At 39.3% G+C, this 72089-nt stretch overlaps 1 pseudogene; it reads right to left on the reverse strand.

Moving 5' to 3' along the window:
• Window positions 1-2752: 2752 nt before the first annotated feature.
• On the reverse strand, window positions 2753-25748 carry LOC118832107 (annotated as a pseudogene).
• Window positions 25749-72089: the final 46341 nt, after the last annotated feature.

Consider the following 72089-nt stretch of genomic DNA (forward strand, 5'->3'; position numbering starts at 1 on the left):
TCCACCTCCTTAGTTTGCATGTGATTAAACTAATGTCCAGTGAAACTGTGACTTGCCCAAGGGGTCACATGCTAGAGAACATCAGTTACAGGATTTGAACCCAGGTTCTCTGACTCCTGTCAGCACTCTTTCCCTTTGCTGCTTGCTATGCCTTCCCCCAAGAGGGGATTTTGCATTTATTTTGTGTACTTTAATGAAGAGATAGAAAAATGTGGTGGATAGAGACCTAGTGCAGGAGTTGGGAGGACAAGTACTGCCTCTAATACATAGTGGCTATGTAATTCTAGGCAAGACACAACTTCTTAATGCCCCAGGGAACTTGGAGACTACAAAAGTGTGGAACAAGTATGGATCTGCATTGGTAGAGGGAGTTGCCTTATCAGGAATTCACTATACCAATGAAAGGGCAGCTAGGTGGCACAGTGGATAGAGTGCCAGACCTGGAGTTAGGTAGACCTAAGTTCTCAGGCACTTACTAGCTGTGTCATGTCACTTAACCCTGTTTGCCTCAGTTTTTTTTATCTGTAAGAAAACAAACAAACAAACAAACAAAAAAAAAAACATTGAGCTGGAGAAGGAAATGGCAAACATTCTGTTATCTTGGGCAAGGAAGCACCAAATGAGGTCATGAACAGTCAGATGTGACTGAAAACAATAGAATGAAATACCAATGAAATCACAGTCTTAACATATGTACATATATATATATGTATATGATATATATCTAATATTTACTTACATATGTGTAAATTGTATTAACCAATAGAATTTTTCTCTCGAAGGTTGGAACTGTTTCATTTTTGTCTTCATTTTTGTATTTCCTTGGATCCCCAGTACATAGCATAGTACTTGACACATAGTAGGCCTCAACAAATGCTTCTTGGATTAGATTGAATTTAGCCAAACTGACTCCTAGTCTAGTACTTTTCATTATCTCAGAGATGTTTTGGATCGATAGATTGGGGGTCTATACAACTCAATATGTCACCACAACCACCAGCCCTTTGATAATTCACATATCCCCTCCCTAAGTGGACTATTTGGACAAATATAGCTTCTCTCTCGATCCCCACCCTCTCTTTTCTCTCTCCCTTCTCTCTCTGTCTTTTCCCATTACTGTCTCCCACCTGTCTTTCTTTCTGTCTCTAACTCTTCATATCTCTCTTTTTCTGTCTTTATTTTTGCCTGTATTTCTCTGTGTCTCTCTCTTGTCTCTCCTGCCCCCTTTCTCTTCACAGACATGCATACAAACCCATACAGCACAATCACTGTACAAAGAAACCTGAATCTCCATCTTCTCCTCTTGAGATGAATAACATCACTAGGAATGAAGAATAGGCCTCCTATCCTGCTAGAACCTGGTCTGAGTGCTTAATTTAAAGGAGTCCCACTATCTTAACGAATGATTTAGCTCTCTAAAAAGACTGCCTTATAGAAGGTTTTCCCCTTATCTCTGGAACTGCCAGGACTACATGTGCACCAATAAATTCTTCCCTCTGTTTGTAAATCGTGCATATTGTTCAGTAAAGCAGCCCCCTCAGGCCCACTGAAGCTAGCCTGTTTAAAGCCTCCTGTTCTCCCCTCTCTGATGAGTATGTCTTACCTAGGTAGTGAGCCATTCACACTGTATTTTGTTGCAGCTTGTCGGCAGTGGAGGTGGTGGGTGGCCAAGGTAGGATCCTGCGTATTCCCTTTTTATTTTCACAGAGGAAATATGTACCTGCTGCCTGCTCTGTTTGCTAAAAACAGGGAACAGAAAAGAAAGACAACCTGTTTAGCAAGGACTGTAACAGTGCGACTGAGAGATGAATTCATGGGGGCTGATGTGGCTTGCTCAAAGTCAGCAGCCTATCTGGCCAAAGCCAAGCCGACCTAGGATTGGGGCTTGACTCAGAGTTATCTCCCAGCCCGACCAAAGGCGGCTGCGGTGATAGAGACTGTTCAGTAATTGGCATCAGGGAAGAAGGCGCTTATTAAGGTAGAAGGAAAAGACAGAACGGCCCGAATGATAGAGGTCAAAAAGAGTCAGCTTTACACCATCACTGACCTTGAAACCCTTCTCTCTCTGCCTGATTAAGGCAAAAAATATTTAGTTAGATAGTCTCTTTGTCCTCCACATGGATAAGCATGTGAAACATGAAAAAATCGATACAAGCTGTCTCCGGTTTAACCAGAATGTTACAGTGGATAGGTTTATGAAATCTCTAGGAGGGGAGCACAGCGGCTGGCTCGCTCCGGCAGATGTTGCGAAGTTTGACTGAAATGGATCGTATGATTATCGGAATGTTACTTTCTCCTGTATCGTGCAACCCACAGAAAATGGGAGAGAGGGATGTTTTGTTCTTCCCTCCATCATCACTTCCTCCGGGCCTTCTTTTTTCTTCCCTTTCTCATTTTGATCCTTCCCCTTCACCCCCTCCCTAAATCCTCCCTTCATCCCCACCCCCTTTCTAACCTGCGGAAAGGGCTGCACGGTTTTCTTAAGCAAACAGACCCTTAGGATAGAATAGAATAGAATAAAATAGAAGAGAATAAAAATCGTCCACTGCGAATTGGGGGAGGGATGCGGGGGAGGGGGAGGGAGCTGGTGAAGGAGGCAGATGGTCTCGCTTTACTATGCAGGTGCTGTTCAGCAATTTTTTCCCACCAGTGAAGCTGCTGCACTCCGCACAATGTTTTCCCAATTCACTAGACAATCAGGCAGAGCACAACACGGGCGCGGCGCGCAGCTACAGTGTGCTGAGACAGCAGGTTATCGCCGGTGACTCTGAAGCCGGCTGACATCTGACATGAGCTCCTGGCATGCTGACTTTTTAAAAAATCGATGGGGACAGACCTCAGAGTAACCGAAAACGCTGTGAAGTTTAACACTGGCGAGGCGGGTGCGGGCCTTGATTGGCTGACTGGACCTAGAAGGTCAGGGGCGAGAGGCGGTAGCACCTCATCAGTACGAACAGAGGCAGATTATTATTAAAAAAAAAAAAAAAAAAAAAAAAAGATTGCTCTGAAGTTTCGTAGCCCACTGTTGCGGGGAGGGAGCTGAGCTGCTGCGCTGCCTAATGGGCACTAGACCCTCTCTTTATTAATACAACCTTAAACAAAGAATGAAGGATGTATACGAGGCGCTGAGGAGGGCCCAGCGGAGAACCATAAAGCAGCCACTTGACCTCGATTCTGATAATTTTGTTGAACTTCCTTGAAACTTCCACCCCCCACCTCCCCTTACAGCCGGCATGCTGCAGTGATGCTCTTTTGTCCCAGCATTCTGGGAAGGTCAAAGAAGAAGGGAGAGGCTCCCCAGATGTGGAATTTTGTCAATGAAGTCACTACTCACAACTTACATACTGAATTGTCCGCGATATTGGATCCAAATTATACTTCCCCTTTTATTCCTGCAAGTCATAACCATACTGATCTTTTTTCGGAAGTAAAGCTTGGTCAACAGAGACATATTTGGCATGCACTGCACCCGGCCATAGGTTTGCCTTGGCCTTAGGCACTGGCAATGAACAAGAGGCAAGTGACTTCATTTTTCTGAGCCTCCGTTTCCTCATCTGTAAAAATAAAGGATTAGACTAGGCAACTAGGTGGTCTTGGAGAAGGAGAGACCCAAATTCAAAATGTACCTCAGATACTTCGAAGCTTGTGTGACCCTGGGCAAATCATTTAACGTCTCCTAGGCTTGGTCCCTTCATGGGTAAAATGGGAATGTTAATACTGATAAAAGCACCGACGTCCCAGGGTTGTTGGGAGGATCAATTGAGATAGCATATGCAAAGCACTTTGCAAACCTTAAAGTTGCCTAGCTGTTATGATTCAAGAGAAGCCTTATACCTCTGAACTGCTATAATCCCATGATGTGGACCCTAAAGTTAGTTCCCGCAGGTTACGCAAACACAAGAGAGAATATTTAATTCAAGGATACCTTATTAGGGGCAGAATGAGAAAACCTGGCTCCATTTGACTACATCTCTTTTAGAACAAAATGACAGAACCATAGAATGTTAGAGCTATGAAGAACCTAAGGGATGTCACCTTTTCATGAGTTTTTAACCTGGGGTTCTCATCCTCCAAGAGTTCCATGCATAGATTTCAAGAGGCTTATGAACTTGAATGGGAAAAAAATATATTTTCACTAACCTCCAACTGAAATTCAGCATTTCCTTCAATTATGAAAAACACTATTCTGGGAAGGGGTTCACAGGTTTCATTAGACTACCAGAAGGGGGTCTGTGACATTAAAAGGTTAAGAACCCGTAATCTAGTCCCAAACTCTCTTATTTTACAGATGAAGAATTGGAGATCTGAAAAGTCTCTGTTGGTGTAGATAATTGTGCTACTTTAGCAAGACAAGCAAAAAAGAAAAATTATAGAAACACATCATATACATTTTTACATTCTACATTTCTAAAAATTGTTTTTTAAAATAAAAGGGGGCTTGCTTTGGGTAGATAATTGTACTACTTTAGCAAAACAAACAAAAAATGTAGAAACAAAATCATGTGTTTTTTCATGTTCTATATTTTGAGAATATTTTTTAAAGAAGAGGTTACTTTGTGTTTTTTAGTCCAAATGATACTTTCTCTTTACTTTGGCATCTTAATGCACAGGTCATAACCATACTGAGCCAGTTGGGGGCACTGAGCCATTTATGGATGCTAAGTCTCCAGCTGTGAGTTCCCTGCCCCTGCCAACCCCAACTCCTCTCCTGTTCAGTTACTCACAAGGACACCAAGCAGCAGTCTAAGGATACGATTGTGTCCAGGCATCTTTTGAATCCTTATATTGCTACTAAAAACTTTCTTTTACATTGGGTCCATGGAAACAAGTCAGGAAAGGGGGACAGATGCAGCCTTTTCCAGTATTGCTACATCCCCTGACACTGGCTGGCTGAGCTGTCAATCAGCCCAAGCTGGTGATTATGTATCAGCCATCTTGCAAATTACAAGACATTTCAAATCAGCATTCTCATGTGCCTGGTGACTATTCCAGGGACCCCAATAGTGCAAAAATCCCTTCATTCAGCCCTGCCTGCATATATTTAAATTTGCCCAGTGCACAGCTTGGTACTCTTTGCTCTCTGAAGGTCAAGAAAGAGCTCAGGAGGTTTAATCTACAAACCCGGCAGATGGATCTCACAGCCTATAGCTTCTCTGCCATGTCTGGACCACAAGAAAATGAATCTGCTGAAAATAGTTGATGGGACTGGTAGTTCAGTTAGATGTATACATCCTTCTGGAGGAGACTAGCTTCTTTCTTCTATGTGTTTAAGTTGGGCAGGAATAAATTACACTTAATGAACTGAACAACCAACAAGTCTTTATTGAATGCCTCTTATGTGTCTAACGTGGTAAGATATACTGAAAACAATACTAATTGACAAGCATTTGAAGGGCTCTCTCGTAGAAGAGGGATGAAAATCTTTCTATTTGGTCCCAGAGGGAAGAACTGAGAAGGAGTAATAGATGAAAGTTGCAAAGATGCAAATTTAAGCTTAATGTCATGGGGGGTGGGGAGAAAGACAAGAAACTTTGAACAGTCAGAACTGTCCAGAAGTGGAATTGGCTGCCTTTAGATGTATTAGTGTCTCCTTCATTGGAGGTCCACAAGTGCAGTCTGGATGACCATTTGTCAAGAATGATATAATTAGAACTCCTTTTGGGGTATGGATGGGAAAAATTGGCTATGGGGACGTTATTCCCCAATTTTTGCACTCAGGTAGTAAATATCAAAGATGGGATTTGAACTCAGGTCTTCTTGGCTCCAAGTCTAGCATACTCTCAATTATGCTGTGTTGCCTTCCTGGAAGAAAAAAAAGAAGTGATATCTCCTTTATCTGAACTTTTATAATACTTATTAGCATAGAACAGTAGAATGAGCACTGAATTTGGAGTCAGAAGACCTGGGTTCAAATCCTGCCTTTGGCATTTACTGTCCACATGACCAATCCAATACAATCTAATAAACATTTATTAAGCACCTACTATTAACCAGGCATTTAAGCTCCAGAGATACAATTGACAAAAAGAAAGTCCCTGCCTTTTAAGAGTTTACAATCTAATGGGGGTGGGAAGTGAGAACATCATGTAAAAGCGCTATGGTCAAGTCAATTTATTTTTCTGAGGTTTAGTGTTTTCACCTGTAAAATGAGGCAGGTTGGACAGAATGGTCTCTAAAGTCTTATTCAGACCTAAATCTATCATTCTCTTTGATTTTCTGATTCGTCCTTTTCACCCAATACTGGTAGCCTAAATTGCTTCAAATGGTGAATGATTATATTACTATGTTTTTGTGCTACACGTCCCATGAAGTCCATAAGCTTCTTATGATCAGGACCTATACTGTACTTACATAGCTTTGTCTTCCCCAGAGTGCCTAACTTGGTGCTATGCACATAGCAAGCGTGTAATAGATATTTGATGATGATAAAAATGCTTCCTAGAAGTAATGCGTTTAAAATAGTCAGACTCACATAGAAGGGTCTCACCCTACCTTTTTTTTCCCTATGGCTTCCAGAGCCAAAGCAAAGTCTTGCCTTCTCTGCTGTTATCTGTGATAGGAATGGGAACCACAAAGGAGTTTCAGACTCTAAGTCTTAAAAATATATTTCAAATTTGGCACAGTATAAGAACAATGGTGGAGGGTGACACAAATGATTTGTGGAGAATACAGTAGAGGCAAAAAATGACTTGAAGGTGATGGTGATTCTTCCAAATTGGGTTCTGAATAAATCAGAGAGAGAAAAAAAACTAAAATGTAAGAAGAGTGGCCAGCTGGTGGAGAGGGAGGCACTTGGTAAGAATCTGAGCAAGCCAGAATGGTGTTGGGGAAAATACTGGAGAGCAAATGCCCTAGCTTTGTGGAAGATGGTGGAAACTGGATTCCTTTGATTTATTCCTTTTAAAACCAATATTAAAGGAAATAATAATAATATTGACTTTTTGAGGGCAATTGGGGTCCAGAGCTGTGATTTCAGTAGTGTATTGGACTTTCCAGTGCAGCAACCCTTTCCACTGATGGGGATGGACTGGTGATTCATCCACAAACTGACCATAAATCTAGAGCTGGAAGAGGCCTCAGATTCCATTTAGTCCAACTTCCCTTTTTTTACAGATAAGGAAACTGAGATCCAGGGATGTTGAGTAATTTGCCCAAAGTCACTAATATATATATATGATACATATGTAAATATATATATAAGATATATAGATATATAAGATATAATATAATTATAGATTTTACATATACATATCTGTCTATCAAAATAGGATTTGAACCCAAGTCTTTTGACCCCAGGACCTGTGTTTTTTTCCAGTGCTTCCACATGATGTTTCCTGTCATTCAAAGTAATGGTTTTAGAGATTTACCTGGAGGTACTATGATGATAAATGACTAGTGTGTGTGTCAGAGGAAGATCTTCTTAACTTCATGGCCAGTAATCCTTTACTCTGTGATTCCTCTTAATAAGTGTTAATATTTCATGTCATACTGGTCTCATTCAGGAAGGCCTGAGTTTGACTCTCACTTCTGACATAATAGCTATGTAACTAGGAAAGTCCCTTAACCTCTCAGTGCTCTTTTGTTGTTGGTCAGTTGTTTCAGTTGTGTCAGACTCTTTGTAACTCCATTTGAGGTTTTCTTGGCATGGTTTGCTATTTCCTTTTCCAGCCCATTTTACAGATGAGGAAACTGAGGTAAACAGGGTTAAGTGACTTGCCCAGGGTCACACAGCTAGGAAGTATCTAAGGCCAGATTTAAACTCAGGAAAATGGCCCAGCATTCTATCCACTGCACCACCTAGTTGCCCTCAGGGTGTTGGGCAGCCCTTTAAGACTCTTAGTTGCTGGAAGCCACTGAGCTGTATTTGTAAGGGGGTCAGGATGTCTTTTCATATAGAATTCCCCATATCAATGACATCACAGATCTAGTTCCTATACCTATAGCACATTATATGTATTCAACACATTGTAAAAAAAAATCTATTATCTCGCTATCTTCCCAAGCATCTTATGAGGTTGGCAGGGTAAAGTCTATTAATCCCTACTTTAACAGATGTGGAAATTGAGTATCTCACCCAAACTCACATAGCTAATCCAATGTTTTCGGTATTAGAGAATCCCAGAGAGAACACGCTTGAGCCAATCAGTGTCTTGGGCAAGGGGATACAATGCCATACTTAAGGCTTCTCCATGTCTATCAGCTCGGCTCCTGTCACTACCCTCCAATAACTGAAACATAAAAAAACAAAAAAACAAAAAACAAAAAACCACAGACTCCCAACCAGTGACCTTAGAAAGTCAGCAGCCCTCCTCACTGCTGGCTCCCAGCCTTTGCCTTAAGCAAAAAAAACCTTCTAAAGGAAAAGAAGCCTCCCTTCCCCTGCCCCAGTTGGCTTTAACACCTGTCAAAACTCCAAGCAGCCTTTTGAAATTGTGAATTTGATATGGCTGAACTGAATCGTATTTGCTCCTTTGTGTTTGGAGAGAGAAAAATAACTCGATGTTCTGCTCAAGGTATAAAACATCTAAAGTTGAGACACAATCGTTTGTGCCAAACTGCTGCTATCATCATTGGATTCAAGTGGAATTAATTTTCCTCCTCATCATTTCCTAGGCCTGGAGAAAGGGATTTTCTTTTTAGACACCTCTGGGGCAGATACTATGAGGAGGATTCAGGGAAATTTCACTCTTTCCAGTTTGGGAAGTCTAGCCCAGAATCCCAAAGATGGGTCCAGTTCATCAGGAAGGCAGGAGATAAAATTTCTGAGCTGAGTCTCTGCCGTTGGCTCCCTCTTTGATCCTAAAAAGATTTGAATATTCTCTTGCTTCCTTGGAAGAGAAATAACATGATGTTTATTCTCACGCCAGGCCTCTGATAATAATACCACACTGTATCTCATACCTGTATAATGCCTCCTACTGTTCTGTACTGAACACATATTTTCTGGGTGGCTGTCTAGCAAAATACTACACAGTTATACAACTAATTAACAATATTAGACAGTATATAATAAAGGTCTGGCAGCTAGGTGGCAAAGTGGATAGAGCACTGGACTTGGAATCAGGAAGATGTCTTCCTGAGTTCAAATCTGACCTCAGACACTTACTAGCTGTGTGACCCTGAGCAAGTCATATAACTCAGTTTGCCTCAGTTTCCTCATCTGTAAAATGAGCTGGAGAAGGAAATGGCAAATCACTCCAGTATCTTTGCCAAGAAAACCCCAAATGGAGCACGAAGAGTTGGACATGATTGAGAAGACTGAACAACGACAAAGTAGAATGAATGATTCAAGGATCGTTGCTAGCTAGGTAGAGTTGCATTAGACTCGAAGGCAGGGAGACCTAAGTTCAAATCTAGTAGCCCTACTTATCTTTGTATAAATATACATATTTGGAATTGTTTGGAGTACATCCTTTAGAATATGTGCTGAGCTCCCCTAGCTACTCTGGGGACACTTATGGCTCAATGCCGTAGGGTTGGGCCCTGCTTGACTAGATGTGATTTCATTCTATAGGAAGCTTGCAGTAGGGAACTGCTCCTCTCAATGCAGGTCTGTTCCCTCTTTGTACCTTATTGTCTAGAGTACCTTAAGTGACTTGCCTGGGGTTATACAGTATGTATTACAACAAGGAGCTGAATCACTTCTTGACTCCAAGGTAATTATGACTACTACTACCATCACCAGTGCCACCACCATTCCTCCCCCTCCTCCTCCTCTCTGATGTCACTACTGCCACCACTACCACCACCACCACCACTACCACTACTACTACCGCTATTACTACTACTCACCACTACTACAACTATTACCACCACTACTGCTACCACCACTACTAATACTACTACTCCTCTTCCTCTTCCTCCTCCTCCAGCAATGACTGATAAAATAATAATAAACATTAATGCTCTTTGACATTTATAGAGCAATTTAAACCAACTAATCTTCACATATATTATCTAATTTAATCATCATAAAATCCAAAAGAGGCTGTATGCTTTTAGGAAAGAGGGTTGGCCTTGGAGTTAAGCTCAAGTTCAAGGTCTCTCTCTCTCTCTCTCTCTCTCTCTCTCTCTCTCTCTCATACACACACACACACACACACACACACACACTCCAGTCTCTAAGGCACTGGTTCTTAACTTGGAGTCCATGAACATTTTTTTAAATTGATAACTGAATTTTCATAAAATTGGTTTCTGTTATAATCCTATATATTCTATTTTATGCATTGAACAACACTATACTGAGAAAGAGGATCCTTAAGTTTTATCACATTGCCAAAAGGGGCCATGAAGCAAAAATGCTTAAGAGTCCTTTCCCTTCATCAATGTAAGGAGTTTCTTACTGAGATTTCCCTGCACTTTGATTCAAAGAGAAGTTTAGATCAAAAAGCAATTCAGAGAGTTATGTGGCACAAATATTCCATTCTACAACTATTTTTGTTCCCATTTCACAAATGTGGATACTAAGGTCTAAACAGATTAAATGGCTTGTTCAAGACCACGTAGCCAGTGAGTATTCTAATTAGAATTTAAACACAGGTCTTTAGACTCAGAATGCAGTGTTCTTTCTGCCTTCTTGTGTGCCCACTCAACCCCTGGGACAAGGCTTAGCACATATATTTCATGATTTGTTAGCAGCCTTCTGATTAGTTCCATAAAGTTTTCCAACTCTTCAGCAGAAAACAAAATGAGTACCATTGAGAACCCACTTGAATGCATGCTCCACCCTAGAAGAAACTGACAACATAGCCATTGACCATGGGGAGCATACTGTTTAGTTGGGGCTATAGAATCCATGTCCAGGTATAGCAGGTTGTCAAGTTCAGATCAATTCTCAGCTACATAAGAGCTCTGGTTTGGGAGGCACAGGAGCTAAATTTGAATCCTGGCCCTGCTTATCACCAGAGCCCTGAGCAAGGCACTTAGCTCTCTGAGCCTCCATTGGCCCATTTAATAAAAAATGCCAGTAACAATGCCAAGTAGCATTTCTATAGTACCTTAAGGTTTGTTAAGTGCTTTACATATATCATGTCCTTCCATGGGATTGAAGGTAGATTAAATGATCTCCAACATCTGTCCTAGCTTTAAATTCTATGATCTTAGGAAGAGATCAAAGTACAGAGTGGGGAATAAACCCGATAAGGATTTCTAGAGAAGGTAATTTGAGCAGTTTTGTAGAATAGAGTCATGTCTCGGTGGCAAATTTGGAAGGAGTTCCTAGGATTTTTTGCCATTCCCCATTTAAAGGAGTAAATGAGTTAGAGAAGAGATTGCTCCATTCAGTCCTTTGTGAGTCTGCTGGGGTTTCTGTCCAGCTATTTAGATTTAGTTACAGAGAGGACCTTAGAGATCATCAGATCTAATCTTTTACTGATGATGAAACTGAGGTTCAGAGATGTAAATGACTTGCCCACATTAACATCAGTAGTGGCACCTGAAGTAGGATTTCACCACAGATCTTCCTGACACTTGAGTCACCACACCATGCTATCTCTTCAATAATGCAAGGTGTCTCAGACGTCTTAATGCAGTTTGAAGCATTTAAAAAACAAAAACTCTACACTAAGATATTTGTAATACCCTGTATAATAAAGAAGTGTTTTGTAGTCTCTATTTCACATTCATCAGAAAGGAAGGATTGCACCCTTTGAGTCTAAGATATATGTTGTTCAGTTATGTCCGACTCTTCATGAACCTGTTTGGGGTTTTCCTGGAAAAGATAGTGGACTAGTTTGCCATTTCCTTCTCCAGCTCATTTTTTACAGATGAGGAACTGAGGCAAACAGGGTTAAGTGACTTGCTCAGGATCACACTGCTATTAAGTGTCTGAAGCTAGATTTGAACAGGGAAGATGGTCTTCCTGACTCCAGGTTCAGCACCTTATGCACTGCACCACCTAGCGGGTACATAAAACCTACAAACCTAGCTATTTGGTACTCTGTTAGAATGGGAGATGTTAATTGGCTACCATCCTTCTTGTCAATTCATCAGAAAAGGTACTCTGTGAAGTTCTCTGTGAAGAAGAAAACGGATTGTAAATCTAACAGTCCTATGACGAGGTGAGCTATTATGGTTGTCTTTACTGTTTCGCAGTCAACAAATCAGCAAGCACTTAACGAGTACCTACTATGCACCCAGCACTGTACTAAGAGCTGGAAATAACCATTAAAAACAACAACAAACAGTCCCTGCTCTCAAGAAGGTAACACTCTAATGGCAGAGACAAAATGCAAACTACATATAAACATGATTTAGATAAGTACATATTGGAGACCTGAAAAGATCTAGACATATTTCCCACCTCTTATGAGAAAGGTAGTAGGCTATAGGTATAGACTAAGGCATACATTTTCAGATGTGGCCAATGTATAGATTTATTTTGCTTGACTGTACTTTTTTGTTACAGTGGAGGGTTTGGTTGGGAGTGGAGTCAGAATAGAAATCGTTGGGACATGGACAGAGACATTAAAAAATGGAAATGACTCTCAATGCTATGTGACCTTGAAATGCTACTAAATGGAATTGTCATAGTGGGAAGTACATGACTTCAAGATGGGAGAGAAGAAAGGGCCCCTAAGAATTATTAATCTCATCCCACTTACTTTGCAGATGCAGAGACAGACTTTGAGAGAAAAAAATAACTTGCCAAAGTGAATTAGTGGCAGAGATCACAGATGACCACCACCTTCTTCTTCTGTATCCTCTCTCCTCTCTGGGTATTCCTGATTGCTTTCTCTTGCTTACCCTTGTACCTATTTAACCAGTCCTCAGTCTCCTTTCCCAGACCTTCATTTATGATATGCCTATGTCTCTGTCCAAGGTTTTGTCATGGGCAGCCTTTTCTCCAGACTCTCTCACTTGATGATTTCATCAACTCTTAAAATTCAATTATCTTTTACAGATTATTTTCAGATGTATTTATCCACCTCCAGACTATCTCCTGAGCTTCCGTCTTGCATTGCCACCTGCCTTGTTGGACACTCCAAACTCTATATCCTTTAGGCATCTCAAACTCAATATGTCCAAATAGAGTTCATTATCTTTTCCCCAAAACCCTTTCCTTCTCTCAACTCCCCTATCTCTGCCAAGGTCACCACTATCCTTCTAATTGCCCATCTTTGAAACCTCAGAGTCATCCTCAAGAATCCTGTCTTTCACTAATCCCTCATTTATATCACCACAACCCATATACTTCTTGTAATTCACATAGCTACAACCTTGTTCATGCCCTCGTCACTTTTTGCCTCCATTAGTGGATTAGCCTTCAAATTGTTTTTTTCTGCCTCATATCTTTCCCCACTATACTCAACTGCCAAAGTAGAATAAGTCTATGTTCCCCTCTTACTCAATAAATGCCAGTTGCTTGCTATTACTTCTAGAATCAGATATAAAGTCCTCCACCTTGAACATAAACCTCTTCACAACTTTGCCCCATCTTACTTTTCCAAACTTCATTCTCCTTCACTCTCTCTACAGTTTAGTCATTCTAGCCTGCTTGCTCTTCCTGGCATACATTCCTCCATCTCTCATCTCAGTATGTGTGCATTGGCTGTTCCTCACACCAGGAATGCTATCCCCTCCAACCTCAACTCTTAGAATAGATAGCTTTTTTTAAGACTCAATTCAAGTTCATTTCCAAGAGGCCTTTCCTGTGCCTTCTGACTCCCAGCTCCTAGTATTATCCTCTCCAGGGTTACCTTATATGTATTCTGTACAAATGTAGAATATACCTAGTTATTTACATGTCTTCTTACACATCAGAATGTGTAAGCTCTGTGGGGGCAAGGACTATTCTTATTTGTTTCTTTGTTTTCTTTGTATCTCCAGTCCTTATTCAGCGTAGTTCCAGGTACAAAGTAAATTCTTAATAAGCTCCTGCTGATTGATTCATTGATGAGAGCTCAGGTCTTGGCACTGTCAATTCTGCACTCTTTCCATCAACAAGGCCTAGGTCTGGACTCCATTGTGTTGGGCTCTAAAAACACAATATCATGGCAATAGAAGCATACTAGGGCTTTGGGAACCCACATCAGTCTTTTAATGTGCTCAGCCAGTTCAATTGTATTAGCACCCATTTCCTTTAATGGCATGGTGCTTAACAAGTTTCCATTAGCTCTTCTGGAGTTAATCAGGCATATATGGCTGTCTATTAGGTAGAGGGTATGAGAGACAGTGAGGAATCAGGTCAGCAAGTGTGTGTAGACTTTCTATTACAAGGAAGCTTGGAGGTGGGGGATTTCTTAAAGAAAATCAGACATAAGAAAGAACTAGTGAGATAAAAACTCCAGGGCTTACATTACAAAAGGATGATTCAATGTGAGGGTATCTGGTCCCTTGGATTAAACTGTGAACTCCTCAGTTTCATTTAAATGTTTGTTTACAACACATCAACTCTTTCTTCTGAGTCAGGGTGGGAGTGGTCCTGGTTGGTTTAGTTTGGGAACCACTGATGGTGGGGCTTCCAAAATAATAACATCTCAGAAATCATACTATGTAAGTCGGTTAGAAGAAATAATTTCATTTATGCTCAGATCCTCAGTAATTGGTTTCTTCTATAGAGTGAAGTACACTCATTCTAAAGCAATTCCCATTTCTATTCCCAACATACAGGATGAAGGGAAGGTATCTAGATGAATATAAAAAGTATCTTTTTTCCTTCTGTTCTGCGATTGGCTGCTGACATCTTATGTTCAAACGACATGTTCAGTGTTTCAGGGCTGCTATTTCGGGGTGGGGGGGTGGGGTGGAACTAAACCCCATTAAACTCAGAAAGGGCAGGATTCTGACTACCCAAGAATAGAACAAGAAAATGTTACTTCTCTGTACAAAAAGCTCCTATTGCCTTTAAGATAAAGTAAAATCTTCCCTGTTTGGCATTTAAAACCCTTCCTAATTTGGTCTGAATCTATCATTCCAGATTGATTTCCCATTGCTGCCCCCTCACACATTCTACTTTTCGGCCCAAGTTTGCTTAACCATTTTTTCTTTCTTTCTTTTTTGCTTCATAGACTTTTTATTGGCAGTCTGGTGAAACCTATGGCCCTCTTCTCAGAAAAATGTTTCTAAATGAATTAAATAAAATACATAGGATTACAAAGGAAACCAATTATAATGAAAAACAGTTGTCAAAATACATATTTTCATTATGATTACAATATAATACAATATGAATACTAAAGTTATAAAATTATAGTAAATAATATTTATGTAGTTATAATAAATCTATAATACAATCATATTGTATAATAATGTATATAATTTTCATACACACACACACACACGCACACAAATCCCTAGACATTCCTCCTTGTTTTGCACGAACTGTCCTAGATCCTTGGAAAGTTCTCTCTCCCCACTTGTGCCTCTTAAAATTCCTAGCTTCCTTCAAAGTTCCACTCACATGCCACTTTCTACATGAAACCTTCCTGATACTTCCTTCTCTCCCCCATCTCCCCTAGTATTAATGCTCTCCTCTATCCCATAATTATTTTGTTTTTACTTTGTCTACATTTTCTTTTTACTAATCCTTATGTATCCCTTCAATAGAATGCAAGTTCTGGAATAGCAGGGCCTGTTTCATTCCCAGTCCCTTGTCTGTAGCTTGCTGAATGAAACATCAGACAATCAAAGTTGCCTTTCTGCTTCGCTACAGTCTCTCATTTTCCCCTAAGAATGAATCCCTGACAGGAAGGTCAAGGAGGACGAATGCTAGGGCAGGTCTCCCTTCTAATTCTCTTGGTGAATCACAGCCCAAGAGGGAGATGTTTGTGACTTGGGCTCCCTATTTGATGATTCTTAAAAAATGAAACCCTGTCAGAAGGTAATCTTGGCATTAGACTTATTACTCATTAAATCACTGATATGCAACCAAGCTGAGTCCTCTGTGCAAGATGTAGAGAAAGAGGAGGAAGGATCTTTGTTGAGACAAATGCCTATCAACCGCCCACTCTGCATAGCCCTGGTGGGGATGATATTAAGCAAATGGGTTGGATGTATGGTGAGGTGTAACTAATTTCTCACTAGCTAATTCCTTTACAGCTGGGATGACTCATTGGCCCAGAAGCGGTAATTTCAGAAAGGGTACAGTGATAATCTTCTCGCCCAGTATTTTAGAGTTCTCTTTTCTCTACCCTTGCATTCACTTTAGAATAAGCACCATGTCCCATCATAGCAGCCATTGTTTAGGAACCCTCCATAGGGGAAAAATGAATGTTTTGCTTCTAAGTCTGCTTGGTAACTGATGGGCCTGCCTTGAGATTGGATAGGAGGAGGGGAGAAAAGAAAGGTACTATTATATTGAATGAACTCACAGATAGATGGGAATGGTCATCAAAGGTGGTGAAGGCTAGAATGTGAGAACTCTGGTTCCCCTCCCTCCCTCCTCTAATTCCTATAATGAGACACCCTGTACCTGCTTGGGGCCTCTCTCTCTGGAATTACAGGTAATAAGGTAAAGCTGATGTTAATGGTTTATGACATGAATTCATTTTGAGAACTGTATGCTTCACCTATCGCTTTTATTTTTCAATTTGGGTCTGTTAGGTATTAATAGCTTTTGGGCTGTGTTTTCCATTTTAATCTTGCGTTTTCTCATTTCCAAGTAGATTTCTTCTTTCAATTTATACAAACATTAAACCTCCATTTCCTGCAGGACCCACCTCTTAACTCATTTCTCTTTTTTTCCCATTCTTTTTCTTTCTTTCCCTTCTTTCCTTTTCCCCTTCCCTGTTTTTTTCATGCTCATTGGCTTTTTCTTTTTTTCCCTTTTCTTTCTTTTATCTCTATTTTTCTTTCACTCTCTCCCTCTCATTGTCTCCTTCCTTCCTTCTTCCTTCCTCCCTTTTTTTCATTTCTTCCTCTCCTCTTTTTCTTGTCCTTTCACTCTCTTCCTTTCTCTTCTTTCTCTTTCTTTCTTCCATTCTCCTCACCTCATGATAAAACTTCTAGGATCATATGCTAAGTCATACATCTTTTTCCCATTATTTAGGTTACAGAAGAGGAGAAGAGTGAAGGCTCACTCCACTGCCTACTTTGAAGGATATAAAAGACAAATATTTGGAAGATGTTGACTTTCCATCTCAGTAGGAGAGAACAAAAGGATGTTACATAATTGGTGGCAAAAGCAAAAAAAAAGAAGTTTATAACAATAGCCAATAAATAAACAAATATATATATAATTAGTCTTGATAGGGATATTTACAGCTCTGTATAATGAGTCCAAGCTATCTTTCTAGTTTTATTTCACATTGGACCCCATCACATTTTTTGTATTCCAACTCAATTGGGCTCCTAGTTCTTCCCCAATCTGGCCTGCAATTCTCTTGCCCCACTGTAATTACACAGGCAATGATGCATCCATTATTACTAGAATGAACCTTTTCTCATGTCTGCCTACTGAGATATTTCTCTTGCATCAAGGTTAAATAACTTCTACTTCATGAAGCTTTCCCTGATCTACTATGCTAAAAGTGATTTCTCCTTCCCCAAATTTTCCAAGATACTTTGCCTGGATCTAACATTTTCCAGTATCACAGGCTGCCTGGCATTATTCTTAACTAAATACATGCCATACCAACATTTCATCCTAGTAAGACAAGCAGAGTGATACAGAGAAAAGATGACTGTATTTGGGGTCAGAGAATCTATATTTGAATCTCACTTCACACTGAACAAGTCACTTAACTTATCTGGGTCTCAGTTTTCTCCTCTGCAAAATGAGAGGTTAAATTAGTTGACCTTTAGCGTCCATTACAACTCTAAAGCTAGGACCTGACCCCTCTGAGTTTCTGCACCTATACATGGGCAAGGCCACACATCACAGGGTTGTTGTATGTAAATTCTTTGCAAATCTAGTGACTACCTATAAAGATGTTAATGGTGGGAGACTAACACCTCCTTAAGGAGATTATTTATATGTATTTATACATATATATATATATATTATATATAACAGTTGTCTTTAGTCTTTCCATCCCTAGCTTAGCACAGGACCTTGTACGTAAGGCTAGACTAGACCTATGATTTTATTCATATTGGAAATTTGGGATGGAGAAGGAAATTCCCTCTAACAATGCAGGTTGACTCCTGCTCTATAACTTATAGTTTTAGTGAATTACATTGGTCACTGAGAGGTTAAGTGACAACTTTGGGCCTGTATATATCAGAGATATAACTTGAACCCAGATCTACCTGTCTCTGGGCCAGCTTACTATCCATTACAACATGCTGCCCCTCTTCCTTTGGTGTGATGAATAAGACACTGTTCTTGCCCTTAGGGGGACATACCCTAGCTGGTGTGATGAGATTTATACCCATGAAAAAATAATGTACAGTCCAAAACAAATGAGTGATGCATATAACAGTTAAAAGGCAGTTGTCACTGCTGGTTGACCTGATCAGGAGAGGCTTTACATGGATGAGATGGGAGGTAAGCTGAGCCTAAAAGAATGGGTGGACTTCAGTCCACAGTGGACATTGTGGTAGTCAGGGGTAGCAGAATATGAAAGGCACTGGACAAGATAGTTTAAGATATGTTTAGGGTATAGCAAGCAGACAAGTTTGTTTGTTTTTGTCTTTTGGGAGCCCAGGGTTTTTCATAAGGGAATTGTGGGGGATTAGTAACAAAGGGTTGAGGACCCAGTTGTAGAGAGCCTTGAATGCTAAATTAAAGAGTCTGGATGATCTGGCTAAAAGATAGGGTCAAATGACAAAAGGAAAGTTCTAGGATTTATTTCAAAGGAATCCTTTAAGAATCATTATGATTCTTATATACTCAGAGTGGTTGAGCCAGATACCTTGCTGGAGGCAAGGAGAATGGGCTCCATATGGCCTCTGCAGGCCCCTTTCCATCTCTATAATTATCCAGAACTCCCCACTCCCCCCAATGTCAGGCTGGCAGTTGAGTCACAGCTCTCATGATCCTAGATGGCAAATTTGAGACACCCTTAATTGGATGCTGAAAAAACTAAGCCTGCCTCCCAATGGCTCCAATACAAGAGTTATGGTTGTTTACTGTAACACTAAGACAGTCCCATTAACAAGAATGATGGGAAACTGCATCACAGCATTATTCTTAGCAAAAGACTTGACAAATATGTTTTGTAAATGAAGGAGCTACAATAGAGAAAACATATAACACTCTTTCTCCCCACCCCCACCCCCTCCTTTTTTTTTCCCAGTGAAATGGTTGGATGTTTAATGCTTTATACATTATTCAAGGCTCTGTTTTCTACTGTTCATCAATACCCTAGTCCACAGCAGCTAGAAGCTTGTAACAACTGACAAATGTAGACAAAGCATGCTGCTTAACCCAGGAACAGTGGGTCAGAGAACAAACAGGAAAATTTATTGTCTTCACTATATTACTGTTGGAATGGAGAAGTAAATGAATACCATACGTTATGGCTTATCACTTACAGTATGAGTGTATCGCGAATGGCACAGCGTGTCCTACTTAAATAATACTGATGGATAACACACAGCCAGCTTTTGTTCATTGCTGGGTTTTGTCTTGTCTGTGGGTTGTTTGGAGTTACTTGGGGTGAGAGAAATAGAGGAAAACACACATACAACCTTGGCATCTGGAGGGGCCAGGGAAGGCGGCATTGCTTCATGCCTAGGATGCCTTCTGGAGGGTGTGAGTTCGGAAGATGTGAGTTGTTAGACAAGAGAGAAAAAGGAGGGAGGGAGGGAAGGGGGGCAGAGAGAGAGAGAGAGAGAGAGAGAGAGAGAGAGAGAGAGAAAAGAATCCTTTTGACATTTATTTCTTACAGGTCCAAGAACAAATCTAGCCATGAAGGCCTGAACAGAGAGAGAGGTCTAGGATGACTGATAGAATGAATGCAAGATCTTTGAAGGCAAAGATTGATTCATTTTTGTCTTTGTATTTTTTGTGCTAGCACAGTTCATGGAAAACAGTAGGCACTTAATAAATGCTTGTTGATTGATCAACAACTCTCCTCACAAGTGACAGGATCAAAAGAGAAGGTTTATCACTGTAGCCATGCGCAATATAGCTGAAAGAGTTGGACAAATGACCAAGGGAAGTTTTGGAATTTCTTTCCATGAAATCCCTCGAGAAACAGCATGATTTTTCATATTCTCAGAATGGGTCAATGAGAATTCTGGCTAGATGGGGGGGGGGTATAATTATACTATTCTATTTCCTTATTTTTGGATATTTAAATAACAGAGGATCATCTCCAGACCTAGCTATTACTAAGAAGTGAAGGAAACAGTCTGAGGATTTAGTGATATGTACTATTGTTCTGATGTTTGCAAAGAAACAACATACTTTGTTGTTGTTGCTATTCAAGAGAACAGAGGATTTAGAGCTAGAAGTGACCTGTGTCACTTCTAAATCATATGGTCCAATCTCCTTACTTTACAGGTGGGTGGAAGGATAAATTGCTCAGGATCACAAAGCTATCCTCGGAATGCTAGCTGGAACCTTCTTGTATTAATCAGTGAAGAGGAAAAGGAGGATGTGTCTAGCTCCCATCACTGTTTTAGTATATCCTACAATTGGCCGTTTGACCTCTTAATCAGTATCTGTCCTGTCAACACAATTGTCTTGATGCTGATTGGCACCTTATCCAGCCATTTACATTAGTGGTAATAGGAAAGAGGAAACTTTTTTTGGGTGCTCCATAATTATTTCTCAGGCTCAATTAGTAGAAAATTATTGAATGTAGCCCTTTAGTGAAACAGACTCTTTAGTAAGGAGACCCAAGGAATATTCTTGTTTAGGCATTCATCTTCCATATGCCTGATGGAATTATATCAGAGTTCTAAAAAAAATGAGACTTTTGCCTACTGAGACCCATAGATTAATCTTTTTCAGTACCTATTGTGAAGAACAGCATGAAGTCACCCTAGGTTTCAAGGATTCTAATGACTGTCTAAAATCTATAGATTTTCCCTCACACTCATTTTTACCATCAAACTACTCCACCAATCCTTCAAACAGATGCAATGCAGAAAGACCAAAAATGGATGTTTTTCATTTATATCGTCTTCCTGACCCATACTCTCAGATGCAGATTCTTAACCTTTTTCTAGGTCTCTATTGCTAACACAAAGAAGATCTCACCAAAATCAGTGGGCAGCAGGACAGAGTGTAACTTTTGATGAGATACCCAATAAAGTGAAGCATTTGCAAAAGTGATTAGACATGCTGTTAGTTGATGCAGGAGCAAGTATAACACTGTTCAATGACAGATACTCAAACTACAAGAAACTCAGCCACTGGACTACCTAGGGATAAGTAATGAGCCTAAAAGAAACTCTGGACTGGAAGGAATGATTATGACTAGGGAATTGTGTGAAAGGCAGTGTGAAAAAGAATGGAATATAAGAGCTTTAGAGTCAGACAGGGATTTTTCACTTTCATTTTTATATTCCCAGCAGTGTAACACAATGCCTGGAACAGAGCAGGTGCTTAATAAATGCTTATTGCCTGATTGAGCAATAGGAAGGATATTAAAGACAGGAGTGTACTTGTAAATACTTAACAATTGGTTCTCTGGAAAATAAAATTTTCCTGAGACATGTTTAAGTTTAATCTGCATTATTATTGTTTTCCCCATCACTTCATAAAGTGATTCTTAGACAATTAACAAAACAATAAATCAAGCCCTGATTTGTGGCATTTGTTGATTTCTGAGGTGTAAATGTTCACACTAAAAATTTAACAATGGACTCTCCAGAGCCAGTTAGAGCCAGCTCCAGCCTGATTATAAATCACATAGATAGGAATGGAGGGGATCATCTAGTCCAACTCTGTTAATTTACAGAAGAAGAACTGAGGTCTTGAAGGATTAAATGATCCACAGTCACAAGTCAAGAATTCTACTCAGACTCCCATTTGAACATGTGTTGAATGTAAATGAAATTAATCAATGAATACATTCATGCATGAATGTATTAATGAAAAGGCATTTTTGAAGAGTGTATTCTGTGCCAGGCACTGTGCTAAGCTCTGGGGCTACAAATACAAAAAGGAAAGATAGTCTCTGCCCTTAAGGAGCTTACATTCCCCCACCATACCATACATAGCCCTCCTTGTCTTTCTGTTACTCCGTCATCTATCCTCTGCCCTATTCCTTCAGAAAATACTGAGACTGGTATCAAACTCCTTAACACAAAGGTGTTCAAATTAATTATTTTACTCTTCCCAGATATATATCTCTACATAGATTATAGATAGATACATATGTGTGTATGTGTATTTAAAAGAGCCCTGCAACCCACAGGAAGAATTGTGGGCACTGGGGAGTAGGAACATGGGGGTATGTTTATGGGGGTATTTTTCAGCACACAAAAGTGGCATTTTTCTACATGAAGTAAGTCATAGGGATTATCTTAAATATATTAAAAATTCAGGATCCCTCTCCTGCACTCCCAAGGCAATATTCCCAAACTCCCTCCACTGGTTTTTCCTTTCTCCATATTCCAGGTGCTAAGCCTTTGTATTAACTTCCTCAGAAGCCTTTAGTTAACTGGAGAGAAAGAGCTGGATTTGTGTGTCTATGCGGATTGGCCCATTCTTATGTAATTTGTAAGATGGCAAAGGGATGACACACTATTCCAGTCTGGGAAGCTGGGGCTGTTTATCAGCAGCCACAGAAGCTAGTGAATAATTCTGGGCTGCCGGTAAACTGCAATCTACCAGATTAATTAAATCTGACTTTTACAGCCATTTTACTATACAGATGAAGCCCTGCCAACAAATACAGTATATGTGCATGTACTCAGTGCCTATATCAAGACTCTTCATTTTTCACTTACTTCCCTTCAGTCCATGGGGGATGGGGGCAGGGAGAAGGTGAACATCCTTAGTAGTGCAAATACTTTCCCCTTTGGTAAGAACAGTTTAAAGAAGTGATGTTATTATAAATGGTTAACCATGGTACAACCAACCAACCAATCAATCAACTAACATTTATTATGCAGCCACAATATGTTCATATGCTGGCCAATGTTCTGGATGCCTGAAAGCAAATACAAGAATGAAAGAATTCCTATTCCCCAGGCGCTTACATTCTAATGGTGGAGACATAGAAAAGTTTATGTAATATAAGTACAAATATAATAAAGTAATGAACTACAGGGGAGTTCTATCAGGGGCCATGAGCATTTGGGGGATTGTTTGAGATGTGGTTTTTTTTTTTAATCTTTTGGCTTTTTATTTGACAAATGTAGGGCGAAAAAGATTAACTGCAGCCACAGACAGGCTTAAGGGAAGATGAGGGGGAGTGTCCTCTTCTGACATCATCCAGGCCCCTAGCTGTTGCCCCCTGAAGCTGGTTGGGAGCTGAATGTGGCACTCTGTGAGGGGTGGGGCCCATATGGCTTTGGGAGTATAGTTTAGCTTGGGGGCCACAGGGACCCAGGCATCCTAGACCATCTGCCACCTATATTATACTTGGAATCTTTGGCTGAGGTGGGGGGTGGTGGAGGCAGAAGGCGGAGGGGCAAAGGATTAAGTGGTATGAGATCTGGGTGGGGAAAGGACAATACAGAGGATAGGCCGGGCCTCATCTGGCCTGCATCTGGTCATACAGAGAGCATCAGCTCCTGGGAACCATTTCTGTACTGGATGTCACACAGTGCCTTCTGGAATCGGTGGATGAGGTCAGGCCCATTCCCTATGGTGGGAATGTGAAGGTCCTCATCCTGGTACAGGATGAGATGCACAGGGCACACCTGGCAGGCCAGCCCGAGACAAAGATCTCCCGTACCTGCCCCTCCTGAAGTATCAGCAGCAGCTCCTTCATGCGCACCTTCCTCTTGGACACTTGGAACTGCCCCCACGTCCAGGCCACATCCAGCAGGCTCCTCTGACTCACCCCTAGAAGAACGATTCCATCCAGTGAGGGGTCGCTAGCATCAGCATGCCATCTTTTTGAGTCCAGAAAATGAAGACGTTCATAGTCCCTATCTCAGTGTGCTGGTGGTCTGGGTTGTAAAGCCACAAGACTTGCTCATAAGGCCCTTGGTGGGCGGCCTGCTGCATGAACACTGTTGGCTCGTATTCCCTCCCGGCTTGCCGTTTCCGACCGCACCGGCCCAGGCTCGAACAAAGCCGGGCTCTGCCAGGGGCGAGACGGGCGTTAAGGAGAAATAAATGTCCACAGGACACAGGATGACATACAGCATGACTCCCGGCAGTGGTGGACGCCCAGATGTGGCTCGTGGCCGATGACAGTGGGCTGAATGTAGAAGCTAGCCTTCCTTTGTCCCCGCTGGGCCCTCACCCTCACCGATCTCTACCGTGCAGTGGATACATTCCAGAAGTTGGAGCTTGTCAAAGGTCATGAGGCAGAGCCTCAAGGATCAGCGGGACATACGATCTATGGTGAGCCACCAGGCAGAAGAGGCGCACTCGCTGGTCCTTTCCTCGAAGAGTCTTCATGCTTTCGAAGAGGTCTGTGCCTTAGTGAAGGACTGAGCAGGCTGGTGCAGCATGAGGTTGCAGAAGGCCAGTCTTGGGGAAAAGGTAGTAAGTTCTGTTCTTGTTCAAGAAATTTGCGAAATAAACTAGATGAGTATACAGTATAGCTGGAAATCACTTTCAAACACTCTCGTCCTTGTGTCTTGCTCAGCGCCTACCCTGTTGTTGTTGAGTTGGTTCATTTGGTGTTTGGACTCTCCCTGACCCTATTTGGGGTCTGAGACATAGAGGGTATTTGACCACATTTACTTTGCTTCATTAGTTAAAAACAACTGAGTTTAGCACCTAGTTAGCAAGAATGATACTTTGAAACAGGAAACTACTTCCCATGCTCTCTAGCAGAGGTCTAACAAGCCTTCTGAATAACAGTCCATGAGCTCCCATGGATTTAATTACCATCTCTATGTGGATGATTTTCAAGTCTCCCTATCCTACCCCATTCTCTCTACTGACCTCCAATCTCACATCTCCAGCTGCCTTTCCAACATCTCAAACTGGATTTTCAGTAGATATCTTAAACTAAGCATGTTCAAAACAGAACTCATTATCTTTCCCCCTAAATCCTACCTCCTATCTTCCCTATTACTGAAGATGGCAATACTATTCTTCCTGTCCCTTAGGCTTACAGCCTAGGAGTTTTACTGGAGTCCTGACTATCTCTCAAGCCCTAAATCCAAGATGTTGCTGAGGCCTGCTGATTTCACCCTTGCAATATCTTCTCTTATCTCACACTGCCACCACCCTGGTACAGGCCCTCATCACCTCTCCCCTTGGTTATTTCAGTAGCCTTTTTGGTGAGTCTCTCTTTCTCTAGTCTCTCTCCATTCCAATCCATACTCTTTTTGACAATTAAAGTGATTTTCAGAAAGCACAGGTCTGACTTTATCACTCCCCTACTCAATAAACTCCAGTGGCTTTCTATCACCTGCAGGATCAGATACAAAATGCTTCATTTGGTGTTCAAAACCCTTCATAACCCAGACCCCTCCCACCTTTCTAGTCTTCCTAAACCTTACTCCCCAACACATGCTCTCATCCAGTGACACTGGCCTCCCAAATGTTTTAAGCACAAGACATTCCACCTCTTGGCTCCAGGCATTTTCTCTGGCTGTCCTCCTTTCCTGGAATGCTCTCCCTCCTCTTCTCTGCCTACTCCTCCTAACTAAAATCCTATCTTTTAAAGAGAGTCTTTCCCAACCCCGCTTAATTCTATTGCCCTTTCTCTTTAATTAATTCCTATTTATCCTATATCTAGCTTACTTTGTATGTAACTGTTTGTTGTCTTCGCCATTAGACTATGAGCTCCTTGAAGGCAGGGGCTGTATTTGCCTCCCTAGCACTTAGAGCAATGCATAGCACGTAGTTGGCTCTTAAAAAATGTTTATTGATTGATTGATTAAAATGTAATTAGGAAATACTAATAAAATAAAAACATTAAACATAGATCATAATGCATTTTAAAAGTAAGCTGATATGCAGCATTAAGGATTCTTATATAGAAATCAGTGGCTCTTTTGTTTTGAGTTTGACTGTACTGCTCTGAAGGAACTTATAACAAGTCTCACCTCCCATTCCCTCTCAGGTAAGCAGCCTCCCCAACAACCTATTCATAGTGTCCCAAAGAATTTTTCCAAATCCTCTTGGATACTACATAATTGCTATGGTCCTTTTGATTTCTGAGTACATTAGATTATGTATATAAAATACTCTACATAGAGCAGACACTAAATAAAATGAAGAGGTCTCCATAAAAGAAGACTTTCTTATTTTTGGTCTTTTTGCACAATCTTCATTTTTCCAATGAATTAATTGATTAACTAACAGAAGTTACAAGAGGGATTTTTAGGTAAGGAGCTTGGGGCCCAGATTATTTTTCTTATGAGTCAATCGACAAATATTTACCTAGTGTCTAATTTATGCAAGGTACTTCTGGGAATATATAGAGTGTGAGATGTGGTCCCTGCTTTCAATAAATGTGCTATTATATCCTCTAAGTATGAGCATAAATTTCCTGCAGTCAGAGAAGGTTTTTTTTTTGGTCTTTGTACAGGATATAAGATAATTACTATAAGGCAGTATATGACAAAGAGTGATGCGAACTGAATGCTATCAGAGGTCAGAGAATGGAAAGATCACTGTGGGTTAGAATGGTCAGGAATGGTCAGGGAAGGCATCTTGGAAGTGGTATTTGAAATTGGCCTTGAAATAGAAGCAATAATGATCGTTAACACTTATGTAGTGCTTTAAGGTTTACAAAGCACTCTATGCATACCATCTCACTTGATACTGACAAAAATCCTATAAAGTTCTATTCTTCCTTTTATTTCCAGATGAGAAAACTGAGGTTGCATGTTTACTCAGTCAGGATCACACAGCTAATAAGTGTCTGAGGCAAGATTTGAACTCAGCCTTTCTTGACTTTGGCTGATCTATCCATTATTCTGCTTCCATGCCTCTAGGTGATTTGAAACATAGAGAAGTTTCTGATAAACTGGAACATACCAAGCCAGTATAACCATGTAAGCAAGTCGCAGAGGAGGAACCATGCAGACCTGCACGGTGTGACCAGGGCATAATGAAATGGCCAATCTAGAAACATTGAAGTATTATGATAGAGTTATCTTGGAGTACAAGATTAGAAAGCAAAACGTAGCATCAGAGCTTAATGACGAGAAAAATTTCTGGTTTTATTCTTGCATTATGGCATGGGGTACCATAGCTAGAAATTCTCACATAGCTCTATGCAACTTATCCTCATTGGTTTTCTCTGGGGAAGATAACAGTGTTGTGAAATTGACCTGAATAATTTCAGGGTTCTCAGAGGATTCTCTCAGGTGCCATATTGAATAGGTTTCTTCTCTTTATAACATAGGAAAATTCTTAAAGTAAAGCCATATGAGAATAGTTAAGTCAATAATTGCTTACTACAGACATTCTGCCATTGTGCACAGGAATGGGTATAGAGATATGGCTTCAGGTAGCCTATAATCTTGTTGGGAGGACAGAATGAAAATAGAGAATAACTCAGGATAGTTGGAAATTGAGTGGTATGGATTATGTAATCTTTCAAAGGAGGAACAGATCAGTATGGGCTAGAGAGGTAGGATTCAATCAGGACTTTGAAGGAAGGGTAGAATCATCAATCATAAATTTAGAACTGGAAGGGCTATTATAGGTCATCTAGTTAAGCTTTTTCATTTTACAAGTGGTAAAACCGAGGCCCACAGGGATTGTGTGATTTAACACAAAGTCACACACAGGCGGTTAATGGTAGACCTGAGATTGAACCCAATTCCTCTTCCACCAAATCCAGTACTCATCACCCTGTACCAATTGCAATTGAAATGAACTCTCAAAGTTCATATCACAATAACCATTCTGACTACGCAGCAAGCATTTCTTGTAGTGTATATGCTTATTTGTTCATACTTATGAACACATATCTTAGTCTTCTGGCTTTGATAGGTGAGATTTCGCTTTATCTTGCAAGGAACCAGACCTCCATGCCACTCCCTGGCAATCTCCTCACCGTGTTGTAGAAACTTCCATTATCACTAACCCAGTCTTCCTCTCCCCCTTCAGCCCTCCCACCCCATACACATACACAATTATCTGAGTCTAACAGGTGAGCTTTCATCTATTTCATCTATCTTCTCAGATAGTGGAAGTGGCCTATTGTGCCTCACATATTCTACCCACCTTGCCAAATTCACTTAGTAGAGTGTAAGCTCTTTGAAGGCAGGGACCGTCTTCCTTGTATTTCTATTCTCAACACTTAGCACAGTGCTAGAAAGGAAGGAAGGAAAGAAGACAGAGAGGGAGGAAGGGAGGAAGGGAGGAAGGCAGGCAGGAAGGAATGGACAAAGGGAGGGAGGAAGGAAAAGAATAAGCATTGTTTGAGCACCTGTTATATGCTAGACATTATGCTAAACAATTTACAAATATTATTTCATTTGACCTTAACAACCCCAGGATGTAGGCACTATTATTATTCCTACTGCATAGTTTAGGAAATTGAGGCGGAGAGGCCTTAAATGACTTTCTAAGGTCACATAGCTTAATAAAGTATCTGAGGCTGGATTTGAATTCAGGTCTTCCTAATTCCCAGCTCTTTATCCACCGTGCCACCTCCTATTTATCTGTCTGTCAGCTGAATGCTCCAGTTGTACAATTTAGACATGATTGCATTTTCTGGAGAGTTCCAGAATTTTCCCAAGAAAGTTGATGATATAGATTTTACCTCTGAAGGCTTCTCACAGGGACATTTTCATTTTCCTTCAGTTAAGTATTCAGATCTTTGGTGATTCAGCATCTTCTTCTTGCCTATGAGATGGCCTCAGTGGTACGAGAGAAAGCTGGTAGTCTCTGCCTTCCCCAGGCACACTGAAGCATGAATTGCATGGAAGAAGGCCAGTTCATTCATTAGCGTTTAGGAGTCGTGTTCTTCAGCATGGCCCTTGTATAGGCTGGGGACTCATGTCCTGGTTCTTGGCAGCATTGTACCTTCACATCATCCAAGTTTTAATTGCTTAATATTTTCAAGATCTGCTGCTGTTGTCATAGCATCACAGTAGGCATTCTTGGCTACTTCCCACTGCTATCGAAGACCCATACGTAGATGGCGGCCTTCTCTCACCTGGGGCCTGTTGACTTGTTGGCTGAATTCTGAGCTCCCTCTGCTTCCTTCATCCTTGCTACCATATGCTAATGCAGTAACTATCTATTACTGGAATGCAAAGGTTAATACTATACAAGACAATAAACTATTTAAAGCACCACAGGTATGAGCCATCCCCAGGTCTGGGACAAACAGCAACAATTTACCCTGACAGCTGTTATGATTCTGGGGGACATAAAAATAACTTTTAATTTGCTTTAAATGGCTGGATTGAATTTTCTGGATGAATATATGGTCAGTGAATGGCATACCCCCTGCCCAGAATAAGTCAGAGGGAAAAAAAATGACTATCCGGTTGTATCTTGAGAAATAACAGAAATGTAAATCTACAGGTTTAAAAACCTTCTGAAATTCAGTTATTAAAAAAAAAGTGATGTCCATCCAGTGGTGACTCCTTCCCATTTGCAAGAGCTCACCAAGACCATGTCCCACTTTTCCAGAATGCCACCCACGGAGATGGTGAATGACATATGCAACCACATGCCCAACAACCCAGGAAGCACCACACCTCTCCACGTCCTCCCTCACCCCCTAGAGCACAAGTCTGGTGATAGCCTAGTCCTCCTTCTGTTATCATTGAGGAGAGCAACACTTGGAGAGTGCCCCCCCCCAACACTAATCACTGAATATCTGCTACTTGCTGCCTACCCAAGAGCTCCAGAAATAGGGATACCCTCCAGATCCTCAGTCTTGCTTCCAGGATGCCTCTCTAACCATCACCCAGGGAAACAAGCCCTGTGGAGTTGTGACCTGGCAACTGCTTCTGAATATACTGCAACCTCGGTTATTTAGTAGTCACAGGTCCTGAAGACCCAGAAAAGAAAGTTCTCATTACTAGAGTCCCTGGCACAGTCGATGGCTCATCAGGAATGGATAGAGTTTTTATTAATTGAAATGACACTAAAGAAGATGCTTTTGCTCGTTCCTTCTTTCTGTCTCTTTCTTTTCCTTCCTTCCTTCCTTCCTTTCTTTCTTTCTTTCTTCTTTCTTTCTTTCTTTCTTTCTTTCTTTCTTTCTTTCTTTCTTCCTAACAAAGCCATTTGCTTTGTTGCTTTATCCTAAGGACAACTAGGCCTTTCCACCTGAGTTGCAGCTGAACTCTTCTATATATATTATCTTTATCTATTAGAACAGGAACTCCTCAATAACAGAGATTGCCACACTTTTCTATATATATGAACACTAATTAGCACAGTGTATTGCACAAAGTACTTCATAATTTCCTTATTCATTAGTACACATCAATCACACACACATACACACACATATATATGTATGTATGTGAATGTAACTGGAATATTGCATCCACACTTCCCCATTTTCTCTTTTTGACTCTCATTTTCTCTCATCTGACTGGTGGAGGATCCCCAGAGGGAGTGGATTTTACTACCACTCTCTGATTTCTAGGGATAATCCTTGTACCTACTTCAGTACTTTGTGAGCCCCTGTAAGTTTGTTTTCCACAAAGAAATCAGCCAGTTGACTCAATCAACTCTTAGTAAAAATATCTACTCAAAAACGAAACACAAATAATCATTGTGCAACATTCTATGCATAAATCTGGGGTATAGTTTCCCACCAATGTAGTCAGTGTCCATGGGGGAGAGTGGGAATGAATATAATGTAGCATGATATCAGGGTAGACATGTAGGAAACCTGTGATGAGACTAACTCACAACTCTAGTGCTGTAGGCTTTTTCTTGGGGACTTTCCTTAGAAAGTTGACTGATGGCTTTAGTATTAAACCAGGGTCTCCCTGGCTGTGCTGGATTGTCCCACTGCAGGACTGCTTTTCTGCTGCTCCACTGCAGGGCTGGACCTCCCTTCTGCTAGACCAAGCTATTCTTCTGGGCCAGATCCATTCGTCTTTGGGCTAGGTTGTTATTTTGACTGGTCTCACTTCTTTGCTTCTGGGAAAGTGACCTTTCAGAAATGGCAGAGACTCTTAGGGATTTGGAAAATGTCTCTAGTTCTAGGCAGTTGGTGGTAGAGGCAGAAAGGTATTATTGGCTCATTTCCAAACACCTCTGAGGTTTTTTTTTTTTTTTAAATTAGCCCCACCCTTCCTGGTTAGAGCTAGCCTTTCAGTGAGATAACTTAATCTAGCTCAGGAGTGGGGAACCTTCAGCATAGAGGCCACATATTGTCCTCAAATGTGGCCCTTTGACTGAATCCAAACTTCACAAAACAAATCCCTTTAATAAAAGCATTTGTTCTGTAAAACTTGGACTCAGTCAAAAGGGCACACCCAAGGACCTAGCAGGCCACAAGTGGCCTAGAGGTGAAAGGTTCCCCACCCCTGGGTCAGACTTAAAGAGATTAAGTGACTTGCCCAGGGTCCTTTCTTGTCTGTAAAATGAGGATGTTGGACTTAATTATCTCTAAAAAGAAAAAGGGATAGAAGTCTTTTCAACCCTATGATCCTATAATTATAAGGAAGGTTGACTTTGACTGGAGTGGGAAAGCATTGTAGTCAAGAGATAGGGACAGAAACTGAAGCCTTGCTTCAGCTGTTTTTGCCCACATCCCAATTCTATTAGCCAGTTTCAATAAATAAGAAACAGGATTAAGTTGTTTTCTTTTTCTTTTCTTTTTTCATTCCTCTCTTCATTAAAATTCCTTTCAGTATTTCTCAAACCAAAAGCTTTAAAAAAAAAAAAAAACAACTAAAAAACAAAAAATAATGCTGAAGATTTCTAGCCAAAGGATTGGTATGAGAAGGAATGAACTAATGAATTTTTTATTAGGAGAAATCAGAGATAAAGAGTGGATCCTGAACCTTCAAATAAAATTGCTAGATAAACCCTTTGTACCCAGAGTTGCGGTTCTCCTGTTGGTCTTTGAATGCTGTTTTTATTATTAAGGTTTGTACTGAAAGTTGGCATTTTGATGTTAACATATAGTATTTGTCACTATCTTGGAAAAAAGATATGTCGAATGACATTTCCAAACAAGTGCATAAATTCCAGTTCTAAGTGCCTTTGAAAACAGGCTGTTAGTCTTTTCTGGAAATTTTCCACCAACAAATAACCAATTCGTTATCTCATACCATTCCCACTCCCACCCCACCCCTTTAAGCAACAGAAGAGACTTATCTCAGCCTTTTATTTTCCTATTTTTTTTTTCTTTTCTGCCATTTGGAGATTTTGAAAATAACTTTCTCATTGGCTCTCAGGCAGAGCTTTGCTCTCCCTGGATGGATATGGTATTGTTGCTGCCTGAACTACAAGCTTATCTCTCTACAGTACCATGGTTCTCAGGTATCAGGTATTCCCTATACTGGGAAAGCCTGAAATCAGCAAGGGGCAAAGGGACATTGTAGAGTATGTAGTCTTTGCTAAGTCCATCTTTCCCTGGCAGCATAGATCCAGGAAGTGTTGAAGTTCATGCACATGATAATACCACCACATCCAATAGAAGGAGGAGGGGAATTATCCACCACTATTCCCTTGTATCAGCCCTGGGCACCATCCAGACCCGACTATTGAAACACAACGTGTACTTTCCTGCCTCTGAATCGTTCTTCAGGCTGCTCCATTTATAAAGAACATGCTCTTCTTTTTTCTCTCTTTCTCTAAATTCAGTTCCTACACTTCAAGGCTCGGATCAAATGCCACCTCCTTCCTTCATGAAACATTGTTCTTTTTCACCTAGATTGAGAACTTCCTTCTATGAGCTCCCAAGTATTTTGCTCATCTCTTATGGAGGTAACTATATGGAGGCAACAGGTACAGAGTTGGACCTTAAGTCAGCAGGGTCTGAATTCAAAGTTGGCCTTAGACATTTATTAGCTTTATAATGTGGGGGCAAGTCACTTAACATCTGTGAGAAATGATTATTTCTCTCTTGCATTAATTACTAGTTATTGTATTAGGACCAAGATTTTTCCCCTTTTCTACTTCTTCATCCAGAAATCAACCAGTGTGGGAAATATTTCTAAAACACCCAGCCAGAGTGGCCAAGATCTAATCAAAGATAGTAAAAGAAACTCTAAGTTTAGGCTAAAGCATACATTCCTATTCATTGTGTTTACTACAAGTCTAGGAAAATGTTGATTCTCCCTTTTGTCAGACAGGTGATATGGAAATTGATGAGTCTCTTAGACCAAGATTGGAGTGATCCAAGTCACCTACTCCAAGACCCTCATTGAAATATTCATTTTCTTATTATTTGTTAACCAATCAGAGTTGATTACCATCCTCAGGAATACCCGCTCTTCCAAGGGCATGTAAACTGTGAGCTCACTGCCATGAAGGGTCTTTGGTCTAAGGGACATGGCCAAATGGCCATCCTTTTATTAATAAACATGTTGGCCTTATTAATGAAATGATTAAATTACCCAGAAATTATGTCTTTTGAACTTTTTAAATGTCACATTCTACTTGTCTCAGTTTCCTCATCTTTAAAATGGGGATTGTGCCTAAAACAAGGATAATAATAGCACCTACCTTCCAAGACTGGTATGAGAATAAGATGAAAAAATATTTGTAAAGTGGCATGCAAACATCAAAGCACTATGTAAGGGCTAGCTATTATTATTATTATTAAAGTGTTGACTAATCATAGCATAATTATGAAGTCACAAGGAGCTATGGAACCTATAGTGGAAAGAACACTAGACAGATTCAGAAGAACTAGGTTTTTGTTCCAGCTCTTTTACTAACTAGCTCTGTGACCTTAGCAAAGTTGCAATGTCTCAATGCCTCATTTTGCTCATTTGAAAAATCCAAGGAGTAGTACCAGCCCTACCTACCTTAGAGGGTCCTGAAATCAAATGAGATGATGCATATGATTGTACTTTAAAAGTGTAAGGCACCGCACAAATGTAAATAGCTAGTATTAATATTATTGCTTATGTTTTAATAATATTAGCATAAAACACAAAGGTTAAACTAAAATGGAATTTTAACTCTATTTAAAAACTTTTTAGGAAGGCAAGTAGATCTTACTTTTGATCTAATAGAATTATTAAAGGCTTATGATTTTGGTCCTTTACAATTTGGAAAACCAATGCAGATTCCAGTTCAACTACATGTTCTTGTTTTACGGAGTACCTGAAGTTTTGAGAAGTTAAGTGACTTGCTTAGAGTCACCTAGCTAGTAAATCTCAGAAGCAGGATTTGAACCAAGGTCTTCCTGACTCCAAGTCTAGCACTCTATTGAATATGTCAGGCTTTATGTAATAGCTTTGTTCTTGAAAATTTGTGGATAGATCAATTTGGGGTATACCCTCCCTCAGTGCCTCATTGTGGCACGGAGGTAAGTAATCCTGGTTTTTCTAGAGGAATGCCAATAAACCATGGACTCTGCTAAGTCCTGTCAAGCTGGAAAGGATTCAAGCACAGGCCTGTTAAAGCGGACTGTAAGCCTGTTTTTGGAGGACTGCCCTTAAATAAGTTGGGAGCAGCTTATTACCAGAATGTTGGCCACCAAGTGATACATTTTTCAGTCGTAGTAAATCATTCATATCCTCTACTAAAGCACAGAGTGGTTGTGATTTTGCATTGGAAAAGGGTGAACCCACATCAATGTGATCATAGACTCTTGAAATATTGAACTATAAATCAGATCCTATCCGAAATGCACCAAGAGCCCTTGCTATTTAAAGAAACCCTATGGGGAGCTTTTTGTAGAGCCAAGAATCCCTTTGAAATTTGAGGAAACATCCCCTAAAGACCTGCCTGACTCCTGCTTATCTCTCAAGACCTCCTCCCTGAACTTTTCTCTGATTACCCCCTAGCCAGTAGCTGTCAGAAAGAGCCCTGGATTTTGAGTCAGAAGACTTGAAGGAAGAATACTAGCTCTCCTTACTGCCTAGGTGAGTGGGAAAATGGTCCAACCACTTTGAATTTTAGTTTCCTCCTCTGTATAATGAAATGGTCAAAAATTCCAGAAGAATTGGCTCTGAAGGTCATCTGGAAAGTACAATAAATTGCCACACATTGGGAATAAAGAGGCTGAACCATATTGCAAGCAAAGATACATGCAAGAAAAGCATTGTTTTTCCGAAAAACCAAAACAAACAAACAAGAACAACAAAAACCTTGGGCCACTCAGAGTGATTGTTAAAATAGCCTTTTTACTCCATTGGTATCTGTGTAAAGTCAGGAGAGCTCAAGGGAGGTCCTCTGCCTCTTCTGTGTTCCCTCCTGTGTTAGATTTATGAAAGAATATGGGCAAGAGCCTCAAAGGATAGGCAGGCAGGCTTCAGTGAATTTTGATCTTACCGCTCCAGGCGGGACTCACATCATTGAGATCATGGATCGATTGGTGTGTGAGAAAGCATTAGAAATGATCTCTAAGGTGCTTTCTAGGTAGAAATTCTGTGATCCTGATAACCTCTCCCTCTTCTGAATTCAAATATCATACTTTTTTATTACTCTTTATAACAAAGTTTTTTAACTTTTCTGCATGTGTGTCAAGGACCGCATTGACAGTCTGGCAAAACCCATGGACCTCTTCTCAAAATAATGTTTTTAAATAATTGAAAGAAATGCTTAATTTCATTTAGAGGTTAGCAAATATAAAGATGTAATTTTTTTCATTCAGTTTCACAGACCCTCCCCCCCCCGCCCCGAAATCCGCTCCCAGGTAAAGAATCCCTGCTTTATGCCAATTATGTATTGCTCTGTCTTATAGGAATTTGAACCCATGCCTTATCTGCCCTCCTATACTGCATGTTAAAGTCATGATGAATATGGCCCCAGTTTTATATCTATTTGTATTCCCACCACAGGGCCTAACATAGTGTCCTTTCAATAACAGATCCTCAATAGCATTTTCATTTGTTAAGTTTATGAAAGACAATGGGCATAGTGAATTGAAGGCTTACCTAGAAGGATTGAAGGAAGATCAGGGTTTAAGTATTGCCTCTGTGACCCTGGATAAGTTATTGAATCGCTCAGTGCCCTAGACAATTCTCCAAAAATATAAATTGTCAAGAAGGTATAGTGTCAATCTATATTAGTAAAGGAAGTTTCCTTACTAGAAGTTCTCTATACTAATGGAATCATAGGTCTGGATCCTCCTCTCCCCTCCTCCAGTAAAAAAAAAAAGAAAAAAAAGGTTTGCTTTAAAACAGTGTTTATCCATAAAAACTGGTGTCCTGTTTAGTTGTATATCACTGTACCACAACCTTCAAAATGTGGGAAGTAGGCGGCCAGGGCAGACTGACTTCAATTTTGCTTGTTCTCATTGACTCTAGTTATTCCGGAATCCAATCCTACAATTTCAGAGGACTCTAGAAAACAACCTTCAATTTTCCAAGGCGCATTGTTTATGAAGTACATCTGCAGCGCGTGTTTCATTTTGGCCTTTCCCATGTAATCTAAATGCCACGTTATAATGACAAGTATCTTTACAATGTCAGGAGAAAACAAAAGGCGGTGCTTGGAACCATTCCCAAGGCCATTTATTATCTGTGTCTTCCAGCTGCCTATCTAGGGATCCTGGTCATTGGGGAGCCGTGCAAAGTGGCGTGACAGAGACTAGAAGAGATATTATGGCTGCCAACTTGCAATAATGACTGTGTTGTTCCAGCTGCTAGAAGGAAGGGGAATTTTCAGTTTCTATTTGTTGGTATCCCTGCCATGCATCAAGGGCTGAGACTGAGTCTTTTGTACATGTTTTTATTTATAACTGCTACTGATAAGGGGTGCAGAGGAGGTTTTGTTTAGAGCCTGGACATAGCAGATCTGATTGCATTAGGGAGATAATAATCCCACCCAAGGTAGGACAGCATTGTTTGTGAGGAGCCCTGGTGGGAAGCAGCAAGGGTATATATAGTCTCCCCTTATACTTACTTAGAAGGATGAGGATTTAAAAAAAAATCTTTTTAAAAAAAGAGAAGCAGAAGCCACTCTTTATGTATCATCTGAGTGGACAACTAGGACTTGGAGTTAGGAAAACCTGAATTCAAATCCTGTCTCAGATACTTACTATCTATGTGAGTCTGAACATATCAATGAACCTCTGTTAAATTTCATTTCTTCATTGGTAAAAGGGGGTTCTTCTTATACCTACCTCACACAGCATTATGAGGATTAAATGCAATAGTATCTGTAAAATACTTTGTAAACTTTAGAGCACTGTATGCACATTAGCTGTTATGATCATTTGTTTAGGACATAAATTCATTTGTAGACTGTTACTGAGCTAAAATATCGAAGATTACAAAGCACCTCATCCATAAAAGAGTCAAAATGGTTGAGAGCAAAATGAATTTGAAAGAAGGTGAGGCATGAAATCCAACTTAGATCCAAGAATATTTATAGATGAAACTGGAAACATGGCCGTAAGTTGGAGAGATAGAACATCTGCCAGTATTTCTATAGTGATCAATTTTCACCATTTATGTTTGTGGGACTGCCATATTTAGAATATAGTATGTGCTAGATGAGGAAGCATAAATGTTACTTAAGGAAATCAAGTCATGAAGAGGAATGAGACCAAGTACATTTAGAAGAATTTGTCTTAGAAGCAACACGATTTTGTAAGCAACAAGAGACTAGTATTTTAAATATCAAAGATACCAAATGATTGGACAATAAGCACAAGTATTATTGTCATAGTCAATGTCACCAAAAATTATTGACAGGACATACTAACCTAACTGTCTACTTTCTTATCTCTAGAAAATATTTGGAAACTGTTATTCTTGATCAAAATAGGGGGAGCGAATTATCAACTATTTGCATATATGTTTTTTATCTCACACCACATCTGCACAGTCACACCAGTGATTAAAAGATAAATAGATAGACAGATAGATAGATAGATAGATAGATAGATAGATAGATATGGTTTTGATAGATAGGAAATGTAGTAAGTGGTTACTATATTCCAGGTGCTGGTAAAGATATAGAGAATACAGTATTATGTTGTATTTGTTGCTTATTGGTTATTAAAAGCATTTGATTTGGTAGAGCAAAAGGTTGTCCTAACAAGGTGTTTTCAATGCATAAATATGTTAAGATCATTCCACAGAGATGACCTTATTCAATGATCCTTGGATAATCCATACCAAGAAAGGATTATATAATCATAGATTTAGAACTAAAAGGGAACTTAGAGGCCACTGTATTCAACCCACTGATTTTACAGATGAGTAACTGAGGTCCACAAAGAATAAGTGACTTTCCCAGTGTCACACAGGCAGTAAGTGGCAAAGCCAGGATTTGAGCCAACATCCTCTGATTCCAAATCCAGAACTTTTTCACTATGCCATCTTTCTCCCATAAGGCAGAGTTATATTCACCAAAGGAAGTCACCACATTCATAATAGATAACACACACAGAGTCCAAACGTTAGAAATATACTCTATAGATAATGAGGTCTTACCAGTGTTACATATGATCTAGTGATGTTTGTGTTAAGCCCCAGAATAATATAGGGCATTCCTAGTGAAAACAACAACTACTCAAACAAGATCTGTAGAATCTGTCCATGGACGCATGGGGTGGGAAATCAAATGTTTAGAATATGGCATGCTTTTGAATAGGTAGCATACTCAATATGTGTATAAGTCCATAGATCTTAGATCATGGGGCAGCTAGGTGCCACAGTGCATAGTGTGGTGCACCTGGAGTCAGGAAGACTTATCTTTCTGAGTTCAAATTTGGCCTCAGAAAGTTACTAGCTGTGTGACCCTGGGCAAGTTTTTTTGCCTTGTTTGCCTCAGTTTCCTCATTTGTAAAATGATCTGGAAAAAGAAATGGCAAACCACTTCAGTATCTTTGCCAGGAAAACCCCAGATGGGGTCAGGAAGAGTCGAATATGATTGAAATGACTGAACAACAAAACCATAGATCTTGGTGAGCATTGACGGTAGATAACAAAAATGATCTGGATCTAGAATTGAATAGGCAGAAGAGTGTAGACTAAATTGGATTTGGGAAATTGCATAGAATTCTCAATAACCCCAAGATACTTCCTGACAGAAGAACCCTTCATGTTTAACACTAATATCATTCTGACGATGCTCTAATTTCAAATTATAAAACATTACACTTTTCAAAGATTCAAAATGTCAGATGATACAAAGGGCCATGGGTGCTCTTAAGAAGGATGCAGAAAGTAACAAATAAAAACTTGGCTACAAGTCATAGAAAAGATATCATATCCATTTGGAAAGGAAAATGGGCCATTCACAAATCAAGAACAAGGAATAACGGAGAACCTGACTGAAGAACTTGTATATACAAGAGGTTAACGTGTCTTCTGTGATTCCTACACTGGGTAAGTTCTCTGTGGAGGATTTTGATAGAATGTGGATAAGAAGAGCACAGAATGAGACAGTGGATAAATTACAGTCTATGTCATTAGAAAGATCACCCATGTAGATGAAATCATAGATCCATAGCTTATTCAGCCGTTTCCCCATTTATGAGCATCCCCTCAGTTTCTAATTCTTTGCTACCATGAAAAACAAACAAACAAAGGAAAGACCTGCTATAAATATTTTTGTACGGATGGGTCCTTCTCCTCTTTCTTTGATCTCTTTAGATTACATATCTGGTAGTTATATTGCTGGTCATAGGGTATATACAGTTTAAAGGCTTTTTGGATATAATTTCAAGTTGCTTTCCAGAATGGATTAGTTCATAGCTCCACCAGTGTACCCATTCTTTTTTACATCCCCTCCAACATATGTCATTTTCCTCCTTAATCATTCCTTCTTTAGTCAGTCTCTAATTCTTAGTGATTTAGAGCATTTTTAAAAAATATGGCTATTTATGGCTTTGATTTCTTCCTCTGAAAACTGTTTGTTCATATCCTTTAAACATTTAGCAGTTGGAGGTATGGCTCTCTTGTCCTTTTTAACATTGCCTCAGTTCCATATATAGTTTAGAAATGAGACTTTTGGGGGGGGCGGAGCCAAGATGGCAGCTGGTAAGCAGGAACTAGAATGAGCTCCATACCGAGTCCCTCCAAAAACCTATAAAAAATGGCTCTGAACCAATTCTAGAATGGCAGAACCCACAAAACAGCAGAGGGAAGCAGGGCTCCAGCCCAGGACAGCCTGGATGGTCTCTGGGTGAGGTCTATCCCACATGGAACTGGGAGCTGGGAGCTGGGAGCTGGGAATGGAGTGGAGCAGAGCCCAGCCTGAGCGGAGTGGACCAACAAGATCAGCAACCAGGCAGAGCATGCCCGAGCGCCCTGAATCAGTGAGCTGTGGCAGTTACCAGACTTCTCAACCCACAAACACCAAAGACAGCAGAGAAGGTTAGTGGGAAAAGCTGCGGGAGTGGAAGGAGTTCACGGTTCGGCTTCCAGCCCTGGGGGCAGCGGAGGTGGGGCAGCTACAGCTGTTGTTGCTTCCGGCTCCAGGCCCACCTGGTGGGAGGAATTAAGTGGCGGATCAGAGCAGGACTGCACAGCCTGCTGAAGATCTAAGCCCAGTCCGGGTTGGGGGTTCTTGGGGAAGGAGCAGTACTGGTGTGGCAGAGCTGGCACCTCCCCCCAAAACATGGAACATAGAACTCTCTAGTCTACAAGCAGTCATACCCCACTGAAAAACTCAAAGGTCAAGTTAGTTGGCTGGGAATATGGCCAGGCAGTGAAAACACACCGAGATTCAGTCTCAGACTTTGCATTCTTTCTTTGCTGACAAAGAAGACCAAAACATACAGCCTAAAGAAGTCAATAAAGTGCAAGAGCCTACAGCATATCATGCCAGGCTTTTCAATCCTTCACTGTCTCCTGAAATCTGTCCAAACTCATGTTTGTTGCTTTCATGACACTATCTCATCTTATGCCATCCCCTTTTCCTTCTGCCTTCAATTTTTCTCAATATGAAGGTTGTTTCAGTTGGTGCTGTTTTTCATTATGTGGTCAAAGTACTTAAGCTTCAGCTTCAGTATTTTTCCTTCCGATGAATAGTGTGAATCAATTTCTTTAAGCATTGACTAATTTGATCCCCTTGTTGTCCAAGGTACTCTCAAAGGAGTCTCTAGCCCAACAATGCAGAAGGACTCCAGCAGGACAAAGAGGAGGCACTAACAGCCTAAATTCTCAAGACCCCTATTCTATAATTTGACTTCATGCCTGGAATTGTTTCCCTCCTCATCTCTGTCTATTGGATTTTCTGGCATCCTTCAAATCCCAGATAAAATCTCACCTTATACAGGAGGTCTTTACTGATTCCTCCTTAATTTTAGTGCCTTTCCTCTGTTGATTATTTCGAATTTATCCTGTCTATATAATATCTGCACATAGTTGTTTGCATATTGTCTCCTCCATTAGACAGTGAGCTCCTTGAGAGCCAGGAGTGTTTGTTTTTACTTTTCGGGTTTTTTTTTTGTCTTTGTTTATGTCCACAGTGCTTAGCAGAGTACCTGGTACATAGCAGATGCTTAATAAATGCCTTTTGACTGATTGACTGACATAAGTCAAGCCAAAAGACTTGTAATATCCTTAATAGACAACAGTTGAAGTATAATAATCAAGTTTATCTTTTTAGGTATATTTCATGCTATCTTATGTCACATATTTTAATAATATTATGTTTTTCTAAATAAATATAGTATTTCTATAATATTGAAATGAAATGTCAAGAATTAGTCCTCTCATAGGTCTCCTTTTTAAAAAAATTCCATCACAGTTACACAGACTTAACCTTTATTTTAGGAGGCTGTTTGGGATATCATACATATATTGAATTGAGAGGAATGGGACTTTCCTTTGAAAGTATAAAGTCAGATGAAATGAGCCATCAGGGATGAAACATGCTTATATCAGAGTGCCCTGTTATATCAAAGAAGCCCTTTTAGTCAGAGTTTTACTAGTCATGGATTTAGGGCTTCTGGATAATTGATAAGTAGGATTTGGAAGATTCTTCAGATCTTTGTGATGGATGCTGAGTCAGAGGTTTGGACCAGCAACCTGAATTTTAACACCATGAACAAGCACTCTGGGGGTTGTAAAAGACTCTCTGAAGGCATAGATATTAGCAAATGAGAAACTAGGATTTCAACCTCTTTGTAACGCTTTAATTTGAATATTTGCCTAATGAATCATCCCATATTTTCCTCTCCAGAATCTTTGATGATTTGTTCTATATACTCAAAACTTTTTGGCCTCATGTTATCTATAGGAGAACAAAATTTTCTCTTATGTCTCATGGGTCATATGGGGGAAAAATAAGCCATGTAAGGCAAAAATAATGCTTACAATCAGTCAGGAATGCTGCAGAGTCCTGAATGACCCATATTTTGTGTAACTTGACTTGATCATAGAGGTAAAGAATAAATCTCACTGGACTAAAAGCAGACAAAGGTCCCCAGTTCATCTCTTACCATAAGTGCCATGCTAACATATTTAACTTTGAAATTTAAATGATACCTCTGGACAAGAGAACAAGGTGACTGAATTCTAGCCCGGCCTCTACCACTAACTTGCAATGTGAGTAAATAACCTTCTTCTGGAGGGCAATGATTGTTTTATTGTTGCTTTTGTATCTCCTGTGCCTAGTGTAGTGCCTTATCCATAACTAACACTTAATAAGCATTTATTGATTTATTGGTTAGTTTTCTCGCCTGTAAAATGAACTAATTGGAACAGATGAACGTTATCATCCCTTCCTCGAATGGTCTATGATTCTGTCATTTTTTCTTGAAAATATCATTCTATTGATATCTTTTGCTTCTTTTTAGATCACTGTATTTTTCCTCCCCCTACTAATTTGTCCTACCCCCATATGTTATTTACCCATAGCTATGACAGCTATATGATTTGCTTCTCTTCTAATTTTAAAATAATATTCTCTTTAATATTAAGGCCATGTATCCATTTAGAATTTATGGTAGAATATTGTGTAATGTGTTGATCTAAGCCTAATTTCTGCCAGACTGCTTTCTAGTTTTCCCAGAAAATTTTATCACATAAGAAATTCTTTCCTAAATAGGTATCTTTCCTGATTTATTGAACACTGGGTTATTGAATTCCATTGTTTTTCATTATCCTGTGTTTCATTTATCTACCTATTTTTTTAAACTAGTGCCAGAGAGTTTTGGTTTGTTGTTCAGTTATTTCAGTCATGTCCAACTTTTTGTGACCCCATTTAGGATTTTCTTGGCAAAGATACTGGAGTGGTTTGCCACTTCCTTCTCCAGTTCATTTAACAGATGAAGAAACTGATGTTAATAGGGTTAAGTGACTTGCCCAAGGTCATATGGCAATTCAGTGTCTAAAGACAGATTTGCACTTATCACTCCATCCAGTGTGTCACCCTGATCACTGCTGCTTTATAATATAGTTTGAGAACTGGATGTTCTATTCCCCTTTACTCCTGTTATTTTCATATAGAGCAGCTAGGTGGTGTGGTAGATAGAGTACCAGCCCTGGAGTCAGGAGGATCTGAGTTCAGATCTGGCCTCCAACACTTACTAGCTGTGTGACTCAGCTAGTCAAACCACTCCAGTGTTTCTGCCAAGAAAACCCCAAATGGGGTCACAAAGAGTCAGACACACTCAATAATATCTGATTTATTTTCATAATTTCTCTTGATATTTCAGATCTTTTTCCAAATGAATTTTATTAATTTATTGAGTTTTGTATCATATGCCTTTAATAATTTGATTCCTTAGGATTAAAAATATAACCTGATTTTGATAGTATTGCTATTTTTATTGTATTGTCATTGCTCAGTTATGAATCATGACTATTCCTCTAGCTCTATAAGTTTTTTAATTTCTTTAAGAAATAAGTTGTAATTGACTCTATATAAGTATTTTGTGTTCTTTGCTAGATTGATTGACTTTCTCATGAAGTAGTATGAATGATCTCTCTAAATTCCAAATCCCTATAGAATATACCCACTATAAGGTCCTCATCTCCCTCTATAAAATATTTCTTATCTCCCATAGGAACATTCATCAGTGACACCACTTCTTAACAAGGAGACAAGATTTCCATATTTCTTTCCCCGATTCAGTCTCTTCCTCTATTCTTTGCCCAATTGCCTATAGGCTCATTTCTTCCTGAGGTACTACAGGAGTTATTTCCCTTCATTGCTAGGCTTTGACTTGGTTAGGGTGAATCACATTTCTCTCTATTTTCTTCATTCTTTCTCCCCTCTTATGTACCTTCTCATTCTGTTATTTAGTCCCTCAAAAACATTGATTTGCTTGTAGATGTTGGTGTTGTGGGGTTTATTCTATGATGTTTCATGCTTCTTTCTCCACCATCCCTTCTATCTTACTTCTACCTTCACCCTTTTCTCCATATGTGCTTTTAGAAAAAATGGCTTCTCTATTGTTATTTTGTTATAATTGCCCTTAGTTTCTATATTTGTTTACCTTTATTTTATTTCTGTTGTCAGAAGTGTTTGAAAAGCAGTTAATTTGCTCAGGCCTGGTTTTCTTTTTAGGAATATTTTGATGCCTTTTTGTTGTTGTTGTTGAACATGCATCTTTTTTTCATTAATTATTCCTTAGGTTGGCAGGGTATATCATTATGGGTTGTAGCCTGGGCTCTTTTGCTCTTTGGAACATGTAATTATGGAACACATCCCTACAATGGTTTCTAGTGGATGCAAAGTAGTCTTGTGTTACTTAAGTTTTCTTTCTTTTATATTTGAAACTCTTTTGGTCACTTGAAGAATTTGTCATTATCGAGACTGTTAAATTTAGTCATTATATGTCTTGAAGTTTGAAGGATAGTATTTTTTGTTCTGGAAATGATCTCTAAATTCTTTCAATCAGTATTTTGTTTTCTGTGTCAGAAGTTCTGGGAAATTTTCTTATATTATTTTATGCATTATGATATTCTGATTTTTTAAAATTATATCCTCCTGGGAGATCTACAATCCTTAAATCATCCCTACCAGTATTTTTGAGATCAGTATGTTTTACTTATATATAGATGTTTTCTTTTAATGTTATTATTTTCTGCTTCTTTTCTTCTGGATTATCCTTCACTTTGTATGTACTTGCATTCCCATTAATTTATTTTCTCTTTTGTTTCTTTGGTGAGATTTGGAACTGTGGATTCCAGGTTTTTTTTTTAGTTTTGCCAATTATTTCTCCTATGCAAGCCATAAAATCAGATTTTACAATTATTATTTTTCTTTTAAGCCATTCCAGAATAGTCTAATGTTGTTCCATGCTCCCTGGGAATCCACAATCCTCTGCCTCATCAGATGTTGATTCATTGTCTTTTGTCTTGCAATAATCATAAATGTCTAGATTATTTTAGCTGATCAGGAAACTGTATTTTATTCTGTTATTAATGTCTTCCCTGTTGGTTTATCTTCTTACACTCAAAGTCTTTAATTGCATTTTCTTCCTCCTGACATCTTTGGTGATTTCAGTCTTCTTTCCTTACATTACTGTATTGCTCATTTTCAGACTCCCTCCTCTTTGACAGCAGTTTCCTTTGAGGCTAGACTTAGTCATCTTAACTCCCTCTTAAGGTTGACAATTCACATTTCATCAGCCTTAGTCTTTGCCCCAAGTGACACTTGGGGGAATAGACTTCAGTATATTGTATATTGCGGTCTTTTCCCTAGGCTAAATTGAATAGAAGAAAATCACATTTATGTGTCCTACTCTACTTTTGTTTATCCCATAGTTCTCTGTTTGAGTTCTTTGTAGCACTCTGCTGTCCCAGACGGAGCAAGCTTCTGACTTAGATTTTCCTTGTTGTAGTGTTGCTAGAGTGGTAGAATAATTGAGTTCTGTTGAAAGTTTGTAGGGGGGCAGTGGGAGTGGGCTGCTGAGTGAGTACATTAGGGAATAGGGATTAGTCTTCTCTGCCATTAGGTCTTGCTAGTATTCTTAACGTCCTAAACAGGAGACAGCTGAAATTGTTTCATCTCTTGTGAATTATTTTTGTTTTGAAGAATTTTGGAAAGTCATGGGGATCAGAGAAAATGTCTATTTTGCCTAACTGTATATCAATAAATCTGACAATCTAAGTAAAATGGAGGAATATTTACAAAAATACAAATTGCCCAGATAAACAGAAGAGGAAATAAAATATTTAAATAACCCCATTTTAATTAGTTTATTTTTAGTTTTCAACATTCACTTCCATAAGATTTTGAGTTCCAAATTTTCTCCCCATCTCTTCCCTCCCCCCACCCTAAATGGCATGCATTCTGATTACCCCTTCTCCCAATCTGCCCTCCCTTCCATCGCCCATGCCCCCTTCTCTTATCCCCTTCCCTTACATTTTCCTGTAGGGCAAGATATATTTCTATATACCATCGCCTGTGTATATTTCCCAGTTGCATGTAAAAACAATTTTTTAACATTTGTTTTTAAAACTTTGAGTTCCACATTCTCTCCCTTCCTCCCTCCCCATCCATCCTTATTGAGAAGGTAATCCATTCAATATAGATTATATATGTGTAACCATGTAAAACACTTCCATAACAATCATGTTGTGAAAGGCTAACTATATGTCCCTCCCTCCTATCCCACTCTCCATTTATTCTATTCTCTCCTTTGACCTTATTCCTCCTCGAAAATGTTTGCTTCTGATTGCCCCCTCCTCCCATTTGCCTTCCCTTCTATCATCCCTCCCTCTCTTATCCCCTTCCCGCCTACTTTCCTGTAGGGTAAAGATAGATTTCCATGAGTGTGTATGTTATTCTCTCCTTAAGCCAGATCTGATGAGAGTAAGGATCACTCATTCCCTCTCACCTCCCTCCTCTTCCCCTCCATGGTACATTCCTCTCTCACCCCTTATATGTGTACATGTGTGTATATGTGTGTGTGTGTGTGTGTGTGTACATATTCCTTCCAGCTACCCTAATACTGAAAAAGGTCTCATGACTTATAAATATCATCTTTCCATGTACGAATGTAAATAGTTCAACTTTAATAAGTCCCTTATGATTTTCCTTTCCTGCTTACCTTTTCAGGCTTCTCTTGATTCTTGTATTTGAAAGTGAAATTTTCTATACAGCTCTGGTCTTTTCATCAAGAATGCTTGAAAGTCCTCTATTTCATTGAATGTCCATTTTTTCCTTGAAGTATTTTCAGTTTTGTTGGGTAGGTGATTCTTGGTTTTAATCCTAGCTCCTTTGACCTCAAGAATACCACATTCCAAGCCCTTTGATCCCTTAATGGAGAAGCTGCTAGATCTTGTGTTATCCTGATTGTGTTTCCACAATCCTCAAATTTTTTTCTTTCTGGCTACTTGAAATATTTTCTCCTTGACCTGGGAACTCTTGAATTTGGTTACAATATTCCTAGGAGTTTTCCTTTTGGGATCTTTTTCAGGAGGCATTTGGTAGAGTCATTCAATTTTCTTTTTACTCTCTGGTTCTAGAATATCAGAGCAATTTTCCTTGATAATTTCTTGAAAAATGGTGTCTTGGCTCTTTCTTTCATCATGGCTTTCAGGTAGTCCAGTAATTTTAAAATTATCTCTCCTAGATCTATTTTCCAGGTCAGTGGTTTTTTTAGTGAGATATTTTACATTGTCTTCTATTTTTTCATTCTTTTGGTACTGTTTTATAATTTCTTGATTTCTCATAAAGTCATTAGCTTCCATTTGCTCCACTCTAATTTTTAAGGAATTATTTTCTTCAGTGAGTTTTTGGACCTCCTTTTCCATTTGGGCAATTCTGCTTTTTAAGGCATTCTTCTCCTCATTGGCTTTTTGGACCTCTTTTCACATTTGGGTTAGTCTGTTTTTTAAGGTGTTATTTCCTTCAGTATTTGGGGGGGGTCTGCTCTAGCAAGCCATTGATTCATTTTTCATGGTTTTCTTGAATCACTCATTTCTTTTCCCAATTTTTCCTCCACTTCTCTTACTTGATTTTCAAATCCTTTTTGTGCTCTTCCATGGCCTACGATCAAGGAGGCTTTAGATGCTTTTGATGTAGGTTCTTTGACTTTGTTGTCTTTTTCTGGTTGTGTGTTTTGATCTTCTTCATCACCAAAGTAAGATATTATAGTCTGATATTTTTCCTTGCTGTCTGCTCATTTTCCCACCCAATTACTTAACTTTTGAGCTCTTTGTCAGGGTATGACTGCTTCCAGAGTAGAGAGTGCTCTGTCTCAAGCTTCAGGGGTTTTGTGCAGCTGTTTTCAGAGCTACTTCTAGGCACCTGTAAATTTTCAGTTCTTCTAAGGTTGTGGGATAAAAGGAGAGATATTTGCTCTTTTTCTGGCCTGTGCTCTGTTCTGTGAGAGACCACAAGCACTCTTTTCTGCTTTGGAACTGTGAGGAGGATTACCTCTCCACCACCACCACAAGCTCTTCCACACCAGTGTGACTCCTCACCCCAGGACAATTGCCCAGGACTGCGACCCAGATCCAAGCATGGACAAAGTAAGAGAATCTTGCCTCAGTGCCATCAAAGAGATCCCTGCAATCCACCTCTGGTCAGCTGATGGATCTCCTGGCCATCTGTGGGCTGAGAGGTCTGGAAGCAGCCACTGCTGTTGCTGCCACTGCCACTGCCACTGCCACTGCCCTGGGGCTGGGGTTTGACCTTGCTCTTCTCTCACCCATGTCTGACAGACCTTTCCTACTGACCTTCTAAGTTTTGTTGGGCATTTATAGGTTTAGAAGTCTGGAAACTGCCACAGCTGACAGTGATTCAGTCCCCTGAGACCTGTTCAGGCCCTGTCTGTGCTCTTCTCTCAGACTGGTGCAACAGACCTTTCCAGTCGACCTTCCAGGGTGTCTTGGGATGGAAATTTGTTTCATTCTGTCATTTTGTGGGTTCTGTAGCTCCAAAATTTGTTTAGAGTCATTTTTATAGATATTTGGAGGGATTTGGGAGAGCACTCAAGCAAGTCCCTGCTTTTACTCTGCCATCTTGGCTCAGTAACCACATTTTAGAAAAAGAAATTGAACAAGTCATCAGTAAGCTCCCTAAGAAAAAATCTTTAGAGCCAGATGGATTTAGAAATGAATTCTACCAAACATTTAAAGAACAATTAATTTCAATACTTATATAAACTATTTGAAAAAACAGGCAAAGAAGGAGTCCTACCAAATTCCTTTTATGACACAAATGACAAGAAAATTATAGACCTATTTCTCTAATAAATATAAAACTTTAAATAAAATATTAGTGAAGAGATCATAGCAATTTATCACCAGGTGGGATTTATACCAGGGATGTGGGGCTAGTTTAATATGAGGAAAACTATTAGCATAATTGACCATATCAATAACAAAACTCACAGAAATCATGTGATTATCTCAATAGATGCAGAAAAAGCTTTTCAATTTAATATAACAACCATTCCTATTAAAAACACTAGAGAGCATAGGAATAAATGGAGCCTCCCTTAAAATGATAAGTTGGATCTATCTAAAACCATCAGCAAGCATGATCTGTAATGGATATAAGCTAGATGCCTTCCCAGTAAGATTGGAATAAAACAAGGATGCCCATTATCACCACTATCATTTAATATTGTACTAGAAATGTTAGCCTTAACAATGAGAGAAGAAAAAGAAATTGAAGGAATTAGAATAAGTACTGAGGAAACAAAACTATCACCCTCTGCAAATGATATGATGATATACTTAGAGAATCAACTAAAAAAGCTACCTGAAACAATGAACAACTTTCCCAAAGTTGTAGGATATAAAATTAACCCACATAAATCATTAGTATTTCTATATGTTATCAATAAAGCCCAGCAGCAAGAGATAGGAAGAGAAATTCCATCTAAAATAACTGTAAACAATATAAAATATTTGGGAATCTACCTGCCAAGACAAACTCAGGAACTGTATGAACATAATTACAAAATACTTTTCACAAAATAAAGTTAGTTCTAAACAGTTAGAAAAACATCGATTACTCATGGGTAGGTTGAGCTAATATTAAAAATGACAATTCTACCTAAATTAATTTACTTATTCAGTGCCATACCAATAAAACTACCAAAAATTACTTTATAGAGTTAGAAAAAATAGTGACAAAGTTCATCTGGAAGTGCAAAAGGGCAAGGATATCAAGGGAATTAATGAAAAAGATGGCCCAGCTGTACCAGATCTAAAACTATATTATAAAGCAATAATCATAAAAACTATTTGGTACTGCCTAAGAAATAGTGTGGTGAATCAGGGGAGTAAGCCAGGTACACAGACACAGTAGTAAATGACAATAGTCATCTACCATTTGATAAATCCAAAGATTCCTGCTTCTGAGATAAGAACTCACTCTGATAAAAGCTACTAGGAAAATTGGAAAATAATATGGCAGAAACTAGATATAGACCAACATCTCACACCCTTTACCAAGATAAGGTCAAAATAGGTACGTGATTCAGAAATTAAGGGTGATACTATAAACAAATTAGGAGAGCAAGAAATAGTTTACCTGTCAGATCTATGGAGAAGGGAAGAATTCATGACCAGACATGATAGACAACATTATGAAATGCAAAAAGGATAATTTTGGTTGTATTAAATTTAAAGGTCTTGCACAAATAAAATCAATGTAACCATGATTAGAAGGAAAGCGGAAAGACAGGAAATAATTTTTGCAGGAAGTATTTCTGAAAAAGTCCTCCTTTCTAAAATATATAAAGAACTGAGTCAAATTTATAAAAATACAAGGTATTCCCAAACTGATACATGGTCAAAGGATATGAACAAGCAGTTTTCAGAGGAGGAAATTAAAGCTAACTATAGTCATATGAAAAATACTCTAAATTACTATTGATTAGAGAAATGCAAATTAAAACAACCCTGAAGTACCACCTCATACTCATCAGATTGGCTAATATGACAGAAAATGAAAATGATAATTGTTGGAGAAGATGTGGGAAAATTAGGAAACTGATGCATTGTTAGAAGAGTTGTGAATTAATTCAGCCACTCTGGAGAAAAATTTGGAACTGTACCTAAAGGGCAATCAATCTGTGCATACCCTTTGATCCAGCAATACCACTACTAGGTCTATGTCCCAAAGAGATCATAAAAATGATAAAAGGACCCATATGTACAAAAATATTTATAGCAATTCTTTTTGTGGTGGCAAAGAATTGGAAATCGAGGGAATGCCTCTCAATTGGGCCGTGGCTGAACAATTTGTGGTATATAAATATAATGGAACACTGTTGTTCTGTAAGAAGTGATAAACAGGTGGATTTCAGAAAAAACCTGGACTTACATGAACTGATACTGAGTGAAGTGAGCAGAACTAGGTGGACATTGTACATAGTAACACAAACATGTGATTATCATCTATGATTGACTTACCTCTTCTCACCAATACAATCATCCAAGACAATTCTGAAAGACTCATGATGGAAAATTCTATCCACATCCAGAGGAAGAGCTATGAAGACTGAATGCAGATTGAAGCATACCATTTTCACATTTTTTTTGTTTTTTTTTGTTTTGTTTTTCATGGCTTTTCCTTCGTGTTCTGTTTCTGCTTTTACAACATGCCTAATGTGGAAATATGTTTAACATGATTACACATATATAATCTATATCAGATTGCTTGTTGTCTTGGGGAGGGTGATGAGGAGAGAGAAACATTTGGAACTCAAAATCTTATAAAATTAATGTTGAAAACTATCTTTACCTGTAATTGGAAATAATAAAATACAATTTAGTTTAAAAAATAAAATATCTAGTCCTCTGCCTTTTTGGTCACATGATACAATATTCCATAATTCTTTGAAGGTCACTAACTATATGTGAAAAGGAAATTCTTATTCTACCATTTATGTGTATTATCTCTAAGCTTGTCTTGTAGTTTACATGCCGAACAATACTCACTCAGAGTCAACCATCTGCTACACACTTATGAGAGTTACTGAGAAGTGTATGAATGAATATAAAAGCATTTATTAAGCACTTACTATGAGTCAGGCACTATGCTAAGCTGTGTATTTTTTTTTTCTAAAGATGGTCCCTGCCCTCCAGGCACTTACAGGGGAAGAGAACATACACAGAAAACAAGTGATGAGGAAAGAGAGTTTTCTTCTGGGGAGGTGGAAAGAATTGAGAGTATTGGTATGTAATGGGCTCTAAGATAGACAGGTGGTCCATATGTATGGTGAAACTAGATATGAAGTAGAAGTATGATCTAGTATCTTGAGCTAACCAATATGTATAGTAGCAAGCTAGTTTATACAGTCACCAATCATCTGGATTCGGCCCTAAGTTAGGAGCTCCCAAGTGATTTTATTTCCCTAGAGACTGAGGGCATGGATTCAAGACAACATAGGTATGGTGGTCCAGGTCTCAGGTTTGATGTGGAGGTTGTTGTTCAGGTGAGGAGGAACAGGTGGAAGACCATAGGCCCATGGTGAGGACAGGTCTTTGCCTACAAATAGGCTCAAAATCTAATTGAGTGGGCAAGACATACACTTGAACAGTGGGTAAGTACACAATATATATGCAGTCAGGTACTGACTGTGCAGTGCTGACAACAAATACAAAGGGAGTTAGGAAGGGGAGAGTTCAACTTGGGCTGAAGCTGTTAAGGAAGGCTGAACGAAGGGGGTGGAACAGGAGCTAGGATTTGAAGGATGGATAGGCGGTGGGGGTAGGAGTGGGTGACATACTAGGAGGGAGAAATAGAATGAATTAAGAGAACAGAAGTAGGAAGGAACATGGTGTTCCCAAGGGATCAGTAAAGAGCCTAGACTGTCATCAGCATTAACTCTGGGTGTAGAAATCATCACCAGGTCACCACGAATTAATTCTGCTTGATGGCTGCTTCTTAATAGATACTTTTGCTAGTGGGGCTTTTTTTCCCCTTTTCTCTAATTTCCTCCACATGGTTTTTAGCAAAGAATGATCCAACTCTACCCCAAAACATTTGGTCTCAGAAAGCTTCAAGTGTGTGTGTGTGTGTGTGTGTGTGTTTGTTTGTGGAGGGGTAGTCTAATCTCTTTCTTGCCTCAGCTGAGGATATTACTCACGTATGGTTCTGACTGTGGTCAATAAAAGGGCCTATGGTCATCCACATTTCAGTGGGCAGGACAGATTAGTTAGCTTCTTCCCTAGGATCAGAACTCAATCCTGCTCACTAGTGAAATGCTTTATGACTCTGACCTCCTGGGCTTTGAATCTTGCTGATACACCTAGATCCACAGTACTTGTCTGCTTCTCCCTGCTTTTCTTGACCTACCTACACTTGGCCAGATCTATACTACTTGCTGAATCAGCCCCTAATCAGCTTCTCTGACCTTGATCTTTTGTCCACTTAGACCTGTGACATCAGCCTGAACATTTATGCTTAGCTGATCCCTCTGAGGTAGCCTGTCATGGTCAGCCTCATTCTATTGCCACTTTTGCCTCAGCATCACAACCTGGTTAAAGTTTTAGCACATAGGCTTCTTCTGAGCAACTGTCCATTTAATGGGAAAAAGTAGACTATTGTTGTCAAGGAACCCAAAGATAAAATAAATGATCCATCAGAATATTCCAATCAGACTTCCTGGGCTTGATCCAGATGTTAAAGGTGACAAGCACATGATTATAGGTTCAGATCAAAAGTGACAAGGGACCAGAAGCAGAATCCTGCCTCCTCTACTTCCCTTGTGGAAAGGTCACGTTTTAGCATGCCGCATAATAGCAACACATTTGTTTTCAGTCATCCCACAGATGTTTTCCAATGGATTATATACCTCAGTGTTCAGTCTCATTATTCCTCAGAGCAAACTGCAGCTCATATCCTGTTGTCTCAACAGATTTTTTTCCCCCTGGTACCATCAGTTTCTGAATGGTTTCCCCCTTGAATCTATGAAGCCCATTTCATTTGGCTAGGGTAGGGAAAAGGCTTATCACATAAAACTGTCAATTGATTACATTGTTTCATTTTTCCTGCTGGAACAAAAAAAAAATGAAACCCTTCTTGTTCATTTTTAGAAAAGAAAAAAATGGCTACTCCATTGTATACAAATTATAAAGCCTCTGATCTCATCTGTTGTCAATAGCTGAGGTCAATAAGATTCAATTCAAATAAAAAATATTCATTAAGCATATATTGTGTGCTTGGTCCAGGATAAGCATCACTCACACTTACACAGATTGCATTTTAAGGTTTTCAAAGTATATGTTGGTCTCATTTTGCAAGTGAGGAAATTAAGCTTCAGCTTCAAAGAACTCATCTAAGGTTATACAAATGGTGAATGGCATCACCTAATCCCAGGCCTTCTTACTCAAACTTGTGGTTTTACCATTAGTCTGTACTGCCTTTCTGTCAGGATAAGGATCTGAATCTCCCTGTGTTGTCTGAATGTCTGTGTCGCTGAAGATTCTGCTTCCCACGTGCTTTTTAATGTTTGTTAATTTCAAGCCAAATCCCACTGACTTCTCCTGCTCCTATTTTTAAATAGATGAAGGCTGCTTGCATGACTTCATGTTCTCATTGAGGTTCTCATTATTACCTCATTTAGTATCATTTGCACTTGGCCTCAGTGCCTGGCTTTATCTTCTCTCCCAGTTATTGGCAATAATCATAAAGCAGTACAGTGTACAGCAAAGGGAACCAGAAGTGGAGTATCTAGAGACTCAAATTCTGTTCTTTCTTTGTCCTGGTCAGTACTGGTCAGTAGTGAGATAAGCTAGCCTCGGGATGGCCAAGATGCAGACACCAGCCATCAGAGAGGCAGGGCAGTCATGGAGGAGACCCCAGCAGCGGGTAAAGAGGGGAAGGCCTTCAAAGTAGGTAGCCATATTAGGAAGTGCTAACCTTGGGTATAAAGTTCAGGAACAAGATCTCAGTCCTTAAAAAGATTAGGGCTGTAAGACAAGATGCCAATCCTCAAATTTAGGGACTTGTGAGAGGCTCAGGTATTTGAGGGACAAGATAGAGGCCTGGTTATTGGAACTAAGGTACCAGGAGAGTGGAACATAGCAAGATCCTAATTACTAGAGTCAGAGCATAAGGTTGAATAGGGCCAAATAGCAAGATTGATATTTTTTCTGCCTTAGGCCAAAGTTGGTCTGAAGGTCTATATATATGAGTTAAACATATAGGTAGGGTTTGTTAGCCTAGCTGTAAGGGAGGATAGGGAGCCAAACAAGTCAATATGAGTTTTAATTGTGACTCTACCATTAACTGTGTAACTTTGGGGTATTTGTCCAAGACACTTAATCCAGTTTTCCTCTCTCCCTACCCAAACTTTGATTTCCTTATCCATCATCAATTTTAGAGTTGATATGAAAAAGAACAAGGGGGTTTAGCAAACAACAAGTTCAGTAATGCTCTATCATGACATGAGAGTAAGAAAAAAAATAAATGAATTCAGTCTTAGGCTTTTGATATTCAAAGTATATTATCCAGAAGGGAGGTGACAGTCTTGGCTATACTTTGCTCTAGGCAGAATGTTTCTAGAAACTGTGTTCAGTTTAGGAATATGTTCAGAAGCTGACCAAGATGTCTAAGAAATTGAAAGTCATGTTACATGAAAATTAGTTGAAGAGACTAGTAATGTTTAGCCTGGAAAAAAGAAGATTTAAGGTGAGCGCAGTTACTCTCTTTGAGTATCTGAAAGGCTGTTACATGAAGCAGGATTAAACTTGCTTTTCTTGACCCCAGAGGGCATAACTAGAACATTGGACAGAAGTTTAAAGAGATAAATTTAGGTTTGATGTAAGGAAAAACTTTCTAACAGTTAGAACTACCCTACAGGGGAATGTTCTGCCTTAGGGGTCAGTGGATTCCCATACATTGGGGTCATTGAGCAAAGGCTGGGTGACCACTAGTTAAGAGCAGAACTAAGATTAATGAGTGGACATTCCAGAGAGCTTCCATCCTAAGAGCCATCCAAGAGTCTAACTGTCTGCCTTACGAGCCAGTGAGCTCTTCAAATCCAGAAAATCACCAAGAGGGACTTCAATGACTACTAGACAGGGATGTTGTAAGGAAGATTCTTATTCTGGTACAGACTGGACCAGGTGATCTTTAAAATCCTGAAAATGACAGGGAACATATCTGTGACTCAATACCATGGTGAAGATCCATAGAGACAAGTGTTTTTGTAAAATTAAAAGTGTTATGCAAATTTAAGAAGGCTGATATTACTCATTCTACAATGAGGATTTCTCCATGAACAGTCTTCTCTGTTTCCTCATTGTACTGTCAGTGTTTTCATGGTCCATTCCATACCTCTATAGCAATAAACCCCACTATGCCTTCATTTGGAAGGAGTCAGCAAGTCTCTGCTTGAAGACCTCAAGAAATGGGGAACATCTTACCTCCAGAAGACAGTTGCATTCCACTTGGGTATAGGTCTAATTATTCAGGTGTTTTTCCTTACTATAATCTCCAACTTGCCTCTTTGTAACCTCCATCCTTTGCTGCTGGTTCTGTCCCCTTGGGCTAAACACAACCAACTGATTGGCTTTAAGTTGGGAAGGATTTTAGACTTGGCTGGTGAATTGCTTATGTATCATCTAAGGAACATTGAGCTGAGTCATTGACACGTGTGTGTGTGTGTGTGTGTGTGTGTGTGTGTGTATAGAAACAGAAACTCTCAAAAACCATCTACTAAGTTGTGAAGTGATTGTAATCCCCACTGGTGGAGGGAACACACAATAACAAAACTGCAGATCCTTGAGGTATAATAAAAGCATAATAAAATCCAAAGACACAAGTATCCCCGCTAAAGGTTTCTTCCATAATTTTGCATTTCTGCTTGCTATTACCTTAATTAGTGTCTTTCCACATTTTTTTCAATCTGTCCACTAGTCATAGGATCAAAGATCTAGGGCTGAAAGGGAACTCAGAGACCACTTAGTCCAACCTGCTCCTTTTGCAGATGAGGAAATGGGGTCAGTAAATTAAATGACTTGCTCAAGGTGATTCAGGCAGTAAATGACAGAGATTTGAAACAAGGTCCTCTGGCTCCAGAGCAAATGTTCTTTCCACTGTACTGGGCTCTTAAAGTTCTAATTATGGAAACAACTTTTCGCCCCAGAAAAAGTTCACTTGGGCATGGAACTAGCTTGCTATATCTACCAACCACTCCCTACTCATTACAAAGCCCTTCAACATGGCAGGTAATTTTTGGAAGCCTTTACATTGCCTATCACTACCAGGAGTTTCCTCTAAGAATTCCAAACACCAGCTGGTACACATAGTGGTTTCAGTTCTTTAAGACCCAGCTAATAACTCTTGCTCTCAAACTCAAAAGATGTCCTAAGTCAATAATGTATCTACACATTTGAAGATATTTAAAACTTATGTTTCTAATACATTCATTATAGATCATCAAGCACAACTGATATTTTCAGATGAAATCTGTAATAATTTTATTTTGCAAATGCCATTTCTGCCTGCTTTTCCACAGTAGTGTCTCAGGGCTTTTCTGTTCTGATTAATTACTGTGGTTGAGAAGGAAAGAGGAAGAATTTGTTTTAGACTGATGGAAACAGGGCTGCTTATACATTAAACTAAGCCAACAGAAATAAAATCCTTGAACAACATTACCTTTTATCTTGACACCAAGGCTGTATTAGTCTGGAGGACTGTCATGGAGGCTTTGGAGTCTACTGGAAAGAACACATGACCTGAAAGTTCAAAAACTTGGCATCTAATTCCAGTTCTTCCTCTTACCAGCCATGTGATTTTGGGTAAATTGTTTTACTTCCTTAGGTATCTTAGATAAAATGAATGAGATCATAGGCTTTTAGGACTAGAAGGGATCTTAGAAGGTCATTTAATTCAACCTGCTCATAAGATTAGAAAATTGGATTTGGAAGGGACTGCCTCATTAGCAAACCAAGGCTCAGAGTGGTTAAAAGGTTTGCCTGTGAAGTCATACAAGTAGTAAACAGCAGAGCTGAGATTTGAACCCAGGTCCTTCGATGCCAAAACCTGGCAATTTTCCCAAAGAACCACAAAGATCTCTTAGGTTCCTTCCTGCTCTGACAATCAATGATTAATCCTATAGATTTGGTGTCCATAGAAGCTGCATAAAATAGTAGATTTTGGTACCGGTTGGCTCAGGATTCTTGAGAGCTCCCAGTTATTGAAATGGGTTTGTCCTTGAGAAAGAATTGGTGTATTTATGTCATTCTCCTCCACACTTGCACTAGATCCTTCTAAATAGCATCTTTCAAAGAGGGCTACAGTGGAGCCATTACTTACAGTAGGGCTTAATTCTGATTAGGTACTGCACCTTAATAGTATGGCTTGGAAAAGGTAGACGATATCCTCGGGATTTAGCTAACCTTTATCTTATGCACATTCTGGGAAAATAATGAAGAAATCAATTGAAGAAGGCTGATAGCCTGGGCCAGGGTTGGAAGAATACTAAATCCTCGATTGACAGCCCATCACAGATGGCAATAGAGTTTGGCTGCTTTCACTGGGGAAGATTTTCCTTTATAGAAAGCATCTGCTTCTAATTGTCTAAAGTGTTGTTGAATTGTTGTTATGTGTGTGTGCATGTGTGTGTGTGTGTGTGTGTGTGTGAGAGAGAGAGAGAGAGAGAGAGAGAGACAGACAGAGAGAGAGAGAGACAGACAGAGAGAGAGAGAGTGAGTGTGTGTACGAACATACCCATGTTTCCATTTTGCCCAAACAAACCACACGGATGATTTTATTTATGTCACTTTACACTGAAAGGCTTTTAACCTCATTTTAGCAGCTTTTAAGACCTGATGTTTTTGAAGACAGAAAAATAATGGATGTGTGTTTCTTTCCTAAATCTGATGTGACAAACTGAGAAGTATGGTTCCTTTCCATTCGGAGGCAATATGTACAGTGGACAAAATATAAACCCTGGAGTCAGACCATCTAGGTTTAAACCACATTCCCTGATATATACTACCTGTGTGTCCTTGAGCAAGTCATTTAACCTCTACGAGCTTCAGTTTCTTCATTTGTAAAATAAAGGGGTTGGACTAGATAACTTCTGAGGCCCCTTCTGGAACAGCGATCTTCATTTAAGACGTGGTGCTCTTGCCAATTCCATAAGAAATTTAATTTCCTAAGGTGGTGATGGCAGCCATATTCTTATGTATGGAGATAATGCACAGTGTGAAATTTCTATCTGCTTGCACAGCTATAAAGAGGGGTTTCCTTTTTCCTTCTTAATAGCGCAGAACTTGATCATGTCCAAGGGCAAGAGCAGATACTCCCTATAAGAAAAGGCCTAGTGCTGGAATAGCATTCAGTGAAGTAGCATGCCTAATAACAAGATGCAGCAGAGCTGAGCTTCCTTCTGGAAACAGGTGGCACTGATGAATTTCATGGAGCGAATGCACATCTTTTCCACTCTTGATAATCCTAGAGCATCAAAAAATTGCTGGCCATTTGTTTTACCTCTTTCTGCTAATAAAAGCTACTCCGGGTAGAATAATCACGAATAGAGAATCAGGCTCCAGTCTTGTAGTAGAGAATGAAGTGGAGCTGTGAGTTAGGAGACCTGGGTTCTAGTCCTGGTTGTGGTACCTAAAAACTGAATGACTTTTAACACTTAATTCATCTCTCTGGTTCTCCATTAATGTGGAGGTCTCCATTCATACTCAGGTCTCATATGAGAAAGTTAGAATAATGATCATAATAGCTGACATTTATAAAGCTCTTCATGTATACTCTTTCATTTGAGGATCATAGTAGCCCTGGACAGAAAGTTCCAGAAATTTTCTTATCACCTTCTCCTGGGTAAGGAGATTAAGTTATCATGGTGAAGTGATTTCTCCACTGTCACACAGATAGTGTTAAAGGTGAGATTTAAACCCAGGTTTTTTATGTCTCTAAATTCAGGATTCTTTCTATTATACCACTAATATTCCTTTTAGATCTAAAATTCAATTATTTTAAACATGATAGGGATCTAACTATATCAGTATTTAAGGGCAATGAATATTTAAAGGATAACAGTTTTAAACCAAACACCTTCTGATTGCATGTTTTATACCCATTATGCCCAGTTCATTTACTTTTTAGATTTTCTTCTGGGCATACTATAAGGAGAACTACTGAGCCATTCTTCTATTTGGCTGCAATTTTCTTTTGTCTTCTGGTTTCCTTTATAGTGACAATACCAAGATTGAGAAAAGCCATATCTTTAGTAGTAGGTCCACTTATTTGTCATTAAACAAGGACCTCATATTTAATGCCATCTAAAAATTGCGTGATCCAAAATGTTAAATATGCAAATGGAGAATGGCTGAACAAGTTGTAGTCAGTGATTGTGATGGAATATTAATGTACTCTAAGAAATATTGAGCTCAATGATTTTAGAAAAACATGGAAAGACTTGCAAGAAATATTGAAGAACAAAATGAGCAGAACCAAGAGAACTTTGTATATAGTAAGAGCAAAATTGCTTTAAGAACACCTTGGAGTGAATATTTTGACTATTATAAATACCCAAATTAACTATAAAGGACATATGAAGAAAGATACAATCTGCATCCTAAGAAAGAACTGATGAATAGGAGTATATACAGAATGATTTTACTCATGTGCGTGCGCGCGCGCGCGCGCGTGTGTGTGTGTGTGTATACACATATACACACCTATTTGTGTCTAATGGGAGTCATCTCTAAGGTGAGGGGAGAGGGAAGAAAAAAAAGAAAAAAATTTACATGACAATTTTGTTGTATATTTAGCAAATTGTGCATAGTAGATTTTCAGGTTCATGTGCAATCATCTTTTTATTGTACTTTGTTATGGAAGTGCTTGTTTTATTCTATAAATTAAAAATAAAAATGCATGTTAAAAGTGATGAATCTTTGGAAAATATGAAACCAGAGATAGACTTGCCTGGTACCCTTTTACTCCCAAATATCAAGTGAGAGAAAATACAGGGTGATGCACACTTGCCAAAGGGGTTTGCCAGTGTCACAAAGAAGATCCAGTGACCAAGTTAAAGAGGGATTCTTTATAGATGATGAGGTTCTTCATTTGTTCCTGTTTGTGAATGACATTATGCTGATTTGTGTTAAGCCTTCCAAATTTAGATCTGTAACCATTTGGAAGAGTTTGGCTTATTCACACAGGATAAAACTAATTGAGTGAAGAATGTCTATTATTGAGGCTTTGATATGAAGTTGGATAGACAGTCTATAGAATCAGTGTATATACCCAGGACAGACACTACAAATGGAAGATGAATTGAGTCCAGAATTGAAAATGAGAACAAGATGAATTGTTCTGAACAATGGCAAAATAATTTTTTTTTTCAAAGAAAAGACATTTAATAAAACAGCATGGTAAGACTTGTGATAGAACATTATCCTCTCTACCTTCCCACCCAAACCAAAGACACTCTCAGTCGTACTTATGAGTACCTTTAGTAGAAGAGTGATCATACATAAGGCTCACACAGGAGGGACCTACATGTGGGGAATACATGTGAGAGACAAATTTATACCTGCCATACTGCAAGATCATTGATGTTTTCTGGTTCTATCATCATGCTCTTCTCACTGGGATCACCAGGGGGTGTGGTATTTCAGCTAGAAGCAAGTCTTTGTTAGACACCTTGCTCTTCTGGGTTCTGCTTCTGATGACCTGTATTGACTACCACGCTGGTAGTCTCTAGTGCTTTGCTGGTCGTGTTGAATTTGGGGCACATTCTTCTACTGATAGCCTAGCATCTTTGTGGGGTATGTTATTTTGTTGGTCCTTTATTATCAGTTGAATGTTGCCAATGGGCTTACTGCCCTACTGGTCCCAGAGACTTAAGATCAGTATGTACTTGGTTGCTGCTAGTCAGCTAAAGAATTTTAATGACCTCAGGCTTTACCCTGAAACCAAGGCCCATCTTTTAAAGTATTGTGCCAATATTTTTCCAGTGATTTTTTTATGACCTAGAGTTATAGAACACTGAAGTCCCTAAAGAACTGAAGCTTAGCGTCACCCGAAGGAAAATGGAAAGATGTATGATGGGCATGAACAGATTGTAATACATTATAAGCTAGGAAGCATGAAAGAGAAGTTATGTAGAGGATACTATCAAAGATGTATCTGATTTAAAAAAGAGGAGGGCCTGGTCATATGGTAAGAGTGAGGGATAACTGATGAACAAATTATGTGTCCTTTTAACATTCTTACGTTGACAGTAGAGCTTAAGGAAGAGACTCAGAACATGGAGCAGACCCTCTATGGTAAACTTATGAGAGTGTATGAATGAGAATTTCATAGGATGGGTAGGCCTGGATGGATTATGATCTTTATATCACTGGAGAGAATGCCCATAGGGGAGGTCACCTATTCATTTGTGTATTGGAGTTGGAGTTCTTTGTAAAAGAAACTAGATGAATTTACTCTTTAGATGGTGACATACCTCAGTATTTCAATGGAACTGTGGTTTCCTCAATTGGAGTGTTTCCTTCCCCCCCACCTCCCCACCCCCCCACTGCAAATGATGCAAATTGCAACCCATTTATGACTGCCCTTCCTGCGGAATTCTTGTCCTTAGCTTCCTTGAATCCTCCTTGGGGAGCAAATATGCAGCAATATTCTCAGTTCCTTCATTTAGATCTTATGACATGTACATGGAGAAAAAAATACCATTAAAACTTTGCCCTGATAGTAAATGATAGGAGGAGAATCTGACCCTGATTTTCCTGAAGCTCAGTCCAGTACTGTTTTTATGGTACAGCTTCGTCTTCTCTGCCTATTCTAACTAGAGCAGTTGTCATCAGTAATGAGGAATTAAAATGGCTAATATGATTACAATACTACAGCAATGTATGACAATTAGGAAATATATTTTATTGCTTTATAATAAAATTTTCTAATTCAATATTAAAAGAGAAAAAAACACAGGACAACCACATATAAGTTTCAGGGGCACAGTTATTTTGTGGTATTGTTCTTTAGAAGATAAAGCCCCCAGCTTACTTAGGGAAGCATATTAACCTGTTTATCAGATGAGCCCAGGCTGGGGTGCTTATGGCATTTTGAAACAGGGTATGTGAACACAGTAAATATGATTCATTAAGGCAGCTTCCTGGAAAACCTTTTCTTTTGTTGAACTCTAATTAAGAATTTCTTTTATTATACATACATACATACATATTTCCTAAGTCCTAAGATAAAATAGACTAATTTGATTTGGATTTAACTTGTGCAATATGGCGGTTGAATTCTTTAGCGTGCCTGAGACTACTTAGAAGGAATGATGAATTCTCATCCATCAAATACGTACACTGAGACTTATATAAAGGTCAATTAGTTTTAGCACTAATGCCAACCCATCCACATCCTGTTTCAGTTTCTTTGTCCACTCCTGAAAGTAATAGTAAGACCTAGGTTGTACTCTAACTCCAAGAGTTAGCTACCTCGTCCATCCAGCTGACATCCAAATATACACCTCCAGCTATGACTGCTCATCTAAAGTCCAATGTTAAACATGAAGGGGGAGGTACTACACGATTTCTGTTTCTTTTCTAGATTTAAAGCCTATGGACCTATTTCTAGCTACCTAAAATTATCTTTGTATCAATATATTGCTAACATGGAATATATAGTAAAAGTAATGGGACTGGAGTCAGGAGAGAAAGACTGTGGGCTCTAATCCTGTTTAATACTAACTGTATGATCATAGGTAAGTAACATAACCTTGCTCCATCTCACTTTTCAACTTAAGGTTATAAGGTTGTTGTGAGGCTCAAATGAAATAATGTTAATAAAATATGGTAAACCTCAAAGTGTTACACAAATGCCAGGCATCGGCATTATCATCATCACCATCATCATCATCATCTTGAACACCAGACTAAAAGTAAGACATTTGGTTTCTGAACCTAATCACTAAAATGATGAATGACTTTTGGTAAATCACTTCACTTAATTCTGCAGTGCTCTCAAGGCTTCTTGTTTCTAATCTTTAAAACAAGTGTATTGAGCTAGATGAACTCTAAAGCCTTGATAACATTATTTGAACTAAGGCTGGAAAGTTGCATAGGAGCCATACAATAGAGGACCTCAAATATCAGGCTGAAGGTCTTATGTTTTACCCTAAAGGCAATAGGGAGGCATTGAACAATTTTGAGTAGGGCAAATGACATGACCATATGGATAGGAATCTCAGTTTGGAAGCTTTGTGAAGAATGAACTAGAGAAAGAAGATCATACGATCATGGATTTAGAGTTGGAAGATGTCTTAAGGGATCCATTAAACCACTTAGCTGCCTCCAGTCAAGGGTTCACCTTTTTTGTGTGTCATGGATCCCTTTTGGCAGTTTGGTCCAGTCTCTGGATTTCTTATCAGAATAAGATTTTTAAATGTATAAAATAAAATACATAGGATTACAAAGGAAACCAATTATTTAAAAACATAGTTTATCTATCTATCTATCTATCTATCTATCTATCTATCTATCTATCTATCATGTTATACACACACTTATGGATCCTAGTTAAAAACTCTTGCTTTAAGCTGTGTCATTTGTTAAACTCATCAGCTATGATGATTTCAAGATCTATGTATCTAACTTTAATCTCTTTGTGGAGCTCTATTCCCACACTACTAGCTACCTTTTGGACACCTAGAATTAGATATCCAGTAGACATTCAAACTCAATGTGTCCAAAACAGAACTCATTATCTTTTCCCCTAAAACCTTCCTCTCTTCCCAACTTTGCTATTACTATCAACTTCCCAGTCCCATAGGTTCCCAGCCTCAGTGTTATCCTCAAATCCTTATTCACATTCACCCACATATCAAATCTTTTGTCAAATCTCATCATTTCTTCCTTCATAACATCTCTTGAGTATGTCCCCTTCCATCTACTCACATAGCCACTATCCTATTAATGACCTTCATTGTTGACCTTCATCACCTTTTGCCTGATCTACTGGAATAGCTTCCTAGTTTATCTTCCTGCCTCAAGTCTTTCCCTACTGCAATCTATCCTCCATTTAGCTGTTATAGTGATTTCTCTATAATGCATGTCTGACCATGTTACTCCCTATATCTAAACATAATATTCTTCATTAGCTCTCTACTACTTCCAGAATAAAAAAATAAGATGCTATTTAGCAATTGAAGCTCTTTCCATCCTGGTTGCTTTCTACCTTTCAAGTCCTTTTACACTATGTTTTCCTGTACAAACTCTCTAATCCAGCCACACTGGCCTACTTGCCATTCCTCACACATACTCTATTGTTGTTGAGTCTGTTTCTGTTGTGTCCAACTCTCCATGACCCCATTTGGGGTTTTCATGGCAAAGGTACTGGAGTGGTTTGCCATTTCTTTCTCCAGTTCATTTTAAAGATTAGGAACTGAGGCAAACAGGGTTAAATGACTTGCCCAGAGACACATGGCTCTAAGTATCTGAGGATGGATTTGAACTCAGGTCCTCCTGACTCCAGAGTCAGCATTCTATCCACTAAGTCATCTAGCCCCCTTTACTCTGTATATCTCCTAAAAGGCAGGAGCCATGTTTTTGCATTTTTTTTGTATTCCCAGTACCTAGCACATAGTAAGCACTTAATAAATGCTTATTTACCAAATGACTGATTGATGAGGATTAATCTAGAGTCTTATACTTGGGTTCAAAAGTGAATTACAAAAAATGCAAGATGGAGGAGATATGGCTAGTCATTAATTCGTCTGGGAAATTTAGTGGTCTGCAAGTTCAATATGACTCAACAGTGTAGGAAAAAAAATGCTTACATGCTCTGAGATTACGGAAGAGAGATACAGGGTCCAGACTTGGGGGTATGATAGTCCTTCTACATTTTGTTCTTATCAGACCATCTTAGGTATTTTGTTTACCTCTGGGTGCTATATTTTAGGAAGAATATTGATAAAAATTGAGAGCATCTAGAAGGGTGAAACCAGGATGATGGACTATATATAAGATCTTGACCACAAGATCACATGAAAATTGGATGAAAGAACTAGAAATATTTAAAATGGAGAAGAAAACAGCAGGGGGAATATGATTGCTGTCTGCAAGTATCTGAAGGGCCCTCATGAGGAAGAGGGATTATAATTTTTCTGTTTGGCTCCAGGGACAAAAGTAAGATCCTGTGATGTCAATCAGTGATTAAAGATCCTCCCCCCTCCACCCCCATTTAGTAGGCCTCAGGTGGGGCCAGTTGAGGGATTCTTGATTAGAGGCAGGGCTATACCCTTGTGATACCAATCAGTGATTAAAGATCCTCCTTTCCCCCTCTTCCCCGCCCCCCCCCCCCCCCATTTAATAGGCTTCAGATGGGGCTAGTTAAGGCAGGCTTGATTAGAAGCAGGCCTACACTCTTTACTTACTAAGTGCTAAAGCCCAGACCTACACCCTTTCACTGATTGCATATGAAATCCTTGGGCCCCAAGAAGAGTATATATATCCAGAAGGTAGCCATTAAGGTCAGAATTCAGCCCAAGGAGAAGAAATAAGAACTCTGAGATGACAGAGCTGAGAATCTATATGGAGCTCAGAGACTAGTGAGCTACATAACTCAGAGAGCTACAGAGAGACACGAGAGAGCTACAGAGAGACACGAGAGAGCTGCAGAAAGACACTAGAGAGCTGCAGAGAGAGTACAGAGTGGAGAATGGAGACCAGAGAACTGAGGGCAGGGAGAGGATGTAGGCAAGCAGGCAGTTGGGATTTGTGAGTGTTTACAGGAAGGCCCCAGCAGTGGGGAAGGCTACAGGATGAATTGGTTCTTTGCTATAATACTGTGTTATAATTTCCTTGTTGTTACATTGAGGTGGACTTACTAGCTTTGGGACACAACTCTTGCTATGCGGGGTTAGAGTTATTGGTTTTGGGATTTAATCCTCTGGTGTCTAAATAAACGTTACACTTCCCCTGCCTTCTACCTAGAGAATCTCTTATATTTTGCAATTCCAAACTATACAGGCATGTTCATGGTCATCTTCAAGGTCATGAATCTTGCCTTACTGATACAGACCCAAAGGTTGAATAGATGCTGCTTTCAGCTTGATATAAGGAAAATCTCCCAAACAATCAGACCTGTCCCAAAGTGAAATGGGTTTCCATTGGTTGTAGTAGACTCTCCCTTCCCCATTCCCACTCTCATGCCTTGACATCTTCAAGAAAAGGTTGGGTATCATTTGAAAAAGTTGGTATAGATTATTTTCTTGTTTAAATATAGATTGTATTAAAAAGTCTCAATACCTGAAATTCTGTGATTAAGGGCTTTCTCCTTCTTCTTTATATGAGAACTCATTCCTAGAATCTTTGGGTGAAAGAAAAGCTAAATAAGAAATAACTCTCAAAGAAAAAATCTGAGAAAGTCAACTTTGTTTAAAAGAAAACTTCACTAAACTGAGTAGCATGTGTGGTAGCATGAGCATTGCACAGAAACTACATGAAGTACCTGGAGTTGAATAGAGATTGGAACATCAGGGGAGGTGGGTTAAAATTCCACTTTTAATGCAATGTGGACTTGAGCAAGTCACTGAATCTGCCTAGACTTTAGCTTCCTCATTTATAAAATGACAGGGTTAGAGTCAATGGCCTCTGAGTTCCTTCTAGGTTTAGATCTGTTCTTGAGAGGCCTTTGAATTGCAGCAGAAAATAGTCCCATAATGCTCTAGGTTTTTTGAGTCCTAAGTATGGCAATAGTTAGGGTTACTTGTTAGTCCCTTTAGGTCATTCTTGGTTGGCATTCTTGAGGTGAGCTTTACAGAAGGGATCATGACCACAAATCTAGCAAATAGTAGCTGGAATTTATATAACAGTGTAAACCAGACCAAACTGCCTTCTAACCTGTGAATGGAAAGAGCTGAGCAGAGCTAGGAGAGTCAGGAATCAAATAGAAGTTTAATTTCAAAGTGAGGGAAATGGCTTGCAAAAAGAAGGAAGATTAGACACATGTGCCAGGGCCCTGCTCCTAGTGGGGAGACCCACTTCAGTGTGGCTGAATTTTGATTTATATTCTTGTGGCTAACCAAATTGTCAAATAGTGTAGGATAGCAACAGTAGTGGGGCACAACAACAGTGAGGCAAGATTGTCTAGTGACCAAAAGTCCGTTCATAGCAGGGCTTCATGTGTGGGCCTGTTGGTGCTTGCCTGAGCTCAGGGACCATCAGTTCCACAAGGTGAGCACAAAGGATTATTGGTATGCCAATCTCAGGGCACAGCTTGCTTGTTAGGCCTTAGCTCTAGAAAACAGGGTGTCTCCTAATACTATCTTGACAGCAGTTTAAGGTGTTTTTTTTTAACATATGTGATCACCTTTGATCTTCAAAACAACTAAGTTAGCTAGATACTAGTATGATGCCTACTTTATAAATGAGAAAACTTAGGCTAAATAAGGTTATGTGACTTGTCCAAGATTCTAGTGTATCTAAGACAGGATTCAAATTCAAGTCGTTCTGCCTCAAGTCCATATCTCTATTCATAATGCCACCTAGGGTTCTGGCACATACCTTGGGTCAGACAGGAAATAGGTCAGCTGTAGAACATCAGAAAGGGTCTTCATTTATCACCAGGGTACACTTCAGACTTCTTTACTATGCCCCAGAAATCTCTTCATCATAGAAGATCAATACACCCCTGGAAATAATAGCTAAGAAATACCCTCGTCCCCTGTTAGCCCACATCCTCTGATTGGATGGCTCTCCCTAGAATCTCCATTTAAGGAGGAGAGCCCTGTCTTCCTTTCTCATATCACGGTGCACTCTGAACTTCTCTGCCATGACATGCCTTCTTCCAACTTCAAGTCCCCTACACTCTTCAGCTTCCTTTTATGTGTTGTCTTCCCCCATTAGAATACAAACTCCTTGAGGACAGAGCTTGATTTTATCTTTGCTTCTATTTATAGTATGGTTCTTGGCATATAGTAAGTACTTAATAAATGCTTGTTGACTGATTGTTGATGAATTAAAAAAAGAAAGTGAATATCACAGGTCAGATAGGGATTAGGCTTCGTTCAAGGCATCAACTGAGGGACAGGAAAGTGCCAGATACTAGTTTATTTATGTTCAACTTTCGTAAATAGTACTATTAATGAAAGCATTTCTAAATAAGTGATCCTGAGGGTTAAAATAATAAATTAGGTCTGAAAACTGCTAAATCAAGATCATATTAATCTAAATTTTATTTCGCACAACAAATTCTTATCTTCATGCCAGAGCATTTGTATCAGACAACTGCCTAGAAAATTGCCACCATTATTGATTTGAGGGGGGACAGAAGAAGATAGGGATCATGGCCTAGCCTAACAAGTTGCCTGGCTCCACCATGGCTTATAAGGCCGCAGGGGCTGGTAACATTTGCTAATCCATTTTCCTTACCTGCCCTTGCAGTTTGCTCTGGGTTCATTGGTCTGGGATTGTCTTTCTCCTCAGTAGGGCAATTAGGCTCCTAGTGCTTCAATTTTACACCCACCTTTGATTCCTGTTGAACAATTCACTTTTGGGTTCTAGTCAAAATGAGCTGGAGAAGGAAATGGCAAACTGCACCAGTGTCTTTGCCAAGGAAACCCCAAAACGGGGTCATGAAGAGTAGGACATGACCCCAAAATGACTCAACAGCAAGAGCAACAACAAAGTGGTCCTTCCCACCAAGGGGAAATGAAAAAAGAAAAAAAGGTATCTAGAGAACATACATGAATCAGGTATAGAACCAGCAGTTTTATTTCTACATAGAAAAAGGAGACTGAGTAATAATAAATTATGGAATAATTGCAGTCATTTTAAAGTCTAAAATCCAAGACAGGAGACATTTGCAAAAAGCTTCTTTGAGAGATCTATTTATTACCTATTTTATATTTCATCTCAACTTAGTGTAGCATGAATCAACACCAAGTATCTTTTAGTGCCCTCTTTTTCTGTGTGGATGACCATTTCCTTCTTAGCTGCCTTGATTTCCAGTGCAACTGCTCTAGTGACCGATATTTATTACTCAGGTACCCAAGAAGAAGGGCAGATGCAGCTGCCTTTCTTTTTTTTTAATGAATTAATTTATTTTTTGTTTTCAACATTCACTTCCATAAAATTTTGAGTTCCAAATTTTCTTCCCATCTCTCCCCTCCACCCACCCCAAGATGGCATGTAATTTGATATAGGCTCTACATATATATTCATATTGAACCATTTTCACATTAGTCATGTTGTAAAGACGAACTAGTACCAATGGGAAAAAAAAAACAAGAAAGAAGACACAAATTAAAAAAAAAGAGAGAGAGAGTAAATAATACACTTTAATCTGCATTCAGAATCCATAGTTCTTTTTCTGGATGCAGACAGCATTTTCCAACACGAGTCCTTTGGAGTTGTCTTGGATCCTTGCATTGCTAAGAAGAGAAAAGTCTATCAAAGATAGTCATCATGCATTGTGGCTGTTACTGTGTACATTATTCTCCTGGTTCTGCTCACTTCACTCAACATTCAAGTTCATTCAAGTCTCTCTAGGTTTTTCTGAAGTCTACCTGCTCATCATTTCTTATAGCACCGTAGTATTCCATTACATTCATATATCACAACTTGTTCAGCCATTCCCCAATTGATGGGCATCCCCTCAATTTCCAATTCTTTGCCACCACAAAAAGAGTTGCTATAATTTTTTTTTGTACATGTGGGTCCTTTTCCCATTTGTATGATCTCTTTGGGATATAGACTTAGAAGTAGTATTGCAGCTACCTTTCTAGATCACGTAAAGCCATGTACCAAAGGAAAAAAAAACACAAATAATGAACAGTAGGCAATCCTATCCCAGACACAGTCTTACCTACAAAGCCATGAACCAATAGCTTGAGGCCCCATGTGTGGCTGATCCTCACTGAACCTCCAGAGCTCAAATTTGGCCTTCCCTCTTTGAGGGCATGAGGACTAAGGGGCCTACAGGGTGGAGGTTGACCCTTTGGCATATCCACAGGGTTCTGTCTCAGCAGCCAATTAGAAGAGACTTTATGACTGACAGGAAACAGTGGAATGATATTTAAATGACCTTCTCTGGAACGGGGAGGGGGGATGGGGGTTGGAAGAACTCTATCACTTATTGATCACACGGCATCACATAGCCTAAGTGAACTCTACAGTAGGATCATAGATTTCATCCAGGAAGAGAGCTTTGATGAGGTAGCACAATATAGTGGGAAAAATCCTGGCTCAAGAATCAAAAGATCTTGATTTAACTCCGGGCTCTGTCATTTATTACCTTTGTGACCTTGGGCAAATTACTTAACTTTACTGGTTCTTGTTTCTCCTTGTTTTACAAATAAGAAGGTGGGCTAGATGACTATTACGGTCCTTTGGAATTCTAAATTTATGATCACAAATCAGGTTGTCCAACCCTGGAGAAGTCAAGTGACATACCAGAGGTCACACAAAGGTCAGAGTGAAAACTCAAACCTAGGGCTTCTGACTGGAAAGTCAGCTCTCTTTCCATTTGACCATACTTCCTATTTGTGGTGTTTCCCCAAATTTCTTATTCATTAATTTATATCCTCAAAACTTGTCTTATGCAAAAGTGAAACTGGTATCTAGGTTGCCTACACAACTTCTTTTAAAAAGCTACTTGGAAGCTTTTCACCCTCTTCCCTAAACATCTCCCTCCACAAAGCAAGACTTTTCACTATAATTTGAAAGAATAAGTCTGTCTGCAAGGCAGGCATTTGCACTATCTCAGGGGCAAACAGAAATTGCAGATAATTTATAAGCCTGACCAAATTCAGTTCGGTTGTGAACCAAAATCAAACCTTGGGGGAATCTTCCTTTAAGAGCCTAAGGTCTTAGCCTAAACCATTTCTAACTGCACAAAGCTATCAGTAAAGGGCCTTCGCCCCCAAAATGTAATGGCCTGACAGACAGCTCCTGCTCAGGAAGAAACAGTGTGTCAATGCACCACTTTATAAATATCATTTCCTATTCATGGGATCCTCTGATACAAACAAGATGTTTCCAATATAGCCGGCATCACACTATATTAAACTCCATTAATGTAATTTTTTCCAAAGACAGTTTACATCCCCTACACCCACCATAAACATTGTGGTTATACCATAAATATGAGTTTATAGCCCTCAGATACAATAAATTTCTTTCTTTGAAAGCTTACTTATGAAGCATTGTGCTGTGGTTCTAGACACAGCTAACTGAAATCACAAAGTCAGAAAATA

The sequence above is a fragment of the Trichosurus vulpecula genome, chromosome 9, assembly GCF_011100635.1.
Source record: "Trichosurus vulpecula isolate mTriVul1 chromosome 9, mTriVul1.pri, whole genome shotgun sequence".
NCBI lineage: Eukaryota > Metazoa > Chordata > Mammalia > Diprotodontia > Phalangeridae > Trichosurus > Trichosurus vulpecula.